Raw genomic sequence first — 61,958 nt, 5'->3', positions numbered from 1 at the left:
CTGGATGAGCACTGTGGGCCTTTGCAACCCAGGCCATTGTAGGATTCTGTGATTTTAGCCATGGCTCAGGGTAAGCATTCCATCCCTTGATAGCAGATGCCTTCTGTTAATGTGTAACAATAGGAGAAGAAATGCAGTGTTTTTCATGTAGAAGATTAAAATGTATTTGTGAAAGCAGCCATTTAAACTAAACACTTCTAAAATGTTGCTCATACCAAGACAAGAATTTGCCCAAGATTCCCCTTCTTACTGTGCTTTTGTTGAATTCAAGCAGAGCTGTTTCCTCGAACAGATCCTGCTGGTTTGTTTAGTTTGAATGAACTAAAGAAATATATTCAACACACTAAATCATGCTCTTCTGTTTTCTTCTATTAATTGCAATGTATGGAGCAAGAGATTTGATAAATTGCCTTTCATATGTTCCAGATCAATAAATATGTGTGTGAAAATCCATGAAGGAGGTACAAATTAATTAGGTTTATATCAAAGGCCACACTAATTTCTGCAGGCATCAAAGAAGCAGCTCCAGTGCCTCATTCAGCAGCACGGTAACCAAAATACTGAGCGTGGTATTTCATTGAAAAGAAGCAGCTTTACAATAGCATTGTTTCCTGGTGCTGTGCTGATTTCGTTAGTTTTCTGCAGAATCCTGCTTCACTGAAATAAGGACATTTTGTTACTCTTCCTCTGAGAACACCATTTCTTGGTATTTGAGTTGTCTGTGAGAAGGTTTATATGATTTAGCAGCTTAGTGGGCAATAATGGTGATAGAAGGAAGGTGGACTAGATGATCTGTAGGTCCTTTCCAACCTCATGATTCTATGATTGTAAGGCAGTGCCACACTGCATCCCACAGTGCTCTATATAGCCCAGCCTGCCTGGAACTGTGTGAGGTGCTGAAGATCACACAGTCTGAAAATGCAAGTACCTGTTATAGGTACATCAGCTGTTATAGGTACATCATTACACTTCAAATCAAAAAAGCTGTCTTCCATTTTGCTTTATAAAAGAATTAGAGAATTTAGTTTAAAATGTAGAGTAACACAGCTTGTCTCAGGGAAAAGGGCAGGCAAACGCACCAGATTAAGTCATGAAAGGTCCCTCCCCTTCCCCTTTCACAGCATCCAAAACAAGAGATAGAGGGAGAAAACAACTTTGAATCTGGAAATCTGCCTTGCAATCCAAAGCAGTGGTGAAGTGCAGAGCAATGGATGAGGCCGCTCTGGGAGGGCAGCGCATCTTCTGTTCATCTGCAGAGCTGAACTCCAGCCAACTATTTTCTGAGATGCTGCAATTTTGGAATACAAATCTCCTCTTTGTTTTGCTTTTCAGCCCTGAATGTGAGCCAGAACTATTTGTAGAAGCAGTCTGGGCATTTCAGAGGAATGTCCATTCTTGTGGGATCCCCAGGGAAGAACAGGAGGTTGGGGTTAGTAATAGAAGGTTGTAGAGCAGCACTGGCTCCCACAGCAGCTGCCATGTTCTGTCCTGAATGAAGGGCATGGCCCTGGGGGGGCTGTGCTGGCCCTGCTGCTCACCAGCCACCCCCCACTCAATACTTCCTTCGGTTTCCCTTGCTCTGAGTTTCTTACTTAGTATACAACATCCTACATTCATCTGTTTCAATAGACTATCTTCTCTTTCTTGTCTGGTGATTGGCAACCCTGCACATAGAAGGGGGTTGAAACTGGATGGTCAGTTTCAACCCAGGCCATTCCATGATTCTGTGATTCTATGATCCTATGTGTATTTCACTGTTTCACACAAATTCAGACAGATTAATCTGCTTCAGTTAGTGAAAGCAGTCACATGCCAAGGCTCTCTTTGATAACTCTACATTAATGTGAAATGACAGACCTTCAGTGAGCCCACCTGCATGATGGCCCCTGTGGATGCATTTCTGTTTTAAGTTTCTCCAAGATTTGAACCAAGCCTCATGCTGATGGGGTTGTGGCTGCTGAATTATTCCCCCACCTCATCCCAGAGAGCAGCACAAGTGCTGCACTGCAGTGCACAGTCAGCTTTCAGTATCATCACATCATAAGATGCACTAAGAGCTGCTGGGTGGTGAGGCCCAGCTCCATGGCTCAGCCAGCACGCAGCTTCTTGGACAGCCCGTGTCCTGCAGCAAAGTTCAGAGCTGTGTCTGAAATGTGGGCAGAGGGACTGATGCTTTGGGAAACAGCTGCACCCAGAGCCAGGGCTCTCCTGTGCCGTACAGTGACCACAGTGCTGGTGGCTTCTGGCTGAACATCACTTCCCTTCTGAAGGGAGCACCTGGCCTTCCTCCTGGAGGTGCATTTGGGAAGGACACACATAGCTAAGAGTGTTTTGTCTGGCTTTTTAGTTGCCTAACCCAAATCTGTGCTGTCACAGCCTTCAGAAACTTTTCTGACAGTGATGTCACTATTTTGCATGGCAGTTTTGAGCACCATAAAGTAGCCAGGCACTTAATTACTCAGCTTTGTGGCATTCTGTACCTCTTGCATGTGATAGTATAGACTGCTGTGTTCCATGACTACTTGGTCCAGTTCAGGTAGGGCTGCAGTTTTAATGTGCCATTAGCTGTGCTCTACTGGAATACCAGACTCATTTTTTTTTTCCTGTGGCAAGAAGTAGCTTAGCTCTGAAATACAGCTCCACAAAAAACCTGCTGTTTTATGGGTGATAGGGCAGGTAGTTGGCAGAGCTCAGTGGAATTCTTATTCCAGGCATGTCCCACTTCTGGCCACAGCCTGCTCTTGCTGCCTGGGTGCACTGAGAACGTATCAGCACGTTTTAAATGTTCTTCACCTTGCCGATGCTCCCTTACAGCTCTGAGCCATGGGCACAGCAGGGATTGGAGCTCACTGTGCTGGGCTGCAGCTGCGTCCCACCAGCAACACCTCAGTCACCACGCTGCCAGATTCCAAGCTTGTTCTAGAACCTTCCCTGAGCAAACATGCTGCACCGCTGTCACAGTGATGTACAGTTGAGCTGCACATACACTGAACGCTGCCCCGCTTCCTTTAGGAGGAGTCGTTTCCAGACGGTAAATGCCGGGTCGCCCTCGTCCCTGCGCTGCGCTGAGGATGCGGCAGTGCTGAGCCCTGCGCTCCATGCACGAGGCTGGGAGCGGTACATGGGGAGATACAGAGCTCAGCTCCGCAGCAAACAGCCGGCAGAGCCACCTGAGCGCAGGGCACACCCAGCTGGGGCCATAAGCAGCCCCCCGGAGATTGTTATTCTACACGTCAGGGTTTGGGGTTTTTTGAGCCCATTTGTAAATGGCAACTGCTAAAGCTTAACGCCAATGAGTTCTGCAACCTAATTATAGAATCACAGGAAACAGGATTGAATAGGAACATCAAGAGGACATCTGGTCCATCACTTGCCCCAAGGCAAGAACAACTACATAATGTCATTCCTGACAGATGTTCACCCAGCGTTTGGATGAACAAAGATATTCTCTTGTGTTTCCTTTGAACGCGTTACCTGGGAAATTGATTGGGGTCCAAAATTCTGTTATGAAAGTAATAAATAGCCGTCCCCCATTTGCTGCTTCTGTGTCACTTCTGGCTTTACAGGCTGCTGTGATATTCTCGGTGCTGTGTTTTTTCTTTCCGAGGTTGAGAAGTTCTAATCTATTTAATCTTTGCTCATACATATGCATGCAGGATGTGAAAACGCTGCTGCAGAGTGCTTGTTTCACTCACTTCAGTAACTGATGCTAACAGTGATGAAAGCCTTCAGCTATCTGGAAAATCATGCAGAAATGGTTGTACCAATGATTTCAGTGCTGTAAAACCAAGAGGATCTTTCAATGCTAGAGAAAAATTGTACAGCAAAATATATGCAGTCTAGAGGGTATATGATTTATATGTACCTAGAGGGCACGTCTTATCTGAAATAAATTAACTCCGCGTAGCTGGTTTCATCCCTTAATGCCAACATTTGCAATTGCATCCACTCAACACCAAAACAGCTTTGCCAAACCGATTTTGTCTTTCAAGAGAACACCCCAGGGGGTTTCTGTTTCCTAAGGAACCTGAGAGTCTTTCTATAATGATCAGATGGTAAAAGGGATAATGTTAGTATAAGAATCCACGTGTCTTTCCAAAGGGTGTGTTTAAGGAGATAACAGAAAGGTTTCATCAGTCTCCCGGTTCCTTCAGTTCTGCTGTGCCACACTGAGAATGGGCACTACTCTGAATGGCCACCACGAGGGGTTAGAATGTGCTAAAGCCAATCAGAACAGGAAAATAATGAAGGTAACGTCCTGTGCATCCAGGTTTGTGTAAATGACAAAAATAGTTGTAAGCAGGTATCTTTGAAACCAAGAAGTAATTAGAAATATGACTGTTTAAGAGGGTGGGCAGTGATAGGACAAGGGAAATGGTTTGAAACTGAGACAGGGGAGGTTGAGGTTGGATCTTAGGAGGAAGTTTTTCCCCCAGAGGGTGGTGACGCACTGGAACAGGTTGCCCAAGGAGGCTGTGGATGCCCCATCCCTGCAGGCATTCAAGGCCAGGCTGGATGTGGCTCTGGGCAGCCTGGGCTGCTGGTTGGTGACCCTGCACACAGCAGGGGGTTGGAGCTGGATGAGCACTGTGGGCCTTTGCAACCCAGGCCATGCTGTGATTCTATGAAATAAACAAAACTGATGGAAATGATCTCAAGTTGTGCCATGGAGGCTCAGATTGGATGTTATGGACAATTTCTTCATGGAGATGGATGTGAAGCATTGAAATGGGCTGCCCAGGGGAGCAGTGGGGTTCCAGCCCTGGAGGTATTTAAGAGATGGGTGGATAAGGCACTAAGTTTTAGTAATGGGACTTGATGCATCAGTCTGATGGTTGGCCCTGATGATCTTGAAGTTCTTTGCTGACCTGAATGATCCCATGTTTGTACATGACATTGCAAAATGAGCCCATATTCCCCTGTACTTTCAGACTTTGAGCATTTGGATCATAAAACCAATAATATTGTGTCTTCTGTGGAGGTGTTCAAAACTCATTGGACACTTTTCTGTACAATGTATTTTTAGGGAACTGCTGTGGGGTGTTGGGCTGGGGAGGCATATATTGTACATTATATAAAAACCTCTGCCTGTCTGAGAAAAGATATTTTCCCAGCAAAGTCAGAGCAAGACGGAATATTTACCTGATCTTGTATCTCTGAAATAAGGGAATCAAATCTCAATTTCACAGAAAGAAAAACATATGGAGAAATGCATAATTCTGCAAGAATTTTCAGTATCAAGGGAAAACATTATTCTGTACTTAAAATACCTCGAGAAGCCATGAACTCGGCCCCAAAAAGTACTTGAGCTCATTCTTATTTCTTGTTATGATACAGTTAAGGACGTTGTAATTATTTCCAGTGGGACTTCTATCTTAGGAACTGATTCAAAATACCTCCAGCAATGAATCCTTCTATTCTTACCTGTCCAGACGGCCACGTGAAGTTTTGTGTTTTATTAATTTCACCCATTTTAGTTTGCTTTTCACATTGTTTCTCCAGGTATTCACATTGGTTCCAATTTAGTACAAGGAGTAACCACAGGATAAATAAACACATTGATGTCAGACTGAATATAACCTGATCCCTTATTTTCCTGTCTTATTTTTCCAGGGCCTCATAACTAAAATTGAACAGTGAGTGCAGGCAACCGAGGAAATCAAAATGTATTTTATATTAAAAACTAATAACACAGACCCAAATGTGTACAGAACAATTCTCATTTAATTGTGCCAAAGATATCTAACCTTAACAACAAATCCTTACATCAAACAAATCTGAAGCCTTCCCTCTTTGCCTTTCACAGTCCCCTTCTTCCCTCTTCCTCCACTCCACCCCTTGCCCTCTGTGCTGCTTGTTGGCCACCCGGCTTCAGGAGTCCAGCTTCACAGGAGTGGAAAAGTAGCACATTTGGGACACCGTGCATGGTGTGCTCCTGCAGAATGGGGGCAGGGGCAGCCAGCAGCACATGGTCTGTCCAGGGGAAATCAGGAGGGCGAGAGGAAGACCTTGCAAAAGATGCAGGACTGGCAGAGCTACCAGCCAAGAGAAGGGAATATTTAGGTCTGTAGGATTTTGTGCATTACGCTTTGATAGAATCCTGGAAGAAGTGTGGCCAAATTGCTGCACTGACTCTGTTAGTCATAGTTCAGACAGGAGGGAGCCATAAATATTTATTTCTTGTAACTGGAAAAAAAAGAACAGGAAGAAATCTATATGTTAAACAGGATGGAGAAGTGTTCTCCAGCTCTTTCGACTTAAAGGCAAGTGCTAAAAAATTCTCCCAAACGTTTTGGTTCAACACATCTGGAAACCTGAGTGCAGAACTTTGAAACTGGTGGGTACCGGCCTGCATTTAACCCAGGAACATCAGGAGTCTCTGCAGCCAGGGGCATTTCTTCAAGCAGAGAGGATGAGCCACAGCCACGTCACGGTTAACATGATGTCAGCCCTATGTACTCAATAACAAGCTGACAGCATGGCAGAGTGCAGGTCCCAAAGGCGACTCAACTGGTTTATCTGGGAGAGATCTGTTATCTCTTGTGTGAGCCTGCAGATCTGACAAGTGGAGGAAACAGTGTAATACTCGCAAGCTCCAGGTTTTTGCTAAGAGATGATCAGCAAATGATGGTTCCTTCACACACACACAAAAGACTATTCTCTGTGTTATGGGCAAATACACAGCTATTCTCAACAAAAAGTTTGGATGTGATAAACAGTGACAGAAGTTAAAAATGGATTGTGTGGATCGTAGGTAAAATGGTGGCAAACATGACATGCTCAGACAGGCCAGTGTGCAACCAATGTGCAAGCCTGGTGAGCAGGGAGAGGGCGGCAGTGATGTTGATAGGATCAGAGTGGAAGTCAGCCACCAGATCAGCACCAGCTCTTGATTTGATGCTAGAGGTGAAAATAAGAGCTTGGGGGTACGTAGAGGAAATAGAGCAAGCTTATTTCTATAAAATCAGAGCACTGCTGAGAGAAATGAGGAACTATTGGGTTGTGGTCTGTGAGTGTAAATGAAACACAGGAGCAATGCTGTCTTGAGGAGGTCACAAGTAGAACCCAAGTCTCTGAATCTGAGACTGAAATTCTGCATGTTGGAGGAAATGTCCTGAGAAATAGAAGTCCAGATTGTGGCCGGGCTCCTGAAAGGTGCTGCAGATTCACCTCTGGATGTGAATGCCTTCCAAGGGAAGCAAACAACAGCAGAAAAGTGAGAAGATTTTAACAGTCCAAGAGCTAATCCCATCCAGGTCTCAAAACAGCTCCTCCACCAGCACTGCTCAGGGAAGTTCTTGTGTTGAAGGGCACCCACAAAGAAAGCAAAATGGTTCCTATTTTACTGTTATTGGTAAGGCACAAATTTAAGAACAAGCAAGCAAACAAACTAAAAGCAGTGGTTACTTTCTTTGCAAACCTACAGACTGCTTCAGTCTGCCCAGACACTTTAAACTGCAGTTTCACCTTCAGGAGTGGACCTGGTGGGATTCCCTAGTCCTGGCAATGAGTAGCGAGTACCACTTCCTCATAGTGTGAATACTAATATTAGCAGCACTATCAATAAACCAATTGCTGATTTCTTTTAGATGTTGATGGCTCTCATCTGGTACCGTATGGATAGACTGGGGAAGTTCAGAAGGAACCTCAGAGATCGTGCAGTCTGTATTATGCAAGCTGAGCTCAAATCCAGCAGGTATCCCAGCCCACTGGCACATCAATACAGGTCCATCAGGAAGGCTGTGCAAAGAACTGTCCTTTCCTTAGTCTGGATACAGACATCTTTAATATTCGATGCTTGAGAAGAGACACCATTAAGGTAGCATCTAACAATTCTGCAAGGTGCCTGCTCTCAAGAAAGTAACCAACCAGTGATCCATCTGCATCTAGTGCCCACCTCCTCCTGGGCATGTTTGCAAACTGTAGTTATCCATTTAACTCTCAGAGCTGCTCCACATGGGGGGTGGTTTTTGAATGCAGTCCCTGACAGAGCAGGTGGGAGAGCCTCAAAATGCATCACCAGAAGGTGAGAGTCAGCAGTGCTGCTCCCCAGGGAACTTAAATGCCTGCATTGCCCAGTGGAAGAGCGGTGTCTGTCGAAGCAGGCAGACGGTGTCAGGAGGAGCCATAAGGAGAGCAGGCTCAGACTGAAATGGGTGTCTGACTGCCATCCATTCAGATTCTTGTTCTGTTCTACTTTTTGCTGAAAGGGACCGTGGTGATCATCTTGTCTCGCTTTGGATGTAACACACAGCACAGAGCCTCACCCTACAGCTACTCCATAGAGCTGTGTCTGCAAAGGAGATTCAGTCTTGATTTAAGAGAGGAACAAATGTGTCTGTAGGCCATTCTGCATCAGCTTCATGAGATCAGGCTCATAATGTCATCACTTGGAGCAATATGACCTTTTGGGGAAGCATTTATTCTGGGAGGTTAAAATGGATGTATCTTCCTTTTCTTTGCTTGAACAGTTCCTCAAAACCGCCTCAAAAATCCCCAGCAAGACAGTGTCACACTGCTCACTTACTAAAACAATTGTTTCTGCATAGGCTTTCCTCCAAGCAGGATAGAAAACTAATATACTTGGAGACATTTTGTTCATCAAACAAGCAGTACTTGAAATGACCTTGGAAATACTGCACTGTTTTAGTGTAACAGGAAAGAAAGCAGCTCTCTTTTGTGTTGGTTTTTTTTTTTTATTGTAGTGAAGTGAGGGGAAGAGGTTGGAGTGGGGGATACCTGACATGTAAATGGCAGTGGGTGCTGAGGCGGAGGATGAGGACTGAGACGTATTTAGCAGTGACGAGATGCAACACAGTTCTGTAAATGTGGCAGAAAGGAAGCAAAGCACTTCTTTGTGGATACCAAAGTGGCTTCTCAGACCCAGCTGTTACTCGGGGACATCTCAGTGATGAATATTCTTCCTGCTGCTCTCCACAAGTGCTCACTTTATTCACCAAACTGTATCAGAGAAAGGGATGTAATACAGGCCACAATGAATCAGAAATGTTACTGCTGAGACATGCTTTTCAACAGTCCGGGTCCAAGAAATAGTATATTTTAAATGGTGATCAGTGCAGTTGGAAAGTGGCATAGCTCCAGAGGAAAATGGAAATACAAGTAATTAATTACTAGTTCTGCTCTCTATTCAAGTGCAGGGAAATAGTCACTCAGTTAACCGTGATATTACCAGCCAGTCCTCTCATAACAGTCCTGCTATGCCCTTGATCCTTTCAATTAATGGTGTATTTGCTCACTAATTGTGCCCTAGACTCAAGTTAAATTCTGGCGTATTTCTATTTTAATCTTTCCCGGAGCCCTGTCGGGTTTGGAGTGTCAACCTCTTTTTTTTAAATTAATTCTCAAATCCCAACGTTCCCCTGCAGGAGTGTAACATGGGATAAAACCAAACCAAACCTCCGCTGTACACACTCTGCTCTCCACTACACGTCCCTGTGTGTGGCTGCTAACTGCAGCAGTGCCAGCAGCCCTCCTCCACCCAGACATCTCTGGAGCTGTGTTAGCAATTGCTCTCCAGCTTATGGTCAGTACATTTCTCCTCAGTATTTTGGTTTTTGGAGACGTTTAAAAGCTTCACTGACTGTACATGCAAGAAAAACCATCAGCCAGGAAAGGACACGTGCACAAGTCCAAGAGCTCCTTAGAATCGTAGAGTCCTTAGAGTTGGAAGGGACCCTCAAAGGCCATCTTGTCCAGCTCCCTTGCAATGAGCAGAGGCACCACAGCTCTCCATCAGGGTGCCCAGGGCCCGATCCAGCCTCACCTTGAAAGTCACCAGGAAGATACGCAGTTCGGTTCAGTTATTCTTTATTCTGATTTGTCAGAGAGCTTTTGACATTTATGCATTGGCTTCAACCTGAAGGAGCCCAGGAGCACTGTGGGTGCAATGCAGTGTCCTCACAGCAGTGGCAGCCACAGCTCTGCACCCATCCCATCCCACCCCCGAGCTCTGGGTGTCTGTGGACTTTCTCTTTGTTCACCTAAGCAACTGCTATGATAACCACCCTGGACTCCACGTCTTCTCTGAGGGCAGCAGCTGCAGGCACACAGTGAGCCACTCAAGGGCTGCTGCTCCTTTCAAGCTAAAAGTCCTTAGAATTCATTCCTGCAAAAAAAGGAAGGGTCATTGCCAGCAATTTGTTTCCCTGTTCTGCTCTGCCTTCTGACTGCAGTACCCAGGAGAAGAACAAGGCTTGTTCTTGCAGCCAAGCAAATCCTCATCGTCATTGTTTTGAGCATTTGAATCTACCTTTATTTTACCACTGTGCTCAAGTGCTCTCAGTGCTCTTCAGTTCTGCTGCACATTAAAGATGAGATTTGTTGGGTTTATGAAAGAGTGGCTTGTGGTGGGAATGCATTTGATGGGAGCTTGGTACTTAATAAGTTAATTACACAACAGAACCAGTTCTCCCTCATGGATTTCACTCAGTCTTTGCAGCATGATTTCCTTCCTTGCTCTATGATCTTAATGAGTCAGTTCTGAAGTTTTCTGGTCCATTCAGGCAAGTGGGTTAATTTTTGATAGTAGTTAATTGCAAGACCTTGTGCCACTGATAGTAAGTCGGAAGGAAATGAGTGCAACACCTCGTCTGTGCCTCTCAAGGTGTTTGATATGAGAAGATGGAGTGCAAAGATTACAGGAATTTTGAAGGACTCAGGAAAATCTTCAGCTTGAAGAAATCAGGAAAGAAAAACACACATTTGGCAGTGAGATGGATCCCTTTGTTCATGCAGTGAGATGGATCCCTTTGTTCATGCTTTTCTTTTACTTCTCTCATGTAAACCCCAACACGTGATTTTATCATTTCTCTATTTCTCTCTCTCTTTTGCCATGAGTTAAATTTCCTTCCACAGTTTGCCTTCTTTTGGAGACTGGCTTCAGATTGTTTTAACCACTCACATGGAAGAATCGGTGCAGAGGAACAGTTACATCACAGCCTGAACTGAGGCTGAGCACCTGGTGCAGGGGTTGCTGGTCCAGGAAGCACAGGAGTGAACAGTTCATCTGTGTTTCCCACCTGACCAGAAGGGGCTGTCCATCCCCCACCCCAACCCCCGGCTCATTTAAGAGCTACCCTATGAAAGGAGAGCATCTCCTGCATAAAGGCTCCTTTCTGAGGGCTGTTCTACAGCTGGAGACCCCAACACCAGCTGAATGAGTGAACTTCTTCCTATATGTGGTTCTTGGTATTCCCAACAATACTTTGCCTGGGATTGCAAAAAAAAAAAACAACAAAAAAAAAACTTGTCAGCTGTTTTGCTGCTTCATAGGACAAACAATTGGTAACACTGCCAGCATCTCTCAGACAGAAATGCTTTCCATTTGTTTCCAATGAAAACTACATTGGTTGTTTCCCTGTCTCCAGGCTCCCACAGGAGCAGCAATCCTCCTCCCAGGTTTTCTGTGGCCCACAATCCTTGTCCCTAGTTCCTGCTGTCACTGCAAACCCTCAGCAAAATGATGATGCTGGGAGATGCTCTTACTTGCCTCCACAGTTGTCTGCACTATGTTGGATGTGGATGTCGGGATAGCAGGTCCTACCTGTTGCATCTGTTCCTGGCTTCTGCCTTAAGAAGCTTCCTTGTTTATCCACGCTAATGAATGACCCTGGTCAGAGCAGCTGTTCAGGGGGCCCCTATGAAATGCAGCAGTTTCTGTGTGTCTGTGAGCTGTGGAAAGGATGACTCCCATGGCCGAGCTGCCAGGTCCTTGAGGTCAGATGGCAGCAGGGTGCTGGGATGAGGCTCTGAAAGTGGTGGGACACGTTCTGAGCTCTGTGCTGTCTGCACACCTGGGATAGTGACCCTGGGGTTATGTGGGCACCTGACAGGGTAGGCAGATAAGCAGATCCATTTTGGGGGGTAGGCAGGCAGGCCTGCCCTTCCCTGAGAACAGAATCTCTGCTGAGGAGCATTAGATGTTGCTTTTCTTTGTGCCAACAATGGCCAGAGGCGACAACAGCATCAGTGTCCTTATTTGGATGCAGTGTTTCCAACAGTTATTTTAACAGGTCAGAGGTGGTGGATCAGAACAGAATTTAACTCATTTCAATGTTGCTGAAATCATTAATGTTGTGGCATGATGTGCATGCAGACCAACTTCATCCCCCTCCCAGTCCAGTGAAATGCACAGCATCCCTTAGAACTAAGGACTGTGTGACTGTGGCACACTGCAGTGCTCTCTGGAAGAAGGGAAGGTGCAGCAGAAGGTCCTACCTGGGTGCTTAGATCCAATCATGAGGAGCTGGCAGACATGCAGACAGGTGAGAGCTGCACACCCACGTTATTTCTGCACAAACACTCACCGACTGAGCTCTTAAACTCTCCCGTATAATGTAACATGGAATATATGTTCCCAGAGCTGACTTCTGTAGCCCGTAAGAGCACTTGATGAGTTTTCTTAGTAGACATGAATGCTGGTGTTGTAAGCACAGACAATGCAATATTGACAACATTTTGCTCTGGCATTTAGTACAGATTTCACACAGATATTAGAATGACAAGCAGCTCTTTTACATGCGTATTGATTCAACAAAAAAAAAAATAACAACCTCTCCCTCAGCCATTTTATTGTCTGAACAATAAAAGATTCTGCTGCGTGATTTGAGTCAACTCTGCACCCAGTTAATGTGAGCTATCATTTCATGCGTTTCCTTTCTCAGCTGGGTATCAGGGCAAATCCGAATGGAAATTACCCACAGGAGAACGTGTCCCAGGATATGAGAGACACTTACAGAAACCTCAATAACTGTCATCAACTTTAATGTAGGCATGAACTCAATAATAAACCCTACAAAATCACCCACCGAGGATTGTTATTACGACAGTAGAGATACCCATACAGATTCGTTCACTGATTAGGAAATGTTTGCCACAGTGGTTGGCAGAGGCAGAAAGCTGCCTGGCGGCCTCCTCGTCTCTATGGGGAAAATCCATTCCAGCAGCATCCACCTGGAAAGCTTCTTATTTTCAACAATGCGTTTTGGCAGCAGTCTCCTAAAACTGAAGCCTCACGTGTCGCCTGATTTGTTCCAGTTACATGCTTTAATTCAAGAGAGGGAATACATTAAACAATGCATAACAAAGGGTTCTGGCAATTCCCCTGAGCTTAAAAGAAAAGGAGGAGAAAAAAAGGACTCATCCCGCTAAAAAGCAGCCCTTCGCTGAAGCAATTCTGCCAAATGAAGAAGGCTGTGATTTCTTTTGAGGACTCTCTTCACATTAAGGAAGGCACATTTGATTTGTGCGCTGTGGACTCGGGGCTGAGTTCCTCCTTGGGAGGAGCGGGGATGCAATTCCCGGTGATGCTGAAGCTCACGCAGGGCCGGGATCGGCGTCATTATGCACTAATTGTCCCAACAACGGGCTCTTCAGTCAGCTGCAGCGACTGAGAAACGCTGTATTAATAAACCAAAGGAGAGGAGCTGAGGGCCCGGCGCGGTGCTTTTATCCGAATGTATTTAATTGCGTTTGTAACTTTTTCTTAAACTAATCTTTACGCGGTGCGCTCTCCAATTAAAAACTACACAGTCTGAGCCATTGAAGCTCTGAAAGCTCTGAGTGCAGCAAGAGGGAAGTCACGGAGCCAGGAATGCAGGGAACAGGTTCATTTTCTGTCCTTTTTGAAGTGAGCGGCTCCAATGAGAACGTGAGCGCATGAAGTAAATCTGGGTGGAGGGAGGAAAAAATGCTGGAGGACAAAAAGTGAAGTTAAAGCCGGAAAAATCTCGTTTAATCAATTTGGAGTGGCTGATTGAGGTAGTTACAGAAGCACTGCTGGAAACCATGTGTCCTCTCTCAAGTGAGTGATGGAAAACTGAGAAGCTTTCTAGAAGACAGCCGTACCAATAACGATTCAAGCAAACCTTATGGATAGGCGTTATTAAGCCAGAACAGCAAGGGAAGAGCAGAGGCTTAAATCTGCGTGTGTAGGCAATTCTAATCAGAGGAAGATTAGTGATAGGAGGCAGTCCTGCAAATGAGTATTTAAATGACCAATGTGATGCAAAGTGCAGAGGCTGCAAGCAGAAAATGAGCCTGGAAATAAGGCACGGGACCATTGGGCTCAATTCCAGCAGCTGGGGCAATTAACACTAGAAACAGTGTAACCTGCTGCATGGCAAAGTCTCCATCACTGTGAAAGGCTTTGACGGCGCCTGAGTGTGCTGCCCTGGCAGGACAGCCCTGTGCCCAGGCCTGGTGTATTGCTGCAGATATGCCAGCCAATGTTACAGCCAATGTTACAGCCAATGTTACAGCCAAGCAAGGCCAGCTGCCCTCCTGCTGCTGTGTTCCAGTGCAGACTGCTCTTAGCATCTCCCATAAAGGACTGGCTTCCTCACAGGAGTGGTTCTTCTGCTCATAAGGAAGAAATCTCATGCCAAACACCTTATATTTGAGTTTGCTTAATTCACAAATATTCATTTCATCTAGAGCTCATAGCGGAGTTGCTTCACTTGGAGGCCTAATCTGAAGCACTGGTGGTTCCTGATTTTATCTACTGGTGAAAGGAAATAATTACTTAAGATAAACAGTTCAGTCTACAATGCCGTCAGAAGATATTCTTTCATAATTTCAGGTGGTAAGCCCAGAATGCTCAGAATGGCACAACAGCATCTGTCTAACAACACCCCATCTTATTCCACAAGAGGTGAAATTATGTCCATGTATCACATCAATTTTCTTCAGCTAACTGATAATACATCAGCTTCCCTGCAGTAGAGCAGTGTAACTCACATCAGCAGCTCCCAGTGCTCCCTCTCCAAATGGCCAAGCACTGGATGCTCTGAGCTCCCCAGCCTCACAGCCCAGCTGCACTTTGAGGTTCCAGCTCACAAACATTTACTCACGTTCAACTTTGCTTACTGGGAGCTAATGTTATGGGAAGAGTCATCTCCTGCTAAAAAATCACTTGGTTTGTCTTCTCACCTTCCATTGTCACATCGCAACTTAATATATCCATAGCTTTAACATATCGCTGCAGAGAGTATCACTGCCAAAGTGAAGCACACCATTTGACTATCAAGGCAGTGCTTGCACTTTCCTCCAGGAAGATGAAGGTGTGGGCACAGAGGGTCGGGTGGAAGACCATTTTCTGCTCCCAGTTTCAGTTTTTGATCAGAGCATCAATGTGGATCACTGGCACCCAGACTCAGCCTGGTGCCTCCCTTAGTAATATCATAGAGAAATAAATCAGTTTCTTCCCATGTCTGCAAGATTACTTACCCATCAGAAAAGAACATTCTTCATTGCACCGGCTTTCTTTATGAATGCTAACAGATGCCCAAAGCTGCTATCTGCTGAGCTGAAGAGACTAACGAGCTATTCACAGATTATTTTCAATTCTCAGCATTAAATAAACCACATAACCCCACATCAGCACACTGCTGCACATACAGGTCTGGCAGTGCCACCACTTTGTGCTCCCCTCAGGCTGCCCCCGTGCATCAGAGCACACCTCCCCTTGTGCCTCAGCCCCCGCAGAGCGAGCATGTGAGTGCCATAGCAAAGAGCTTAGGAGTTTAAAGGGATTTTGTGGAAGTTTCAAGGCATCAGCAGTTATGTTTACCTGTGGATACTGAAGATCTTGTTAATTCCACGCTAAAAATATGCTGATCAAGGGCTTTAATTAACTCCTGTGCATCAACAGGACCACAGGAACTGGGCCACTGCAGGGCAGCTGTGAGCAGTTAGGAACCCCTGAGATCACCACAGCTGATCTACTTTTACTTTAGAGATCATAATCAAAGCTGCAGCACTCACAATGTCCCAGGAAACCACGAGTGCTTTGCTGTGCTATTGCATCATTGTATAGAGGACCCAAGGCCTCAAAACCCAGAAATGGGACCTGGCATCTTCCCTTTGGCAGCAGCTGGCCCGTGCCAACACAGACCAGCTCTGCCATTCAGATAAGGCATGTAGGGCTGGCACACCTTGAAACTTGCAGGGATAGTGTTTAAAATCTATGCCTGCTTTATTGAAGACAGTTATGCTTCACTCTGTCAGGAGTTTGCTGATGGTGGGGAAAAAAAAAAAAAAAAAACAACTAAATTTGAACATTAATTTTGCTAGGGAGGACCTTCCATAGTGGCTGTCAAACTGCTACAATAAGTTATACTGAGAAAGTAAACCCATTGCTCACTGCGAGCCTGAGCTGCCAGGAGGCATTTCAGTCTGTCTGGTGCTTCCTTACCAAACACTGGAGCACAGGAGGCATGTAGGGCACCCCAAGCTTGGATCAGCTCCAGCTCTAGCTTTCCTGGCAGCCCCAGTGACAGCAGCCCTGCAGACCCCCCTGGAAGCCCACTGCAGGGCTGCATCCTTCCCGGCATCACAAAGCTTCCCTGTGTGCTGTTTGCCCATGTTTACCTTCCTTATACCATGCATGATGAGCAAAAAATAATAATTGAATTACTTAATGTTTCTTGCCAGCTTTTCAAGTAGCTGACAGTCATTAACCACATCCCCCGGAACTCTCCTATAAGCTGAGCTTTTCCAGATGTTCTCCTGGAGTTGGTTTCCCTACAGCCTCAAGCTGACCAGCCTCTCCCTACAGGTGCAGCACAAAAATCAGATACCCACCCCTCCCCCAGCCAACCCCCCCCAACACTGACTGGAGTGGAGAATTTATTTCTCTTCTCCCAGGTAGTGCTTAGGTCAGAGGCTATTTCTCACAGCTGCATGGTATTGCTGATTCAGTATGTTTCAGTTATAGCCAATGTCATTTTCTGCGCCGTATGAATGTAGATTCTTCCTAAGTGCTGTACTCAGAGCATTTTTCATCTGATGGATTCCTATCTTTCCAGTCCTTGCGTGGCAGAATTGCTGCTGCTTTGGGCAGCCCTCCAGTATATTTACAACCTGTCCTATATTGTTGCTGTGATGTTTAGGAGACCCAGGCTGCTAAAAAAGCTGTCCTTGGCCAACCTGTGCAGATGCAGCCCTCCTCGTGGTAATGAATGTTAATAACCTTTCTATGAGTACAGTTTCCAGGCACACATGCTCTTGTCATACATTGTTCTTGCTTTATGCTGTAGAGGTTTTTGTGCACTTCTAAACATTATGCTGCTGTATTTTAGACCACACTTCTCCTGTCTGTCTGGGAGAACACTGTGTGGGGTATTTGGATTGTGGTGAGGCTTTTGAAACTCTATTGGGCGGCTCTTAGCTAGAAATCATGAGGTTGTTACTGTCTTATGTGGAAGAAAATAGATTGGTTTGATGTGATTCATTAAGACCAAGCTGTGCCTAATTTATCATGCTGACTTTTCGCGGTTCTTCTGGGAAGTAAAACTAAGTTCACTGATTTTTACTCCTGGTTGTTTCTCTTGCTGAAGATCTGTGTAATATTGACTCTGCTCCTGTTTTCCAGTACATCGCACCACTGCTCGGTGATTAGCAATAATCGCTAATACTTCTCTGGAGTTTCTCAGTCCTTGCCTGTCATTGCCCTTGTTTTAAAGAGGACAGAGGTCTGACCACATCTGTGCTCCTTGTTCAGGTGGCTGGTGCACGAATTGAATTCTGCTGTTACTGGTTTGCTCAGCAGTCACCTGCTGGGAGCTTCCTTACTTGGCTGGATACTGAGCTCGTGCTGCTGGGGTCCTCTTGTTTGACATATACTTTATTTCTCATTACATTATCAGTAGATAACATGCTCTGCTCAGAGGGATTCTGGGCATGCATATCCATTCTGTTTCCTTGCCACAGGTTACTTCTTCCCATTTTAGTTGTTGATGACCCTGCACATAGCAGGGGGTTGAAACAAGATGATCATTATGGTCCTTCTCAACCCAGGCCATTCTGTGATTCCATGATCTTTGTTTCTTCCTCAGCATATTAATCCTTACATATTAATTCCTGACCTGACTTCTGCTAAATATCCTCTGCTTTCAGGCAGTGATTGCTCCTTGACAGCCTTGTGACTGGGTTTGTTCCTGTTGGTGTCCCTGCTGAAGTTCACTCTTACAGACCCAGGTTATCTGCACACAGCTCTACACAGACAGCCTAAGCTGATCTGTGCTGCCGGAGCTCTCACCCCCATTTTGCTTTCATCACAGCTATTAACAAATACCTGCTTTGTTCCAGTAGTGATATGCTGCTTTCGAATCAAAAGCAGCTGTCTTTGGAAAAGTTACAAAGGGATTAAAAAACAGACATGATTCCGGGTCAAAGACCAAAACAGTAAATATCCAGCTGCTGGCTCCATTTCTGGAGCACAGTGAGGTGCATCACAGCAGACTCTGAGCAATCTCCCAGGCAAGGAGCTCCCTTCAGGCACTGGGAGTGATGCAGAAATGCCCCCTGACTGTGCTCTGTATGAGGAGAAGTGCTGCTGAGCTGGCATTGACATTCGGAGAGGATGATGTTGTCGCTTTTCTGGTTTCCCATGCTCTGCTGTGAAAAACTCTGATTTACAGGACCAGGTCACTGTTGTCATTCGTTACACTGAGAGGTTTGCTAACAGAGCACAGAGGTTTGTTGTTGTAGCAGAAATGCCGAGTCACAGCCTGAAGCACTGATGGAGCAACTGGTGGGAAGGCAAGGCCAGCCCAGGGGCCTCATTTAAGTGCTGATAGTGGAGGTAAGGGGCCTTTGTTGGATATTCCTGCCTACTTGAGGCCTTCTAAAGGTAAGCAGCTTTCCCCCCTTATCCCCCCCCTTCATTTTTGTGCTCATAGCTGTTGCATTTGAGCATATCCTCACTTGCTGCAGCTCTAGGACCTTGCTGCCCTGCTGTCTTTGCTGTGTTTTCCACTGCATCACAGTCATTGGCTTTAACATCAAGGAGAAATGGATATTTCTCTTCTCTTTTTCCTTTAGAATTTAACAATGCAATCATCTGACTGTGGTACCCAAGGTTCCTAAATCAGATTTCTCAAGACATTACTATAGTATTGTTTAGAAGGGCACTGACAGCATTCCTAACCACATTGCCTTGTTGTAACTAAGCTAAGATGCTTGGCAGCATCTTCTATCTTTGCTTCTCAGTTGTGACTTAAGCAATTATTATATGGATTTCTGGTGCCTGAATGTTACAGTAACAAAGACTTGTTATATATACACATGCGCAGTATTTGTATCTGTGCCTCTATTATGCATAGAACAAACCAGTATCTGTATGCATACAGACATAAGTATATATACCACTTATGTACATTTAAACACACCTGTATAGAAAGCAACCTTTAGTGTTACACTGCTGCTGTGAAGTGAAAGGAACAAATGTGTAAGAAATGCTCAATGCAAGAACAATTTTGACTGAGAAAAGCTCTAAATGCCAGGGAAAGGTTTTGCTCAAGAGATGGAAGATGTTGCTGGTGTCTGCTGTTGTAGGAGGGCAGATGAGGATCCAGAGGGTACAAAGTATCATTGTCAAAGGAGACGGTGTATCAAGTGGAGGAATTCTCTCTCTGATAAAGAGATCTAATGAGAGAGCTAGAGATGATAGACAAAGCAAACAGCCTCTGGTTTCATTGGGCTCAGGGAGCAGGAGGGTATAAAGCCTTGGGAATGAACACTAGGAGGAAAAACCAGGCAGGCAGTGTGGCTGAAAGGAACTGCATTGAAAGCAGAATATAGAGGAAAGATGGGGAAAAAAGGAGGTTTATTAAAGAACACAAACAGAGGCTGAAGAAACAATGTAGCTGGAATATCCACCTTTACCTGCAGGTCTGAATAACTTGTAGGCGGTGAGGAAATCTGTCAGTGTATTTTAAATGGAAAAGTTGTGGTCTGAGTTGTTGGTTTTGGTCTTTTTCCACATTTTTTTTGAAAGTAAAAGCAAAATTCAGTAGCAAACACTCAGATGTTCCCCTTCATGTTGTTCTGAATTGAAAAGTAAAGGGGGAAGTGGACTCCCCTTATGTATTTTATTTTTAATATATGGGGAAGAACACTGTAATTTCTAATTGAATAATCAAACACGGTACTTCTAACTTGAAATGTTTTCCTCTTAAAATTAAGTGTTTTCAGATACTGGCAAAGTTGGGAGTCTGTCAAGTGCCGACAGATGGGAAGAAGCCGCTTCCAGTAATAGTTCTTCCCAAACTGCTGATGTTAAAGCTGGGAGAGAGCTTTAGTCTTCAAGAAGAAAGGCAAAGGAGAAAGCGGAGGCTGCTTCTATTTCTGTTTGTGTAATGCTGTCTGACTCTTGTCAAGGAGAAACACAACAAAAAACCAACACATTTTTCCTGCAGAAGTTTGTCTGGGGTGGGAGGAGGAAAACAATTCATTTATCCACTAGTTCTATTCAAACAACTTGCAGACCTGCAGTGTAATTAAGCTAATTCCATGTGTTCAACCATCCAGCTGCTTCCCTATGGAGCCTGAGGTGAAAGCAGGTTTGCAAACCAGGAAGGTCCATTCTGTGCAAGGGGCCAGTGGTGTTAGACCAGCACTCACGCCTTGCTGTCTGGGGAAGTCCTCTGCCTCTAATAAATATTAGCATTTAATTCTTCAGAATAATGAGTTGGAGATCCCTCTTTGGGTTTTGCAGGTGCGCATCAGGTGGGTGATGACAGATGAGGTTTGGATGGGTTGTCTGGAGGTCGCCATGTCCCAGCCCTGCTCAGTGAGGGTGGCCCAAAGCGTGTTCTGATGGCTTTTGGGTGGACTGCTGTGTGATGCAGTGCCAAGATGGGCTCTGCATCCCAGCCCAGGGAGCCCTGAAACACTCTGCCATGTCTTAAAGCATTAAATATTCCTGGAGACAGGTTAGAAGAGGGATTGTTCAGCTGTCTCAGGCTCCTTTGTAAAATACAAGGCATAAAGAGGGGGAACATGTGAGTAATGTCATACCACAAAGCTGTAACTGTAAAAGCTTCAGGAGCCATAAACCATCCCGTGTGTTGGCTCTGGCTCTTGGCTCTATTTTCGGGTGGGTTGAGAAGCATCCTCTCAATGTGGGAATGTGATTTGTGAGAACATCATGTCACCTGCAGCTTGATGGAGGGCTTCAGAACAGCTTCAATTCCCCTTCATTCCATTCACATTTGGGTAGTTACGAGATGTATCCTATGTAGAGTGGCAATTCAGGGGAAGATTCAATGCAAAGAGCATTTCTGTGAAATGAAATTGCATATAGCTATAGCTGTGTGTGGATCTGAGCCTTAATGCCCTTTTATCCATCCCCTTCTCAACTGTCTCTGGGTGTGAGCTGACTGATGTTGGGTCTATGGGGTCTGATAGAGCTGCCTTCTTGAGGGCGAGATGAGTTTTGTAATTCTCAATTGTCATGTGCAGCCTTTGCTGCAGGCTGTCATGAAGATGAATGCCTTGATGTAAGAGTGTTTATTTAATGTATGTAGATGTGGACAACATTTGACCGTGTTTTGTTCACAACTTTTTTCAGACTTCTGGATTCTGTGGGAGCAGCTGCCCCATCCAGTGCCCCAAGGTTGTGGGATGTGGTGTGTGGATGTGGGGCTGGTGGAGAACACAAGCCATCAAAATGTGCTTCCATAACAAAGGCCACAGGCCTAATGTGTGGCATATTATTATACAGCACAGTCATTTCCAGAAGTTACAGGCTGGAACTTGTGCACAAGAGCATCTGGATGTTGAACTTACAGGTGATTTCCATAAAGAATAGCACAGGTGTGTTACCTGTGGAATATCATGATGCTGAAGGGTGGTGAACTGGGAGAGCCTATAGACATCATCAGGAAGTAGAAGAGAACATACGCTGTGAGTGCTCATGAGAAGGCTCAAGAGGATCTTCTCCATTCCTGTATTTGTACACAATAATATGACAAAGGAACAGAAGCCAGGTTCCTCGTGGTGCCCGGAGCAGGGCAGGAGGCACTGGAGTGCAGGAAATTAATGTTATAGACTTCTTTGGAGTGAGTCAAATGCTGCCATGGGTTGCACAGAGGTGGTGGAGGGAACATCCTTGAAGATATCCAAAGCCCAGCAGTTGGGCACTGTGACACTTACCAGTGTAACTAAATGCCTGTTGGTGGCTGACAGCATCCCCGTGTGTGTGCAGTGCTCTGCTGGAGATGTACCCTGGTTTCAAGCAAAGAGCTGTTTTAACCAGTTTTGTTAATGAGACTGGTAATAAGTAATCTTCCTTTAATTCATTCTTTCTCCTTCACAATATATACTTTACACACACTTGCTAAGAGAAAAAACCATCTCAGAGGAACTAAAATCCTCCTTCTCTGTATGGATTTTTCTGAAGTTCCTTAGCAGGTGGTGCTTTATGGAACGAACAGCCACTTTGTTTAATAATAAAACTAAATCAACTTGGTTCAAAGTGTAAGGATTAATCCCTCCCACTCACTGCTCAAGGTGTTTTCATCGCTGTGCTTCTCCTTTCTTCCAGCTTGTTTCTTGTTGCACTGTGCTGCACCAAGAGACTGCTTTACCCCACCTGTGTACAGTACAGAAAACACTAATCACTGCACAGTTCTAATGTCAAAATTGGTACTGAAGCAAAAGAATCGGCGTTAAACAGCTGACTTCTTTCCAGAGAATGGCTCTGAATACAGATTAAATGAATTGATGTGGCAGTGGGGGTGCTGGGAAGCAGTGGTGCTGTGAGGTGCTCGAGGGGGCTATAGAATGAAGTATCACACAGGAGGATATGGGCTGCGTGGGGGAGGTGGGTTTTTGTGAGTGCTGTATTTTGGCACATTGTGGACCCCCAACTGCTGCCCAGCTCACCCCAAAGCCCAGCCTGGCTGGTAGCAGGAAGAGGAGGTGACTGATAGGGATTGATCATGGCGTGCTGCTGAGGGCATTGCTGGGAGACGGTTGATGCTATTGACTCTGCTGTCACTATTACTGCGCTGAAGAGTTGTTTGGAGCCCCTTTGTCAGCGTTTACAATCCATAAGGTTCTATCATGCTCAGTGCTATCAATAACAGTGCTTTAAAACCATTTTTGTTGTGTATTTTCTCCACTCGCATGCGTTTTCTGTTAGAAAATGACTGCTTTTTATCCTGGAGTCTTTTCTTCTGCTTGCTCACATGTGTTGAGCTGTATCAGGAGCAGGACTGTGAAACAGATAAAGAACCAGCCATATGCTTTCTTTACGTTCATACAGTGCCTGGAGCCCTGCAATCTGGCATGGGTTTCCAAGCAAACATGAGCAACCTGGAGGTATCTCCACGCTCTGCTGGCTGCAAGCAGCGCTCCTCTGCCACCAGCACTGCTCTGCACCAACACGGAGTGGGAATGAGAGCGCTGCTGCTCCTCACATGGGACAGTTATGTGCTGGGGTGGGCAGTGTTGGGCTGCCATTGTTGCTGTGTTGTAGCTGAGATACCAGCCACAGCCACGTCCCATCTGGCTATGGTTCTCTCCCACACACACTTGCACCAGGGATTAATGCAAGTAGGTTGTAGCAGTGCAAAAGTACACTTGTTTTTATCACCCAAGAAAGCAATCAATCTGCTTCCTCCACAGGCAGTGCAGTGCTGCTCTTATCCAAGAGAATGGTGTGTTTTAGCAGCCTGGCCAATCGCATGGTAATGTACTAGTGATTCCAAATGCAAAATGTTTCTGCTCTAAGCTTTCTGTTTGTATATGCTGTAACTTAACGAAGGGCATTTGAGTCTGCAGCCTTCTTTTTTTGTTTTATTAAAAAGCATTAAAAATATTGCTCATAAAATATATATACTATTTTGAACTTTTGCTCCTGCTGCAGGGATGGATAAATACTCCGTATTAATAAAAGCCAAGGAGAAATGAAGCTGCAGCATGCAGCATCTTAGCATGAGCCAAAGCAATTCTCAGCAGCTCTCGGTACTCCTGCCTGGGGCAGAGCAGGCCCATGTGGGGTCCCGCTCCTGTGGCTGACACATGGGTTATACACAGCAGTGTTTGTGCCCTTGTCTCTGGACTCAGGGCAGCATTCCTGGCCCGCTGTGCACAGTGCAGAGCTTTGCAGGAGGCTGATCAGGGCTGATTTATTCCCTAATTTGAGATTAAACGCATAAGACACTTCCAAAATTAAAAACAGAAGAGCAATTTACACCGTCATTTTTCCTCTCTACCTTCATTGGAAAGTGGCCTTGAAAAAAGATAGGTGTGTATATATATATTTTATGAAATCCTGAAGACACAGCTGGGGTAAAGGAGGAAATTCTTGTCTCAACTGTTCTGCAATGCAGCCAGGCCTAGGGACTGCAGATAGGACCAGGTGCAGGGGGCTGCATCTCTGGGGAACCTGCCTGTTGTAAGAGACCTGAGTCTGCTGGACACACAGAGACACACAGAGCAGGAATGGAGTGCCCTCCCAGTGCTGTATGTCCCTCCTGCTGTGCTGGGGCAGCTCAGGGGGCCCAGAACAGAGCAGGGTACCCCTGCAAAAGCCAAGTGTAAAAATACATTTTCAGAACATGTAGGAAGGCACAGAAGCTCTTCTGGAGCCACAGAGTAAAACCAACCAGCAGGATGAGGTGCTGGCAGCCCTTGCAAAGGCTTGGTCCTCCCAGGAGGCTGAGAACAAGCAGGGAAGCCTGAAATCTTGTTTCTTCTACTTGTGCCACTAAGAACTGTAACCAAAAGCCCAACAAGGAGCATCAGACCATCACTTTACTGCTGCTGGACACTTGGCACCCAAGTTGTGAAGCAGCACGAAGCTGCTGGGTCTTGGCAAACAGCACAAAACTCAAGATCTAATTAACTACAAGTGTTTAGAGAACATGTTTCAGTCAAGTCTTCTGTGCCAGAGTTGTGCTGAGGTCACTTGTTCCTTTTTGGCCCTCCTCTCTTCCCATGTCCCTCCTGGATTTGGATTTATTCCCTAGTTTTGGTTCCTCGTATGGGAACTGCATCTTGATGACCACGATAGAATAGAATGAGCTCTTGTGCACGACGGTGGGCTGCTTGCTGGGCAGAAGAACAGCCATAAACAGGAAAGCTCCAGGTCTTAGTAAACAACACAGAAAATAACATTGAAGTTAAGTAGGTGAAAAAAACAAATGAGCAACTCTATAATTATGGCTACAATCAATGAGGAAATACAACTAAGCTCTTCCTTCCATCAGCACTAAATCTGACATCAGTCCATTATTAAACTGTTGTCAGGAACCATCAGCAGCTCTTACAGCCCTGTCTGGTCTCATTGTATATAAACTGAAGTGTAAACAAATCAAACAATATGAAGAACTTACAAATGTGCTATTTCTGAGGGCTTTTTTTTCACACTTTCTAGGCCATTTCTCTGCTCTGCACAGCATTTTTTCACAGCCTATTTCCATCTGTTTCCCGTGGAACTGATAATGTTCAGCACAGCATTTCTGAGTCCTGCACCCAGTGCTGCAATTAAACGGCGCTCACTGTTCACACCTAATGTATGCTAAAAACAATGACAAACAAAAGCTCTCTTGGTTTGTTTCTAGCTGGAGTTGTTGAGGTGTTTCTTGTTGTTCTGTGTGGCACCTGGCTTGCAGCATGATATATCCTTTCCTTTCAATAGCAGAAATACATAATTTCTAGGAGGGGAGGGTGATGAGCAAATAATAGCCTGGGGAAAAAGCATATCTGTAACCAGAAGCATCATCCACAGGAGCCAGTTATCCACGTTGTATTTGGAATAAGCAGTAAGTATGGTAGTGTTCCCCAGCTAATGCTGTGATCCTTGCTGAGAGCCAGCTCCGATGTCAACCCTCTGGCAGTCCCCAGCCAAAACCCCCCCATGTCTTTCCTTCACTTCTTGTGGACAAACAGCCCCAGAGTGTGACCAACCAACACTTATCCAGCAGAGCTGCACTTAAACAGAAAGATTACCTTTGAAACAAACTTCTTTAAGCAGCTATTTTAGTGGGATGTTGTGTTTTGTTACCAGAGAACTCATCTATCATCCCACCTCAACTCCAGGACATGACAGTGGTGCAGAACAGGGGTTTGCCCCACAGCCCCGTGCAGAGCAGAGAGCAGAGGCTGCCTGCCAAACGTGCTGTCCCACCTGCAGCTTCGGAAGGTGCACTGGGGATAATGGAAATATTTGCATATTTGACATTTCTCTGAAAATAAACCAATTTTGCTTAAATATTTTCCACTCCCTCCCTCTGCCTTGCTGCCCCCCAGTGTGCAGCCAGGGGACAGCTCTGCCCCCCACCCAGGGGCACTGCAGCACAGGGCAGAGCCGCCAGCACCGGGTTTGGTGTCCTGGTCTGAGCAGCTGGGAACTCATCTCAGACCAGCTCCTATCAAGCACGAGGCTCTCAGTTCCCTAACAATTAAAGTTCTCTTGTAATTTCCAGCTTCCCATTATTCCTGCATAGACATACAGGGATCTCGTCCCTGCTACCTCCAAGCTCCTTTGGCAGGGCTCCCCACAGCCCCCACCCCCTGTCTGTGTTTCCCTTAAGGGCAGCCCTGCTGCTTGCACTAATGATCCTAAACACGGCATTACACAGCGGAGCATTTTCTCTGTATCGCTTTCATTTATCTGGCTCCCTGGGAACCAGAGGAGCAGCTTCTAAATCAAGGATGTACTTATCACTAACAAGAACTGCAGCTGAAGACAAAGCACTCGCCACTATTTTCAGTTCCTTCAGCATGATCATAAGCTCTACTTTCCCCACCCTCTTTAAAAAACAACTCTTGCTTCTTCTTCTAGCTGAGATACCTGCAACTAAAAGTGAGCAGTGATTCACTGAAGCCCTGCGCTGTTTGCACATACAGGTTTGAGGCTGACTGAGCAGAGCTGTCACACTCCAGGAGCTATGAAGCAGGGCTCAAATCAACACCAGCAATGGCAAAAGTTGGCACTGCTGTCTCCATCTCACTGTATGACTGTGTCTTCATGCCACAGCTTTCTGAATGCTTGTGTTCATGCTGCAATAGAGATTGGCCATCAAATTGCAAAAGCACTTCTGAGAGAAGCCTGTATCTCCAATCCCAGCTCTTTACTGCTATTCTTTCTTTAGCACTGGGATTGACAACTGGTTTCAGAAATGATGGAAATAATAGAAGCTGCAGCTCTCATAAAAGCATACCCAGAACAGCAGGCATGAGTACAGCAGGCATGAGGGATTTCTGGAGAGGACAGATGTAATGATATTTATTAGGTGTGAAAGGGGTTGGAAGGAATACTTTAGAGGCAGAGAGTGCAGACAATAATTGTAATACACGTGGATAAGATATAAGTATAAAGAATGTTGGAGTATTCAGAAGATAATTGAGAGGAACAGAGGCATTACCAGATCCAGTTCTGCCTACCAGGCAGTTCAGGGAGGCCCATGGAAAGCTGATGAGCATTTGGTGCAGTTTTCTTCCAGTCTCCCTGGAGCTGCCGTCCTCCCCTGAGCAATGGCCGCCCTCTGCCCGTCAGACTGCACCGCTCACAGATTGGGCTCAAAAACTCAAGTTAAAACTTCTCTGATTTTAATCCGATTTACCCTGTACGTATAGCACACAAATCCTCACTCTTCACAGTTTCTCTCTGGATAACGTGCTTATCTATTTCCATGACAAAGCATTCTTTTCCACAGACACGGCACGATTTTCCCTTTTTGCATCCCGTGTCCATTTTCCTTCCACAGTGGAAATCGAGAGCAGTTTGTCTCTTCTCCATTCCTTCATGTAACCAGATGCAGACATGAAATCCCTTCTTTGCCTCCTCTTGCCCTGCCCGGCTGTGCAGGCTGTTCCACCTTTGTTGCCTTTGGACACATTGTGCCCCCTCGCACCCCCCAGCCCTGCCCCATTGGTACCAGGCTGCGCCAGAAACCTTCATACAGAACCGCCCAAAAACAAACCACATCTCTGACATTTTGATGATGATTTTCATTGCTTTGCTTTGCTGCCATTCCATGAACCTCCTGTGGACTTCAAATTGGAGTTTGCTTTGCCTTTCACCTGTCAGCTCTGCTTTCCCACAGTGTTTCAGTGTGATGCACCGCTGTGCATGCTGTCCAGGCCGTGGCTAACACTGCACTTCACCATGTTTTGTCTGGAAAGGATGAGTGTAGATATTGCTTTGCAAAAATCCTTGTTGGGGGTGGAAGGAATCTTTGGGGTCACTTCTGAAATGGTGCAAAAAGGGATTGCATTTATTCCAGTGTCAGCCGTGTTCTTACAGATGGTCATAATACGCACAGCATAATTCGTCCTCAACTTTATACATCCAGTTCTCGGGGAAGTTAAAAACATTTGCTTATATTTCTTCAGCAGAACTTTGTTAAACATGATTTTCAGTCTAATTAAACCATTTCAGAATTTTGGCTTCCTGTCACCCAAAGATAAGTCTGAAGTGTAAAATGAGGTAATAGCCATAGAAATCGAGACTCCGCTTATGGGGATTTTTTAGTAACTTCTATATTGTTTTAATTTCAATTGAATTTTATTTTAATGTATTTAAGGGGGAAAAAAATGCAAGCAGCACTTACTGGGAACCATGACCCCAAATTCTTTAATAAAATATTAGATTACAAGGCATATTGATATTACATGTGCTAAAGAGTACAGCAAGGACCTGGACATTCCAATGTCATAAAACCAAGATGTGCCCAAGGAAAGAAGAGCTCTCTTGAAGCGGTGCCACTTACTGCACTTAAGAGCTGACGCTCCAGAAAGGCAACATCAGGGAAAAGATGTGATTTTCAGAACAGTTTTACATTTTCCTGATGAGATTTTGCACTTAGAGAAGAGGAAAGTGATCCTGACCACAGGTGACAATGACTGAGCTGGGCGGGATTTCTTCTTTTTGTCCTGAACTTGCAGACCTGGCCACTGGAAGAACGTGGTTACCCCATTCTGAGTTGACCTTATACAGATGCTTCCTGCTGGCAGAGCTTCCCTATGGCCCTCCTCCTCCTCCTCCTCCTTCTCCTCCTCCCTGATACACCTCTTAACACCCACACCTGCCTCTGCCATCTCACTAGCACAGTAAGTCCTAGATCTACAGATAGATATGGATTAAAAATAAATGAATGCAATCAATTATTATTATTACTGTTGTTAGTGGTTTATCTCAGTGATCCCATTGGAGTACAACATCACAAAGGCACACCAGTAATCATCTGTGAGATGCACTGTCTGTCTGGCCTGGGTGTCCAGGAGTGTAACAATTCTCTTCCATCTGTTTGGTAAACAACTGCAGTGTTTGTTCTTTTTCTAGTCTCACTTATGTTTCCATTCTTATTTCTTCTTAACTTTGTTGTTGTTGTTTTTTTCCATATGTTCTCAAAAAAGACGTGTCCAGATTGCCAGCATTCTATATTTCTGTATTATCTCTCTGAATCACCTCCAGTATCTTCGTTGTGTGCACTACAGCTCTGAGGATAAAGCTTCTTATACTATCAACTATTGAAAAGAGTGGTTAAGATGCAGTTAGGTAATTGGCACTGCCCAGGAATTCCTCCTGTCTTGCTTTGAAAACCAAGGCTATCACACCGAGAGGTCTTAGGAAATAAAGACAATGATGTTTTTAAAGACTGAAAGCTTTTGAAAGTTAGAAAGAATATTCTGAGAGCTTGATATCTTCTCAGCATCAGTGTGTGCTGGGAGACAAGTGATGAAGAACTTCTGAAGTGGGTTGGAAACAGCACATCCTGTGCTCAGGCCTGAGCTTTTACCTGGAATTTGGGTGTGAGCACAAAGCCTGAGCTCCTGCTAATGACACACTTGGCTGAGCAGCACAGGCTAGAGGGAGGCAACGGAGTTCTGTGCACCTACAAGAGTTTCAGTTGAATACCAGTGGGAATTCTGAGACTTTGGGGCACCTGTAATGTCCTGGAGCTTTTGCTGAGTCCTGGCTTTAAAGTGGGAGCCTACGTTTAGACTAGAGCTAAGGAAAAACTGTGCCTGTGCTGGTGGGTGGAGGAGAGGGGAGCAGCTGGCAGGGTAGTGGGGCTGGGCCACCCCTGGGCTATGTGATGCCTCACCCCACCAGGACCCCAGCTGGGGTCCCCATCCCCACAGTGTTCTGAGTTTGGCTCCACTAGGCCTGGAGACCCACTGAAAAAAGAGCAACTGCTAAGTCCATAATGTCTGCTGGGACTTCCAGACCTAGGATCTGGGAAAAAGCAGAGGAAGTAATCATAGAATCATGGAATTTAACTGTCATTTGATTTATTTATATCTTCTTTAAATAACAGAAAACAGACCGTTGCCTTCTAAAGCAAATATAGCATACTGACATAACCCTCCACATGGATAGTAAAGGTGTCTTTATTAGCTCTGGTTGTTGACTGCTCAGTTCATTCAGGATCCCTCCCCACCCATGATCTCACCCCTTCCCTCCCAGGGAAGCCTGTTCAAGCTGTCCATGTCAGAGCTGCACTGTTAGCTCTGCCAGGACACACCTCCCGAGCCTGCGAGCTGCGTGATGCAGAATTCACATTTCAGATTCTATTTTTATCCTTTTTTCTTTTTTTTTTTTAAGGAAGCATCGCTCATGCATTTCATTTATTCATGAAAAGCCATCTTCTCCTGTCCTGTAGTGCCACAGCTAGTTTCCATCAAGCCAGCTAGCGTGCAGCTATTTGACTAAGTGGATGCTTCTGATCCATCCAGAAGATCCCTCACTGCCTTCCCATAGCAGGATTGTGGCTTTGTGTCCCTTATTGGAGCAGAGGGAGCAGTAGCCATGCAGCCCTATTCACACCAACAGCACAAGGAATGCACCCCCAGCTCCACCCTGCCCAGGTGGCACTTGGCCTTGGTGCACCTCGCTCAGCCAGGCTCCTTTCCTGGCTTCACCAGCTCTGTGTGCTGTAAGCAGAGTGATTCTGGCAGAGCAGACAGGAGAATGTCTGTGCTTCAGTGCCAGCAGAACATGCTCTTAGGAGACCATTTGTTTTACAGGATCAAACGCAGTTCCTCCCGAAACAAGAGTGCAGAGCACTGCATGAGGTGTTAGTGTAGCAGAGGCTGCTTTCTGAGATGGGCAGTTCCAATGCAGTGTGCCTGGTGTTGGGCTTCTGTGCAGGAGAGGGAACTCAGCAGGATGCTCTGACACAGCATTTCAGATGAATTTGTGCTTCCTAAAGTAACTGTAGGCTCTGACATGTCAGCTGTGCCTGAGCTGCTATGGCCATACTGCAGGTCCTCCTGTGACCTGTTATAAATCACACCAAGAGTCAAAGTTCCATATTTTGGATATTTCCTCACTTCAAGGTTTGCCTTGTTCTTTTATCTGTTCCCCAGGAGCAGAGCCCATGAAGTATAACAAATTTCAGGTGTATTACATCACAGGCCTTCTGCACAGCACCAAGCTGTCCAAATTACTGAGAGAATGCTGAAACCAATTGATTCAGAGCACATCAGGAAACCCATTGCTGCTACAGCCAGGTTTCCTCTGTGAGCACTTGCTTTTGCATTGGTAGACATCCTGCTATCTAAAAATAGCGGTGCTTTATGTCATGCTTACCCAGGAAACATCTCCAGTGGCAGCAGATGAGCAGGGCAGTGGGAGGAGGAAGACACGGCAATCACCAGCGGGACAGGGCAGAGGCACCAGTGCCACATCTCTCCTGTGTTTAGCTCTCAGAAGCCAGTCAGGCTGGGCCGTGTGTTCTTGGCATCAAACTGAGGTGTAAAGATATTTATGCTGAGACTAAACAGAGATTAATTACATAAATTCAAGTTTAATAAATGATCTGGTCCCATAATAAAGAAGCTTATGACAGTTGATGTGAATGTAGGCCTACATACGTTGTATTTTTTCCCATAGAAATCCTTGGTTTTATTAAAGTCTTGGCAATCAAGATAAACTTGAATTGTTTTATTTATTAAGTCAAGTTATTCAACTTATATTTTGCTTTCAGTAAAGTGCTAAGGACATAGAATCAGTCCAGGTCCTTATCTCCATTCTGAAGCTTAGAAACAGATGAGCAGTACATAATTCAGTAGGGTTAGTTTACTCAAGTAGTTTAGAGAGCTCAGTGCCCTACGCAGAAGATCCTTATGAACATACCTGGCGTCAAGTCCTTTGAAAAGCCTCTTTTTCTTTCCTTCCACCTTATTCTTTTTTCTCTTCAATAGGTAGAAATTACTCAAAATCAATAATGAGAGTTGCAAGGTCAGGAAGAAGACCATCCCAGACCTGGGTCTTAATTTCAGGGCCAATTTGCCTCACATTCCAGTAATCCATTATTTGAGTTTTAGCAGATCTGACAGCTAATTAATTATAAAGGAAGATTGGACAGTGGACAGCAGCAGTGGCACCAGAGAATTCATCTTTTCTGTCAGGTTACTAATGTGTATCCATTCCCTTGGCATGGAAAGGAATACTTGTAGTAAATCTTTGTCCATCTCCCATCTCCAGAAAGAAAATCAAACATGACATAAACAATAGCTTCTGTATTCTCTGGGAAATTCACTCTTAAGAGCAAAACATGGAAATAAATTAACACTTCAACATCACATATTTCTTCCCAGCTATGTGGGTCGTGTTACATGGAAAAGAAGTATAGATAACTTTCTAACACAATCCCTAAGTGGACAGTGAGTTTCTGGCAGGGGTAAGTGCAGCACAGGGACAGGGCTATCCTGCTTCTAGAAGCTGCTTAGTCAGTAAGCCACAGAATTAGCAGCAGTATAAATCTGTGTGGCTTACATCAATTATGAACAAGTCCTGTGCATTGGGACGGGACTCTTTGCAACAACATGACAATCAATAAAGCTATCAAAGCAGCGTAGTAACGCGGTGACTGATCGTATCACTTGCTCAAGCTCTCAGAAATGCTGTAGGTATTTTCAGGCTCTGGAAAGCTGAACGTAGAGTGGCTGCATCCAGAGGCACTGCCACGTCTGCTGCAGCCTCAGCTTCTCATCTGTTCAGCTTTGCTCTTTGTGATGGCACATGGTAGTGGAGGCAACAGCCTCCTCCTGAGCGAGCAGCGAGCCCCTCACTTGCACAAACAGCACTGCGGCATTCCCCAGCAGCCAGCGCTGACTGCTATTGGATCTGAAGGGTTTCTGGTACTTTTCAGGAAATTCTCTCACACTTTATTATGAATAAATGAGGATACGGAGGTTTTGCAGAAGAATATATTGAAAACCAAGAGAAAAAAAAGGCGCAGCAAAAGCTTCACCAAGTGAGAGTTAAAAATAAGGGAGCTGGGTGCTCCCAGAGGTGTGTGTCCCTGTAGGCAAATGCTCAGTGGCAGCAAGAAGGATCTTTTGGACTCTCGGTCTGGCCATTAACTGGTGTGAATTCCTAACACTGGAACAGGAGCTCATCTTCTGCTCTAGGTCTGGGACAAAGAGCTTTCCTGCATTATCTTCCCTGAGGTTTTTATGTGACATCATTAATGTCCACAGAATATCTTGGCATCTTTTCACCCCCACGATCTTGGCCTTACTCCTTTCATCGTTGTCCAATATAAATTTTCTTTCCAATCTTTTAATGTGCTGCCTCGATATGAGACTCGGGTATCTTGGGACTACCTGCATCCCTAATTCAGCTGTGCTCACTGCTGGCAGGAGGAGCAGAGGCTGTGCTCCCCTTACAGCTGCTGGCTACAGATCACCCCCACCCCATGCAGCCCACAGAGCTGCACACAGCAATGCCCACAGTGCTGTGCCAGTGCTGCTGCTCCACTGCAGCACTCATCCCTTTTGCCTCGTGCTCCTGCTGCTACATCCCCACTCAGTCAGCAGTGAGAGGCTGAGAAATTAACCATGGCAGCAATGGGGAAAGGGAGCACCGAACTCAGCAGCACGGGAAAAGCCTTCTGCAAGACAAGGCAAAGGGAACTGCTGATTGAGCAGGTGTCAAAGCAAACACTGCTGAATGGAGGCAAAGGGCAGCCTGGGCAGGAGAGGAGCCATTAACTGTATGAGCTCCAAAACACTGAGTAGATGTTAGGCATTTCTCTTTCCCTCTGTTTTGCATTAACATGGGTGATGCTGCGGTGCACTGCCTCAATCCAACAGGATCTTTTTAACAGATGTAACTGGAGAAGGTTCTGAAATTCAGGGGAAAAAAAAAAAAAAAAAAGGAAAAAATAGATCTGATGTGAAAGACTGTCTGGAAAGTCAGCAGTTCCCTTCTGTACCGAAGAGAAGGCCAAAGGCTGCCACAGTCACCATTTTCTGTTCTTAAAAAGCGGATCCTGACTTTGATAGCCAATTTTTCAGTCCTCTTAATGAAGGGCAAAAAGTATCCAGGTGGGAAAGGAAGGTAAATGAATCCCTGTTAAAAATCCTTTGGGCTTCCAGGATAAATGCCTTTGTTTGTTTCTTTATTAAAATAATGAGAAATAACGTACAGAGAATTGCAATGTGTTATTTGTAAGCTGACCTGGTAAAAACAAATGAGATCTTATATGTTTAAAAGAATTGCTTACCGTGAAGCAGGAACATACAGAGAAGTTCTGCCGTCAGACCTAAATGGCAGGTAACTCTACATGCTCCCAAACAGGCCCCACAGCTTTGTGGCACATGTCTCTGCTGGGATGTGCTCTGCCTGCTGAAATCCTCAGACCGTGGATGAGGCACCACCAGACTTTTAACAGACCCAGGTTTGGGGGAAGCCAAGCCACGCTGGTCACCTCAGCCACCAAAAGGCCTCATGTGTAAGGCTCAGAGAAGGCAGCAGGTCCTGAGCTACAGTGTCCTGACTGTTGTCCATAGAAGGGACGAGTCCCCACGTCCCATGCTGCCTCCTTCACCCGTAGGAACTTCCCCCAACATCCAAAAATTGCACCTAACCTCTTCCTATGCAGGTCATGCTGCAGGTACCAGAGGAGGTTGTGTGATGGCAAACCAGGACCCATGAGAGGTGTTCTTTTCTGATGGAAATGTGAGCACTCTGGCTGGGCTATTGTAAAACCTCTCCATCAGCCTCCCTGTATTCTTATAATAACCTGCAAATACCAGATCGGTTTCATTTAAATGTATCAGCAATGGTTTTTAAGGACTCTGATAACAACTTGGCAATACAAAACAAACCAGTATTTGATCTGCTTGACAATGTATTGGGAATCTTAAGTTGATCTTAATTCATCATCGCTATAAAGTACAGTATTTATTACCTCTACAGATCGCTCTATAGAAATATCAAGTTCAGTTTCTATGACAACAAGAATCATAAATGCCAAAATTCTTCCTGTTCACTTTCTTTTTTCAGCTTGAGGATGAGTCATTTTTTTTTTCTTCCCAGTCTTTTGAATTAACCTTCTCCTTTCCCCTTGGAATTAATAACCCAGGCAGTGCATGCCTTCCTTCCCGTACATACGCTGCCCACTTGTTTCAGTGCAGCTAAGCTGTGCCTGGAGAATTTGGAAAAAATAATCTCAGATATCAGCAGTGATGGAATAAGTGGCCTCAGGGCCCTTCTGCTTCTCTCCCCAGGAGAGTCTGTGCTGAAGAGCTGTGCATCCATTCAACTACTGAAGGTCTGCTGATAGCACACAGGGCAAACGCAACGAGTCTGCACACTGTGGTCCCTATGACAGCTTCAGGGTGAAAAGGTCCTCAGGGAGAAACCTTTCCTCCATTCAGTGCTCAGATCCTGGCAGTGTGAAGAAAGGTGGCAAAGGAAAGCACAGCAGTAAACTCACAGCACCAGGGCTCCTCCAATGGCCCCGTCCCACGTGGTGACGCAGTGGTGACTGCGGGCTGGCCCTGCTGTTGGAAGCGTTGTCCCAGGCTTCTGCAGCTCATGTTCATTGCTGATGGCACAACCACAACCACAGGGGATCTCTGGAGCTTGGAAGAAAAATGCCTCATCAGCAGCTCTATCAGAGATGCAAGAGGAGGGTGTAAGGATGCAAGGATGTATTTCTTGCAGCTGCTTGGAGAGTACTGGGGTCAGGAGTGCTTTCAGGATCCACAGCTCCAGAACAGCAGCATTATGCTGGTGGAATTAAGTGGTCTGAAAAGGAATCAGACGTCTAGAAATGCACAGAAAAAAAAGCCCTTTATGAGCAGTTTCCCTGTTGTATAGAAGGAACTGACTTAGTTAAGCCACCCCAGAAGACACCTCATTTCAACAAGCCATGGTACCCCTTCCCCCCCCCCCCCCTTGTTTCAGAGCCCACAGCCCCACTCTGCAGCTCGTGTAAGCTGGGGTGCGCATCAGTAAGGAAACTTCACACACCAGCATTTCCAGAACATTCTATCCAAACTTCTGCTTCACAGAAAAAAATCTGGAGTACAAGTCAATGCAGCCAAATACGCCTGTTGTATTATTGCTCTTTTTGGACATTTATTTATTGCAATAATTTAAGGGAGAACACAGAGTGAGGTACCCCAGTTCTGAGCTGATGTGTTTATTCTTACGCTGTAGTGCAAATAATGCTTGGTCTGATTTGATCCAATGTTTTCTAAAGAACTATCTTCTTATAAAGGACAAACTTTGTCTTCAAGAGTCCCTGGAATAATTGGGGCTGTATGCCCCACCCATGGGCCATGCCCCAGCAAGAACGGACCGAGAGCATCACCATCCACGTCCAAGGGCCAGAGCACCAGAAGCAGCTTGCCTCTGGCCGAGCTGATTGTGGCTATGGGGCACAGCTCCTCGTTATGGTGCTTGAAGCTGCAGTGCCTCAGGACAGGGGTGGGGAGGGGAAGCAGGACCCTCCAGCATGAGCTCACACAGGCAGGTCTGAATCTCCCTGGGTAGAGAGGAACTTCTGTAGGGGCAGTGACAGCCATAAGCTGCAGGGGGGCATCGAGCTCCCTTGAGGGTGTGGTGAAAGAGGTGCGGGCTCCTTCGCTGAACAAAAGACCTTCATTGTAGGCGCTTAGAGCCTTTTGTACCCGTGCAACACAACAGTTGTCCCGAGCAACCAGGACTGGTTCCGTGTAAGGGCCGGGCGCCTTGTGCCTGTTTGTGTCCGGCTCAAGTGATTGCTGATCTTTCCCTCTCATTAGAAATACAACGAGCTTCTTTACCGCGCAGCCATACAGAAATCATTTGTCTGTGGTCCAAGAGTTCCCTTCGTGCTGTCGGCATTTCTTATGAAAGCCCTCTTGGCTCCAAAGAGTCCATGGATGCTGCAAACTCCCGCTGGGACCATGTGTGTCCAGGCTGGCACAGGCGCGAGCTGCCCTCTGTTCTAAGAAGCTGCACAGGCTGCGAGCCGCCCCACTGCGCTGATCCCAACCTCCCTCTCCCCCCACCTCCCGCTGCCATCCCTGGGAAGCTCTGCTGCTAGAGCCACAAAACCCATTTCCATCTTAATTATGTAGAAAGGCTATGCAAAGTACTGCAGCCGCGTGGTTTATGAGACCATACAGGACATATATTACATAAGCAGTGGCAGAACGGGGTCTCTTATTGCTTCTGCAGGCTGTAAATTGCAGAAATCATTTTAGAATTCCTCTTGTTCATCATTTTTCCCTCTCTTCTCTACAGGCCTGTCTTACTGCAGTTCTCCTTTCTGTGCACCACAAAGGCATTCCAAGTAAAACCACAGTATTTTCCAGATTTTGAGCGGAATACAGTGAGATATGGGGGCTCATAAAGCTGATACCCTTTACAACAGAGTTGAGCAACTGACATAGACCTTGGCACGGTGCTAAATCCCTTCCTTATATCATGACCCATTATTCGGATACTGGCTGTTGCAGCAGGACTCAGAATCACAGAATGACCTGGGTTGGAAGGGACCTCAAGGATCATGAAGTTCCAACCCCCTGCCTGGCAGGGCCACGAAACTTCCACATTTATTAGATCAGGTTGCCCAGGGCTCCATCCAACCTGGCCTTGAACACCTCCAGGGACGGGGCATCTCTGAGACTGCAGATGGTGTTGCACGGGTACTGAATTGTTCCTGGTCCTTATCTTCCTCTCTGAAACTTCTTGCCATTCCCATGTCTGTAATATTTTCAGCTGTCTCTTTCTTGCCCCTGGAAATATTTCTTCCCCTCCTAATTTGCCACTGCACTGGGGTCTCCATGGCCACGGGGCTGTGATTACAGTGACAGGGAACAGCTGCACTGTTCTGTTTGTTAAGTGAGGGTAAGAAAACTTGTTGGTTGTTTTTTTTTTTTTCCCAGTGGCTGTGTTGTTAGCTATGGAAACACAGAACAAAATGTTGACAATGTTTATATTGCAATTTACATCTTTATCCTTTCTTTGTACTGTTCTGGTCCACTGGCAGCAGTTAATTTGGAGCCTAACGAGTTGATTCTTATTATTATTTCTTATTCCCTTACTGCACTGAATATCCCAAGTTGAGGTGTTTCGGAATCATTGCGTGGAGCTATGACAAGCCTTTGAGTCCAATTGGTATTATCTCAAAATCAAACGTGAGATCACCTGTGGTGGCAGAGCAGTCCCTTTGCATACCCCTAATGCACTCTGGATTTCTGAGAGCAATCCTGGGCTGAAGGCAGGAGGTTTTCCAGGCAACCTCAGGGAGATGTGAGAGAGGAACAAAATGTGGTTTTGGAGTGGAGTGCTGTGTTGAGGAGAGCGCTGACAGGATGTGAGCAAGAACTCAGTGGTCCCGGGATTGAGGCTGCAGAAGGTTCTTCTGCCCAGGAAAGTCCACGTATAGGAATGGGATTTTGTGTTTCTGTAGGTTTAAGAATTGAGACCAATTGAGACTCAACCCTTAACTGATTTTTTTCCCCCACAAACTCCATTTTGGATCAGCTCCAGCTTACATTCCTGCTTTCACTGAATCTTCAGACTTATTCCAAAGCCTGGTCCGCATTGCCTTCCCCCCAAAATCCTCATCTAAAGCTGTCTGTGGTGCTTATCTTCATGCTCACAAAACTTCCTTTTCTTAACTCCCCTGGTAGGGATGTGGGATTTCACCACCCGGTAAGACTTTTATCTCTCTGCATTTCTTTTTCATCTCTGAAAAGACTGGAATTCGTTTCTATTGTTCTGCAGCTCCACTTCTCAGCACTGTTTACCAGGCATTACTGGATCTTTCCTTCCCAGTTTTAATAGTTGGTTGCTAATTGCAGTATCAGGGATACACATAATCTAAATCCACATTCAGCTTTATTCACAACAACACTTTCTCATTTCTCTTCCTGATAACAGAAGGGGTGAGGACACAGCAGGGCAATGATGTGCTCGCTGTTTTTATTCCGCTTTCCCATCCCTCAGTCTCAGATATCCCAACCCAGGCAGCAATGAGCTCCTGAAGGGGGATTTTATTGTTAGCTAGAGGGTGAAAAAAGTCATGCTTTTCTGGGTCTCAGTGAGCACTCAGCATATTGGGTTACATAATATTTAAAAATAAGCCTGAGGTGCTGTAAAACTGAAGAGGAAGGAATTCCCTACAGCGCATACACACCTCCCAGTGCAGAAAGGTAATGCATAAATTACAAGGGGGAATGGTTTGAAACTGAGACAGGGGAGGTTTAGGTTGGATCTTAGGAGGAAGTTTTTCCCCAGAGGGTGGTGATGCACGGAACAGGTTGCCCAAGGAGGCTGTGGTGCCCCATCCCTGCAGGCATTCAAGGCCAGGCTGGATGTGGCTCTGGGCAGCCTGGGCTGCTGGTTGGTGACCCTGCACACAGCAGGGGGTTGGAGCTGGATGAGCACTGTGGGCCTTTGCAACCCAGGCCATGCTGTGATTCTGTGCATGAAATGTCCCTATGGGGCAGAGATTTTAAGGTGCTCTGTTTCAGTTAACCAAAAGGAATTTCTAATGTTTATATCAAGACCAAATCAAATCAATGAAGCCAGCAATAAGCATTTTAACTGAATAAAACCAATGCCCTTTTACTTCTAGGACTCTTTCTGGATCCAGAAGTGCAGCTGAAAACAGATCCTTGTAGTAAAATCAAAGCCAGACAAGAGCTGGCTAAGCCCAAGGCCCTGACTCTCACACAGTTGGAGTTACCTGTTCTGAGGGTGACATAGAGTGAGCATTCCATAGGAAGGACTCTCCATCACCTGCACAAGGAAGTCCACTTGTAGGACCTTCTTACTAGTGGTGCTCTGTACTATCAGCATGTGTGCTCAGAGGGCTTCTGAGAGATCGTGATGACTTTCTTTAGTATGGTAGAAAGTAGATCTCTGTATGTAGAGATAATTTGACCTCACAGTTTCTTGCCATTTGTAGAATGCAAAAAGATGAAGATAATGAAAAAGTATAAAAATGGGAAAAGAATGGATTCATGCCCGTAAGTTTTATATATGAGCAACAGATGTCAATGGAGATTGATGTTAATGTAAAATAAGGTGCAAACCTGGGAAGTGTGTCCAATCAATAACCTCCTTAGTTACTGAAGATAAATTGTCTGATGTATAGAATCCAAGAATGGTTTGATTTGGAAGAGACCTTTAAGATCATGTAGTTCCAGCCCCCCGGCTATATGCAGGGATACCTCACTCTAGACAAGGTTGCTCACAGCCCCATCCATGCTGTGTTCTAAGCAGTGTTTTGCTCCAGCAGTAGAGATTGTCCGTGCAGCTGTCAGCCAACATTTCAGGCTTTAGTTGTGCTTCATGGGGGTGAAGAGACCTTCCCATGCAATGGGCCATGGATAAGGTCTCCACTACTACTCTGAGCATCAGGCTTCCTTCAAGGCATGAGGGAGCTACAGAGAGCCTGAGAGCAGCATTAAGTATCACCAGGGCCCTTAAAGTTACTATTGATGGGGAAAGATGGAATGAAATATGATTATACAACCTAAAGATTGCAAAGAAAAGTAATAATGTTCTGCAAATAAGTAAAGCCTGATAGAAAGAGAAAGGGAATTGAGATGCTAGAATGTCAACATAGAGAAGAATGATGCATTTAATAACCAAAGTTTCATATAAACATTGTAAAAGCCTTCTGGTGACCTGGTCAGGGGTTGTGAGGGCAGGTCTCCACCTGCCAGGCCATTGGGGGTACTTTGCTGGGGTCTCCAATGTAGGGGACGAAAGGCCAAGGTAGCACAAGGAGCAAAATAATTCTTGTTTGTGGACGTGATTATGGTATCAACAGAGCATCCCCAGGGTGGGGATTATGGTACCATGAAGTTTATGACCACGAACATAAACGAAAGATATGTCTTTGCTCAAGAATTTTTACAATCCAAGTGAAAACGGTGATGAGGGAACTAGATTGAATTTAATGGCATAATCATTTTTATCAGATTTTGTATGTGTTATATCTCTCAATCCTTAAAACATGTTTACATCCTTAAATCATGACTACCAGAAGCGTAATGCACAGGCTGCCATGTGGCTGCCATGTGCATCAGTCTGAGCTTTAGGGTCAGTCTCAAAAGGGTTCTGAGCTGTACTTTTAAACTCTGTGCAAGAGCAGAGTCTGATCAAATGAGAATAAAGAAGCATTAATGTGTGAAAATGAATGTAATGTGGGAGGGCTAAACAATGCTAGTTGTGGATTGCCCCATCCCTGGCAGGCATTCAAAGGCCAGGCTGGATGTGGCTCTGGGGCAGCCTGGGCTGCTGGTTTGGTGACCCTGCACACCAGCAGGGGGTTGGAGCTGGATGAGCACTGTGGGCTTTTGCAACCCAGGCCATTCTGTGGTTCCGTGATTCTATGATTAAAACTTGTTTTAAATGGAAAATAAAGTGCTCATATAAATACTGCCATCAAAACAAAATCAGAAATTGAATTTATGGAGTTCTACTATGCTTACAGGTTTCAATGGAAAGTTTTACACATACCTGTAATAATTACCTGTAGCCAGATTGTCCTGATAGGATGTGATGGGATGAAATGGAATGGAATGGAATTAAAAAAAAATGTAGAATGGAATGGAACAGAATGGAATGGAATGGAATGGAATGGAATAGAATGGAACAGAATGGAATGGAATGGAATGGAACAGAATGGAATGGAACAGAATGGAATGGAATGGAGCAGAGCAATTGGAAGTCCAGCTGCCTGACCATTTAAGTGCTGACCAAAACTTAAAGCCCGTTATTGAGGTCATTGCTTCTTGAACACTGAAAGCCATGAGGCATCAGCCATCTCTCTGGGAATCCTGCTCCAGCCCTCTGCATTAATGTGCATGTTAGGTTCTTCACAGGGCAAACTCCATAGAAACAAACTATAGAAAAAAAGAGGATACTGCAGGGACTTGCCAGCACTGCCTGCCTCTTGGCTACACAGCCCTGCACTCTCAAGGAAGGTGAGGAGCCCAATCCCTGCCTGCTCCTCCTCCAATGATGCTGACTCTCCCTGCAGTCCCTCCAGCAGAACCCAGACTGTGTCACTCCATAGGATCCATGATCTGTAACATGCTGTTCTGCCATGGGAGGGGCTGCCAGGCACACGCACATAAAGGTTTGGGGTTATTTTTTCTTGACCACACAGGAATAGAAATTGCAAATATGCTGAGTATTTGAAAGTCGAACAGCTTCCTTTTAAGGCTGCTTACACAAAGGTGTGTTAAATAGGCTTTTCAGACACTGTGTCTGTAATGATCTGCAGTGGGCAGCCCTGGCTGCATCCAGGAGATTCTCTCTGTGAAACAGCTGATGGAAAAGAAAAACGGTGCCAGGGGATTTGTCAGGAAACAGTTCCTTACACATAAGCACTTCTGAACCATTGCACTCTTGCTTTTTGCAGCGGTGGGTGGAGCAGAAGGATCACGCATGTTCAAAACCACCTGACAATAAAGGTATTTTTTACTTTCCCTTATGCTGCAAGTATTCAAGGTCCACAAGACGCCTAAAAAAAGCTATCATGAAATGCTTGGGAAAAAAAATGAGCCAAGTCCAGGTTTAGTGCTGAGTAGTGTAGGTGGGAAATGCTGCCAGACAACATGGAGCCCACAGGTGCAGCAGGGAGCAAGGAGGGCTCAGCTTGGCAGTGTCCACTGGACTGTGCAGAGTGAGTGGTCCTTTACAGAGCCTCTCACTGCTCTTAAACATATCTCAGGTTAAGAGGCAGAGCCATAGGTCTATGGTGGTGACTGCACTGAAGCAGGCAACTTTCAAACAGTAGAAAAGCCCTGTGTGTAGATTTTCCTCATTTTTCACCTGAAGGAAATGCTCTTCAGTCCATGAAAATGGGGCATCAGGGACTGAGGGAGCTGCTTGGGGTGGTGACCCATATCCAGGCAATACATGGCCAAAGTACCTAGAGGTGATGGGGCGATTGGTCCCATGGCAGCGAGGGGACATGAAGAGGAGCTGCTCATCAGAGCTGGCAGCAAAGTGCCATTTTGGCTGAGTACTGAAGTGCAGAGATACTGAAACCTGAGCAGCTACCGCAGGAGCACCACCCCACTCTGCACCTCAGCAGGGCACCAGCACTAGGGTCAGACATGAGACAGAGCTGCTGAAACTGAAGCACTGGATTGGAATTTCAATGCGGTGGCATTTGATGTGCCACACATCCACAGGAGATTCTTCAGGAAATGTGGCTCAATTGAATGTTAACTGAGGAATTTTAGTGAGCAGAAACCCAGGGGAAAGTGTGGCAGAGGCAGCAGCACCACGAGCAGAGGGCAGGAACTCCTGGAGCCCAGCAGTGAGCTCGAGCCATATAAGAGCCTTGACTGACTGTGAAATAGGAAACGTAAAATGAAGAGCACATTACCCAAAACAGTGAAATGCAATGCTGCTTTTTACAAGACACAGGGCCTTGGTCTTCATTTTTATAAAGATTTATTCTGGCAAAGAAGATTCTGGTAGGATGACACAATGCTTTAAAATTATACATTGCCTTGCATGACCTGCGTGCGCACGTGCTGCATACATATGGCATGGCATATATTTAACATGATGCTCTATCTTGGTGCTTTCCAACATCAGAGCTGTGAGCGTTGCTGTGCACGACGTGCTAATTGCTGCAGCTGTGCCTTTGGCTGTTGTGTGACAGGACATGATTGCCCAGAGCCAGATGGGACTTCATGGCTTCCATCTCCACCCATGGACAAGCCATGGGAAACATTGAGACACGCAGTGCTGAGTTTTAGTGCTACCAGCTTGAAAGACCAAGTCTAGCGACTACTGCTGCTGAAAAAGAAGAGCTGAGCATGGCAGCAGCAGCAAGCAGTCACCAGCCCTCAGAAGTGAAGATGCAACTCAGAATCTCTCTCCTGCTTCTCGCATCCTTGAGAAAACACAATGTCAAACCTTCTGTCAAGAGCTGCTGACCCTCGGGCACGGAGTTGCCTGGAATCCAATGGGGAAGGGTTGGACCTGGGGCTGGGGAATAGAGCCCACAGGCAGGGCTGCCCCTGACCATTCAGCCCTCCCCTCCTGCCCAGCCCCTGGTTTGCTGCCCTGCCCAGGGCTCAGCATCTCCTGCCTCCATCTGGAATCGGGGCTGGACGTGCAGCCCTGAACTGACTAATAGCTCTGGAAGGAGATTTATGAGCCCTGCCAGAAGTCTTTCAACCTGTCCGTTATGACAGAAACCTAAATAAAAAAATGTACTTTAATACTGTGCTTCTTACCGCCCTATTATGCAAAACTGCTGCGTGGCTGTTTGGAGTGGGGGATGGAGGAGCAGGGAAGGAAGGCACTGGGACTCTGTGTGGGGTAAGACGTGGTTCAGTGGTCATCCCCTCTCCTGAGCAGAATATGTACTCAGGTACATCCTGAGTCCCTTATATGTACCTTGAGCTCCTTCTATGCACCCCAAACCCATTCTGTGCACCCTGAGCCCATTCTGTGCACCCCGAGCCCCTTCTGCCACCTCCCACATCCCGGCTGCCCCTCCTGCTTGCTCTGCACACAGAGAGCCCTGGGACGTGGGGCAGTGGTGTGTAAGTGACAGCAGCTCCCTGGGATCACCGCTTCCCACAGTGCAGGAGCAAAGAAACCTTGTTATTTCTGCTGGGAGGGTGGGCAGGGTGCTATGGAAGGAGCACCCAGAGCTTTGTTCAATGCAGAGTGACACCAGCAGGCACATATCATATCAATCCAGCACAGCAAGGAGAGGTTCTGCTCCTGGTTTTCTTCCCAGTGCCCAGATGCCCGTTAATGCTCACCCTGTGGTGTGTGCTCCTGGAGCCTGGAGCCACCATGCTGGGGAGGACTCCAAATGAACAACCACAGTTTGTATTAAATCTTCTCTGTTCTTAATGCTGCTTTTTGGATGTGTTTTTCTTTTTTTTCTTTTTCTTTTTTTTTTTTTTTTTTAAACTTTGGCCATAAAGGACTGTGAACCAACAACTCAGGCCAACAGAAATACAGCAGTTTTTGTTCTTGCATTCCTTCAGAAGAGGGAGAGACTCAGCCGGGCTGCAGTGAGGAGCAGCAGCACTTCAGTGTGGGAGCCAAGGGAGCCAAGGGATCCCAGGAGAGCAGAAGCACTGCTTGCTCAGGCTCTGAGATAAATGTATGTCAGTCCCTGTGCCTATGTGCCTGCCCTTATGGAGGGGGTATCTGCTGCATCACAGCCTTCAGTCTTTTGTCTGTGAGTGGTTTTTCCTCTCCTGTGAGTCTTTCTCAAAAAGAAAACTTCTCCTCCTGTGCTTTGCAGTGCAGTCTCAGGGGAGTGGTGTTGCTCCAGGGATGATATTTTTACATGCTCCAACCCCAACAATATGGTGTCTGCTTTCACCTTATTTGCATATTATGAAGGTGCTATTGAGTGGGGAATTTAGTGCTCTGACTCCATCCTCGGTGCTTTTCCATCTTCTCTGCATATGCAATAATTTGTACTCTAAGAGATGTGCCATGACCTCTTTTTTTCAGTGAGAGAAATGTTTTCATTAAAAATAAAACAGCAGATACATCAAGACATTTCCTCTCGTAAAGCCTCGTGTTCTGAATGCAAAGTAGGAGTAGCTGTCCCTACAATGCTTCCTTATCATGCTCTGCAGCTAGGAAATAAAGAGCAAGTGAGAGAGAGAGAGATTGGAGTAGTGCGCAGAGCAGATAAGAGAAACTTTTTAGGCAGCTCTGCAATTTCCATAAATAGGTAATTAATAGCAGTAATAGTCGTACAAGCGGGAATGACAACAATAACAAAACCTTTCAGGCACATTCCTCCTTCCAGCATAGAGCAGAGCCCAGGACCTGCTGGTGTCCACAGCCCAGAGCGGTGCCCGGAGTGCTGCCCCACATCGGGCATGGCAGCGCGATGAGGTGTGCTGTTAAATAAGGCTCTCCTGTCCAAGTGAGCAAAGGGCAGAAAATGCATTACGAAGTGCTCATGTGAAGCAGCTTGCAGGGCATGTCTGCAAGGCAGAGGGACCAGGACATGGCTCTGTAGTGACTGGTGCTTACTTTAAACACATGACTAATTCCACTGAGGTCCGATGGAAATATTTATGGGAATTTTGGTTTTATGTTTTGGGGTTGTTTTCTTTTTCCTTTTTTTTTTAATTTATTTATTATTTTTTTTTTATTTTATTTTTTTGAATAATATATGCTGAATCTGGGCCTGGATATAATTTAGGCATAGAAGCTCCACCTTTGCTCACACCACACAGTGAGCGCTCTGCAGCCAAAGGCACAGCGCCGCCCGTGCCCCACAGCTACTCATAACTGCGAATTTCAATCATCTCCTTTTCCATAAAGCAGCTTAATAGTCTGAGGTGGTTAAACCATCCGCCGGAAAACATTCACCACGTGAACACAAAATGGGAGCAAGAACAAATTGACGGAGACGTTCAGAAGAGCGCATGGAGAATGCCGAGCAGCCCGTGTGATCAGCTGCTGTCCTGCTGGTGCACCCACCAAGCGGGAGGCGGGAGGCATAACAATGAGACTTCCTCTCCATCTCGAGGGGCTGACATTAGTATGCCGACACCAAACTCGAGGCTTCTGTAACTAATATGCCTTGTTGGTTACAAATTGCATTTGAAGTATTCTGAAGCGTTCGAGTTGGCTGAGTTATCAAAAAGCAGAATTGTTAATATTTTTACAAACAGAAGCTGTCAGGTTTATTCAGGATGATTCACAAATTCCTTATCTGACGGAATTCAGATCGCTGCCAAATAATGGGCATAATAGCTCACAACTCCCAGAATTTTCCATTAGTTTAGGGTAAATAATAATTCAGCTGAAAAGTCATACTGCTAATTACTCCAATCTAAAGAGCATTTCAATTACCTAACTGAAGAACAGAAATAGTGCACTCAATTTAGGCGGTCAGTCACAGTTCAGAAATAATGAATAGTAAATGATTAATAGACTGCACAGAAACAGTCATAATCTGGAAATTATTCCTTTGAATAACCCAATGGATACTTGCAATCAATTAAACGAGCTGGCTACAAACTTTCCACTGGAATAAGGATTCAATGGCAAGTGCAGTTGTTCCGTAATGTTTCACCAAAATTGCCTTCAGACCCCAAGGAAGGTCACCCACATGGCTTAATGTAGGCTCCTTTACCCCAAATCCATGTGTTTGTGCTCTTGGTGGAGGACTAGGTTTGGTGATTGTTTTTGTTTTACAGTGCAGGACTGTTAATCAATGGAAGACTAAGTACCATGCATTGGTATTTAGCTGAAGCTTTGGAGCAGGGTGGGTGCCAGCCCAGAGGAGCTGCAGTGTGTGTGTGGGGAGACATGGCAAAGACACCCAAAGGCAACCACAGGAGTGAAGGGAAGGTTGATGTGAGAACACCCCCAGCAAGGGCCCTCGAGGAGGAAGGAGGCAGAGCTGGAAGCGTAGGATTTGTGGAACAGAAGCATAGAATCATTAAGGTTGGAAAAGGCCACTAAGATCAAGTCCAACCATCAGCTCACCTCATCACAACAACCAACCACATCCCTCCTTCATCCTCAGAACTTGGTGAAAACCACAGCCCAGGTCCTTGGGGCTGTGCAAAAACAGCATTGAGCCCAGCCAGCCTGCTTTAACTTCACGCAACTTGGAGAAGTTTAGCACCATTTTTACCCAAAAGTGAAATTTTTCCAACAATTACATACCATTGAAACTAAAACAAACATGGGTGTTCTTTGCCATATTCACCTGTGGACAACATGTGGGTACTGGTGCAACCTCAGTCTCACTGGGTATGCAGGAGCAGCCCTGAGCAGGGCTTGGCCAATGCTGCCAACAGCTCCAATATGAGGAGCTGAGGTCCAGATGGAACTCAAAGCATCCTGACGAGGAAATGCAAACACGGTCTATCTACTGTGTCATTTTGTGATCACAAATGTAGTTATTTTATGTTTATATGTTTAACGGTTATAATTTCAGTGTTTAATGTCCAGTATGCCAACAAAATGCACTTGAGCTCCTTCTTTCCCCATCAATTCTCCTTTTCCATTTTTCTGTCTGAGCTAAAGAACAGGAAACTGTCAGGGGAGGATGCTCAGGGCTGGGCCACGGGGTGCCATGAGCACACATGGGATGTCACACCAGTGCTGGATGCTGCAGCACAGGGCTGCCTGCCCACAGGAGGGGACGTGGGGACGGCCTTGTCTCTGTGCTGTGTGTGGGTCCTCCTGAACAGAACTCCCTGCTCAGATGTGACAGTGCAGAAGGTCTAAACCAGAGGGAAGGATGCAAAGCTTGTTATCGGAGAGGAACATTGCTATTCAGTTATGGGAACGTTTGTTTTCATATAAAATTAAGTGATTTGAGGATGACAAAAAAAGCAGAAGTCTGTTTTCTAACTGCCTGAAGTGACAGCATTTCAGAATGCCAAATGTGTTAAGGGAAAGAGCTTCAAGGAGCTGAGAGGAGACCGTTCACATAAGCCACCAAATACCTTTCCCTGCAAGCACTGTGAAATCCTCCGAAGTAATCAGTTTGTCATAATTAATACATTTGAAGCTACAAACCTTGCAGAGAGTGAGTCACTGTTTAGCTTCAGCTCCCATTCACCTGTTACACTACCAGACTCCTGAACTCCAAAATTACAAACACTGTCTGAAGAATTACTCCACATTCATGGAATCCCAGTCATTTGGGTTGGAAAAGCTCCCTAAGATTCCCCAGCCTCACCATGTCCACTGCCCACATCCCTCACTGCCACATCCCCACGGCTCTGAGAAACCTCCTGGGATGGTGCCCCACCACTCCATGGAGACACTGTGGAAATCACTTGCCACAAGGAGAGGGAAAGCACAAGATTTGCTGTAGAGCCATCCTGTTTCCCATCCTCGCTGCTCTCCTTTCAATGGCTTCATTCTGCAGCCCAGGTGCTGAGGTCCCATCATCCCGGGCAGTGCCTCTGCTCGAGTCCTGCTGCTGCAGCATCCTAGTGCTCATGGGCAGGAGAACACCTGGGAGAAGCCCAGTGCTAAGGGCTGAGATCAGCAGGGGACGTGATGTGAGCAGCATGGAAACACGTAGCTGAGGTCTATATGCAAGAGATGAACATGCTCAGAGGCAAGTGTTCTGTGGAGTTTCATCGTAGCCGTTGAGCATGGTGGTGATGGGCTGATGGTCGGACTTGGTGATGCCAGAGATCTTTTCCAGCCTCAATGACTTTATGATTTTATAAAGTGCTAAGAATAAACAGAACATGAATCCCATTCATGCTGTTGCTGCCCTGTGCTGTCTCATTCATAGAAGCAGAAAAACACTTTGTTTCAATGGGCACCACTGCAGTGGTGGTGGGGACTCAGCCCCAGCACTGCTTGGCTTTCCCCAAAGTGTCTCCTGAATGGAGCAGGTGACTTGGCATCCTCAAAACAAAGCAAGGTTCCTCTCATTAAAGATTCACAAGAGATGCAGGTAACATTTTTCACACAGCACTCTGCTGCTTTTTGCATGAGTGACAGGAGAGCTGGAAATGCCCCATTTGTCTCAGCTGTGCTCAGAAAAAAATGTTGCTTTTGTCTTTGATGTACCAAAGCCCCAGACGACACTGGCGGCATATGTTAACTCAGCACCATAAAGTTCAGGAGAGCCTCAGCTGCTCCCTCCTTGTTATTAAGCAAGCAGCACAGCTGATGCTTGAGGTGCAGCACTGCTATGAGTCATCGTGAGAAGAGAACCAACCTGGCAATCAAACTGCTTTTTCTTTGCTATTCATGCTGATGTGCATGACAGGTACACAAGGAATTTGCAAGCAATATGTTTCCATCTAACTGAAGGGCTCCATCCTGCCTTCCCTGTGGCAGTGGGGATAGCCCTGGGGCAGGAGCAGTGGGGATGGAGGCAGGGATGGGGTGTAACACTCCAGTGGGTATTTCAAGGTCCCTCGCAGCCACCACCAGCCTGGGGCTGGGGGCACCAGCTCACCCAGCTGGGGGCTCATGGCTTCTTGGTGCCAGGAATCCGTCTTTCCCCACCCAGATTACTCAGGTTCTTACAGCAGATATTTACCCTTCTGTGGGCACTTTCAGTTTTCTTTTCTTTTTTTCTCCTTGATTCCTTAAAACAAAACAAAACAGAACAAAAACAAAAAAAACCCTGCTCTTCCTTTTGATCATTTCCATCTAACACTGGACTTTGTGAGTCACTGTTCCAAAATGAGCCCAGTGATTAATAGTCCCCATGTAATTAATGACTGTGTGGCTTTTGAGGTGCTTTGCTCTCCCCAATCCACATCACTGGCTCTTTCTACCTTGTGCTACTAAAGCAGGGCACTTTCAGCCATTGAAATCAGAGGAAATCACCACAGATGCTGATCAAAGTGAACAAGCAAGCTAATGCACTACAGCCAACCGTGCCGCACAGCTCCCTTCTGGTTTGCAAGCACAGCAGCCCCTCGCAAGACCGAGTGATGTCAGAGGTGTGCACTGAGATAAAAAGGGGATGGGAGCCACTGTCCCACCACAGCATGCGTGGCACTGTGGGGAGCGGGCACAGCCCCCAGCCCGCAGTGCTGAGGGCTCCTTGGGAGAGCAGGCAGCTAATTGAATCCGGCACTAATCGAGAAGTGCGCTCGTTGCTCCTAACAGCTCTCCCGGTTCCTTATGCACCACCATGCTTAAACTCTAATGACACCGGTGGCTTTGAGACTTCAAGGAAGGAAATTTTAATAAAAGCTTGACTTGATGTTATTCCACTGCAAGCTCCGTGCTGAATTAAACATAAGGCAGAGGAGACGTGTTGACAGTACATCAGCACGAAGTCCTGCTGGCCGCGGCTGAATACGGGTAAATAGTTTGATGTCATTTTCTTTAAGGCTCATTTCCAGCTTTCAATCAGTCTTACGTGTAACACGGCTGAGGTGCTGTGCGAGGCATTATCATGCCCAGCTCTCTGAAACGTGGGGGTGTTCCGGTTCTGAGAAATGAATCACTTGTCTTTCCCATTTCCATCATTAGGGTGTCAGCCTGTGCTGAAGTACAGGCATCCAGCCAGAGCATACGGTGCCTAATGTGCACAGAAAATGGCTACAAGAGAAAGAACAGTGGCTTAATAAGCTGTGCAGCCCATCGCTGATGCACAGCTGAGCTGGAACTTTCTGAGCGCTCACCTCTAATACCACAACTTTATTTGCTGATAAAATAATGTTTTCCAGACCAAGTGAATGCCCCAGGCTGGGTGTGCCTGAAAGGAAAGGTGTGCGGGGTGTGATGCAGATTGCACCAGGGGCTGCAGTGGGGATCCTGCTGTCAGGGCATAGGAAACAGCCTGAGGAGGGCCAAAATGGAGGGAGGGAAGTGTCTGGGAATGGGGCGCTGGGGTTTAACCCTGCAGCAGCTCAACACCACATGGCTGCTCACTCATTGCCCCCTTACAGTGGGATGGGGGAGAGAACAGGGAGAAAACAATGAAGTAGAGCTTGTGGGTTGAGGTAAGAGTTAGTTAATAAGGCAGAAAATGAAGGGAAAAGGAAAATAATAACAGTAATGAATGTAATATAACATATATTTACAAAACAAGTGAGGCATAGCACAATGCTCACCACCTGCCCACCGATGCCCAACCAGTCCCTGAGCTGAGCCCGCCTCCCCTGGCCAGCTCCCCTCAGTCCTGCAGTCACTGCACACACTGCCATGTGCTGTGCCACATCCCCGTGGTTCAGGTTTCTGTCCCAGCTCCATCCACCCCAGCTCCACGTCCCCCAGCCCCTTGCCAGCTGGGGAGTGTGAGAAGTAGAGAAACAGAACAGCCTCAGCTCTGTGCAGCACTGCTCAGCAACAGCTGGAATGTCAGTGTGTTATGTGCGTAGTTTTTCTTACAACATCACACCAGATGCTATGAAGGGAAGCAGCTCTGTCCCAGCTGAACTCAGGGCATTGGGCAGCACTGAGGGAGCTGCAGGACAAAGGCTGGAATAAGACAGCACATATCAGTTAGAGGAAAGTATTGCATTTCATGTCTGTCAGACGCAGCATGACGTTGCATTTGGCACAGGCAGTCTCACCACTACCGTAGCCCAGTTAATTAATAACTGATCGATTCGCAGAATTGATAAAGCTCTGCCTGCACACAGCAAGCTGTGGCTGCAGGGCTGGCACTGGGCAGGTGGGACAGCCGTGCTGCCCCATCAGATGGAGGGGATTGGGTACTGCACCCACATCACCACCCTGACAGGAGAGCTGCAGCCCAACCCAGCACACACACACACAGATGGAATCCTCATAGGCACAGAATGCTCTGGGGGTCCCCACCTCCAGCTCTGGGGGTCTCACCCCATGGCTCCCATCGGCACACACTGAATGGGTCACTGCACCAAGGGAGCACCCAACTGGTTCTGAAGCATCTGGTTGTAAGCAGGCATTGTAGGGCTGGGAGCAGCGCTGAGCACGAGCTTGGTGAGGTGGCAGCAGGGAGAGAAAGATGCTGACAGCGATCATTACTGAATTAGCAAAAAAAACCAACTCTCCAAACATGAAAGTTGATTAAGATTTTCCACTTGACTTAAAAGGTTCTCTCCTCTCAAGGATTAAAATACAATTGGTTTGCAGGGACAGCTCTGCTGAATTAAAAGCCAGCTTTTAGGAAGGTTCCCTCACTGGTGTTTTCTGGAAGGAAAACATCAGCAAACACTTTCCTTTCCCTGCACGCCTCCCACGAAGCATTGCTCTGCAGTGCATTACCCTCCCAGTTACTCACAGCAGCGAACTGAACCGCAGCACCTTAACTCCCACCCAAAGGCCTCTTTCCTTCAGTCTCCATCCCTTCATATTTTGCTCCCTCTCTGTAGCAGATTTATTTATTTATTTGTTTTCATAGGTGATAAATTGCACCGTATTAAGATAATGGCGCAATCATTTGTAGCTATTAAAAAGTATATAACCAAAATTTAAATGTAATTTAATTTTAAGTGGAAAATAATGATTGCTATCGAGACGCCCAAAGACAAAGTATTACTCATCCTCCATCAACATTTCATTAAACAGGAGTTAAACAAACAAAAAGAGAGAACTGAAAGCCCTGGTAGAAGTATCCTGAACGTATCCTGCATTAATGGCCATAGCAAAAGATGTACTCAAGGCTTTTTAAAACCGATCAGTTTCGTATGCACAACCTCATACTTCCACACCAGTTTATCATCAGCTGCTCGGTTTTCTGTCAAAATGATTTGTTCAGTTTGAAGTCTGCTTGCTGTAAATGCAATTATCGAACTGCATTGCAATGTTCTGATTCAATTTAGCTAATTTGGAGTCTCTCCACCTAAATTCTCTCCCTGCAGGAAGCCTTGGCTTTGCACACAGCGTCGCCTTGCTGCAGCCCCCGACACGAGGAGGGCCCTGAGGCCCCATGGCAGGGAAGGCACCAAAGGTGCTCTCCTAATGATGAGCTGTACTTGCTGATGTCTACAACCACCACTTTTTCCCTGAATTATTCAATACACAGACAGATAGATGGAGCATTTTGATATTGATAATGGCCCAACAGAAGATGGAAATAAGAATTGTAGGCTTTGCTCCGCCGTTAGTATTGATTGGCTTTATATTATGTAGCACGGCCTTCACTGATGAAATAACGTATTCATTTAGCATGGTGTCACAGGGGGGGCAGGTGGGATGGCTGCGAGAGCACAAACACACACAGTCCAGCAGTTAACTATCAAATTGGGCATCGCAGCAGAGATTCCTTGGCCCATTTCTGTTTGGGTCAGGCCCACCTGGACCCTCGTGCCCCCCAGCTCTGCGTGCAGTGGATCCACACATGGCATCTGCCCCACACCATGCACACGTATTGAAAACTTCATCCTCATCAGTACAGCCTACGCAAACACATTTGGCTCCAAGCCTTGTGACACAAGTGTTTGGCTCTTATTTCCTTGTCCTTTCCATACTTCTTGAATAAGCTTTGCTCTGAACCTCTCGCCTGTGCTAAATCCACAGCACTTCAGGTCCTTGCTCCCCCTGATGGCGCTGATGCTGCGCTGCATGTAACGGCAACAGCCAGACCTCGAGATGCAGAGGAGGGGAAAGCAAATGTACTGCTTAGCTGCATGAGTGGGGTGTCAAATTTGAGGAAAGAAAAACAGTGATGAAAAACATCACTGCGTTCACTTTATTTGTTCATTAGCTGCAATTTTGTGCCTTCTTGAGTGGCATTGCACCCTGGAGCTGTGGGATGGGCAGGCAGCTCTGTGACCCTCCAGCCCCCCAGGCTGCCATCACACAGGACACACGCAGTGCCTCTTCCACTCAGATGGCTGCCATGCCCAGTGCTGGCCCTGAGCTCCCAGCAGGGCCATCCCAAAGGCAGCACACAACACAGCACTGCGAGCACAGGCCGTACTGATGGGTTTTTCACATGGGCTGAATGTGAAACTGAAGTCTCTTAACAGACCAAACTCTATTTTCTGATTTTCTTCCCTAGGAGCCACTAAAGATTGAAATGGAGAGGAGTACAATGACCACGGTGTGAAGTGGCAGAAGGAATTACCAAGCTTGGGTGGTGATATTTGCAAGATAGTTTTAAGAGAAAAGGACTGGATTTCACACTCTGCGCAGGCACTGCAGGCAGCAGGGCTGCAAAGAGCCCGGGAGATTGCAGTAGAAGATGCACAGTGAGCAGCAGCACTCCATGCAGTTCCCACTCCTGCACAAAGCACTGACATCCAACTAGGAAGCCCAGCAGCCTGCTTGACATTCCCTGGCCTGGCTGCCCCCATCAGCCCTTCCCCATCCCCCTTTTGTCATTCATTCGGCACCTGCTGGCACTCTGAGCACACAGGAAAAGGGACAGTGTCAGGGAAGGAGGGGCTAAAAGAAAGCAGTAAGTAAAGCCACATGCTGTAACAGCAGGAGATAACTTGGCAAATGAAGTGAACCAGCAGTGAAGAAAGCAAATCGTGAGAAAATTTTCAGCCAGGTACATAGAGAGAAAAAACAAACACTTTTCAGACTGCTCTACCAAACCTGACAATCACATCCTAATGTGCACCCAGGGGCTGTGAAAATGTTATCCCCATTCACCTCTGACTTCACTCCAGGATAGGACGCCAAAAAGGCATCCAAGAGGCACTGCGCACAGACAGGAGCCCAGGAGCTCCCCCTGCACATTAGAAACATTCCTGAGCCGAGGGGGTGCTGGAGTGCTGGTGCACTGAGCACAGAGCGCGTAGGATCTCCTCTTTGGGGACCTCCAGAAGTCCCCGGCTGTGGTGCTGGGTCAGAGCTTCAGAGGATTCCAGAGGTGCCTCCAGTCCCTGCTGTGCTGGGACTCCACGAGGACACAGCAACCAACGCAGCACTCTGCAGGGAGGACAGGCAGATTTGCTACTGCAAGGTGATCGTGACAGAGAGACTCAACAAAGTGCCAAGGCAAGTTACTGGCTTACTGATGGTAACTCTGCAGGTCATGTCACTGCTCAGAAACTTTTTCTCACTTGCAAATACCGATATGACGCCAGCTATATGGTGACTGTTTCTCCACCAGCTCAAACTTCTCATGAGATTTTGGGATGCCTCATTGCAACCATCGGTACCAGCAGCTGGAAGGGGAAGACGATGCCAGCCTGGAAGAGGTGACTTTTCTATTTCCATAGCTTCCTACTGCATGACAACTTGGATTAGATATTGAAAAGTTCTCCCTCCACCAGCCCAGGGGAACCAGTGCTCTATAGGCATCTGCAGTACTGAGCACACTCCTTCCCCTCCTTTATCTTATCTTTCCTGTAGCTGTGGAGTCTTTTCAGTTTTTCTGGCTTGAAACCATTGAAAAGCTTTCTGCAGACAATACCTCCTTCAAAACAAGTGATCCGTGCAGCAGGTTTGGCACAAACCCCCCTGGTAATTGCATTCTTCGCCTTTATTCTCCCTGTCCCAGCGAGGGGAGGGGAAGATGTGCTCCGGCCAAGCAGGCAACAGGAATGTGGCCCCAGTAGAGCTCTGCCTATCATTTTGTCCTTCTGTTGGCACTGAGAGGATCAACGGTGGTAATGACTACAAGATGCACAACAGCCCCAAAGAGCCCTCTTTCCATTTTTCTTACACTCCTCTAAAATGTCAAGTTCTTGAGTACTTTTTTCCTCCTTTTCCCAAGACCCTTGGCAGTCTTTCAGGGAGATATATGGTATGACACCACTTGTGCCTGAAAATTGAGCTGTACTTACCCTGCTCTGCCATTCAGGATTTAAGCTCCTGAAAAATTGCAGATGAAGAATCGCGTCTCAGCAAAAAAAAAAACAACCTGCCTTCCTGCAGACTCTTTATGCTGCCTGAGCTCCCTTTCCATTGCAGTTTCTTGGGGAACAAAGGATGCCTCACTCTCCAGTCATGAAAAATGAGAACTGCTGGTGCTTTGGAGCCCTGAAACCCAGACTGTGACCACCACCAACAAAAGCAATGAGCAGCAGCTGAAATAGAATGGCCTGGGCTGCCAAGACCCACAGTGCTCATCCAGCCCCAACCCCCTGCTGTGTGCAGGGTCACCAACCAGCAGCCCAGGCTGCCCAGAGCCACATCCAGCCTGGCCTTGAATGCCTGCAGGGATGGGGCATCCACAGTTGGGCAACCTTGGGCAACCTGTTCCAGTGCGTCACCACCCTCTGGGTGAGTTAAATAGTGAACTTGTTAGAGGAATCAGCCCTTATTTCCACTGACAGTTAACAATACATGCAGGGTTGGTATTGCTACAGATATGTTTGATAGAAATGTTGCACTTCTGAGTAAGAAAAAGGCTCCATTTTACAGCAGAGCTGCACTGTGTACAAATGTGTCAGTATTATTTTTGGCTATTGACATTTCTGAAATGTTACCAATTTAGGAAGGTGAAAAGAGAAAACTGTTGTTATTTGTAAGCAAAAAGAAAATTATCAAACCTGGAGTAAATGTGACTGGAATTCTGCTCTAGAAGGAAGTGCCTGCTAGGAGACAATCTTGACAAATTAAAATGCTGCTCTATTATAATAAAATTATATAGAAACAAGTGCAGCACAGCACCGAGCATCAGCTGCAATTCCATTCGCGTCATAAGGAGACACATAAGTGTAGGACATAAACCTCAGTTGCCTAATAGCTGCAATTTTAAATCTGGAGCATCTACTTTGAAATAAGCATTAACCTAAAAGGTATTTTCAAGGACTGAGGTGAAGATAAGATTCTAAACCACACTCCTCAGTAATTTCATTAATTATTCAGCTAGAAAACAAGTAATATTTTCTTGCTAATTTTAACACAGACCTTAAATATTTGCAAATCGGGCCCATAAAACCATGCAGGCAGATTGAGGGGGCAAGGAAGAGGCTGAACAGCATTGGGGGCTTTATGCTGTCAGGCAAATAATCTCCTGGCCGTGAGCCCAGAGTCAGCCCAGCCTGGTATTGAGCTCCACATCACAGCACTTCCCAGCCAGCTGGTAATTTAGGCTTTACTTTATCCCAAGGAAGATTAAAGGCTCCCATAATGTGTGAGCCATCAGCTTGAAATATTGTCATGGACTACATTTTCAGGTTGTTTATATATATAAATATATATATATTCCCCAGATAAACTGCTCTGCCAGAGCAGAGAAGAGAATTGAGGGGAATAAGATATAGGTCAACACAACTGTGAAGGGCTGGCAAGGTTAACAGGGAAGGGTACTCTGTCTTTCCTGGGAGCTGGAGGAAAATGCTGCTCTGCAGGGGAGGTGCACAGTGAAGCTGAAAGCAGCACATCCCCATGTCACACAGCTGGACTGAGGGGTCCTTGCTGCAGCAGCTGTGGGTATCCAGAAAGCCCCACCAACAAAACATGAGCCGATGGCTGCAGAACTCTTTGATCTCAGCACAGAGAAGCTGGAATTCAGCACAGCTGGAAGCTGTAATTCTGAAAGATTGCGCTGTGTGCTTTCCCTGCCCTCACACTGCTGCAGGCACCAGGTACCAGACTGTGCCAAGGATGTGGCCTGGGCAGACGTTCCCTCTGGTCCCTAATGTCTGTGTGTGAGCACAGGATCATAGAATCATAAGGTTGGAAAGGACCTACAAGATCATCCGGTCCAGCCATCCTCCTATCAGCATTACTACCCAGTAAGCTGCTAAACCATATCTCTACTAAACCACACCAGCCTATCTGCAAAGGAACACGCAGTTAGCAAGTCTGACAGGCAAAAAACCTCTTCCTCCTTGGCTTTACAGAAGCATGAAAATGTGACGGGTTCATTCCTCCCTTCAGTTCCCAGGCACAGCTCCAACACCAGTGACACCGGGGATGGCACAGACCAACAGGGCTGTCTGGCAATGAACAAATCCTCCTCTGCAGAAACATTCACACCTTTTTTTTTTTTTTCCCTCTGCACTTTAGATTGAAATGAGACCTTTCAAAGTCTTAGGAAGTCTCAAAGTCCAAAGAGGAAACAGCAGAAATAGCAGCAGCAACACCACAGAGTCAGGCACTGCTGTGGGTTACAGGCACTGGAGGCACTGTTCTCATGGCAGGGTCTGAAAACCCATGAGAAACCTCTGGGCCCGGGCTTCGATCATAAAGGACTCCTCGTCCAACCAGGGGATTTGGAAAGCAGACTGTGAAACTGAAGTCTCCCCTTCATCCTCTGCTCGACAGTCCAGCATCCTGACCACCCTGTCCTCTCTTCTGCTTATTTTCCCCAACAACCACTCCTTCCTACACAAACCATAGTTTGCAAGGAAATATATACTACACCTGAAAACATCTCAGTGTGGGTGTACACACAGATATTCAGGGACCACGCAGATCTGCACAAGTGGAGCCCACTTGCATCAAAGCCTTCCAGCCACCCCCCTGAGAAGGATGAGAAGGATGCTCCTGCAGCACCGCGCTTTACCTGGGACATGACAGTCTTGAGCACGGCCAGCAAGTGCCCGTGTCTGCAGGATGACACAGCTCACATTGAGGATCTTATCACTCCAAATACAAATTCAGCTAATTCAATTTCTAAAGCACTACCACATGCAAAGCCGATGAAGGTGAGGGGTGAGGAACGGTTGTTAGAGCTTTCTGAGCACAGAGGCTGAAGACCTTTCTGGAGGCAGATTTGCACTGGCAGCAATTGCAAGCATTTGTTACTGACTGACTCTTTTTCAATGGCAGGGTCACATTTTCAATTAAAGCTGGTTTTTTTAACATTACTTTTCTATGCTTGCTTTGTTTCCCAGGTGTCAGCCATGCATGTTTGAAGCTGGCTGCAGTTATGGCGATGTAGATGGATGAATATCATCAATTCCAACAACATACAATAAGTGCTACAAACTATTTTCAGAAGGGAAAGTTATCATAGAATGGCTTGGGTTGGAGGGGACCTCAAGGATCATCAAGCTCCAACCCAACCAAAGTTATGCCTGTACATTTTCTTCCAACTCATCAGAAGCCTACGTAATAGGCAATATGCTGCACACTTACCATAGATGTAAAACTAACTCTCATTGAGTTTATGAGCTTTGATTTCAAGCATTCTTCTATTAAAGCACATAGAGCCCTAAACTGTCACAGATACCACAAGCAAATCAGAGGAGCACATAATCTTGAAGGTTGCTGGGGCTTCCTGTGCGTGTGCACATACGTATCTTTGTGGATAGAATTATATGAATGGTACTGAGATGTTGCTAAGAGTGGCTTTTTCTGGGCAAGAGTTTTGGATTAGGGGGGTGAAGTGCTGAAGAGAAGCACTGTAGGCACCACAGAAGTGTGGGTTGGATATTAAGGAGAGCAGAAACAAAAGAGAACAGATCAAAGTTTGTTTCTTGTTGGGTGGTGGGTTGTTTTTTACCCCTTCTTATGCGAAAATTGCTTTTTGGTGATAAAAATGTGTATATATAATCACAAATTCTGAGAAAGCATTGCAGAGCAGTATCTTAGGCTTTACTTTTGTAGCTTTCTTTTACAACAAAGTGGAACCAGTATTTGCCCATGTGTTAACTTCTGAATTAGTGCATGCATCACCAACAACGTAATTACATTAATAGCAACAAAATGATAGTTTCTGATTTGAATATGGTATTAAGAAATTGTCAGGCAGACAAAATAGCCACCTCTTTGTCAGAAGAATGATGAGAATCACAGTATGGCCTGGGTTGCAAAGGCCCACAGTGCTCATCCAGCTCCAACCCCCTGCTGTGTGCAGGGTCACCAACCAGCAGCCCAGGCTGCCCAGAGCCACATCCAGCCTGGCCTTGAATGCCTGCAGGGATGGGGCATCCACAGTCTCCTTGGGCAACCTGTGCCAGTGCGTCACCACCCTCTGGGGGAAAAACTTCCTCCTAAGATCCAACCTAAACCTCCCCTGTCTCAGTTTCAAATCATTCCCCCTTGTCCTATCACTGCCCACCCACGTAAACAGATGAGTAGGAAGTATAGAAAATAAAAGCTAGAGTAAATAGATGAATCAGAATTACATTACAGTAGATGTACCTTAGACCAGCTTCATATACATCTTCCCAAACATCTCCATGCTGGGAGCAGGCTGGAAAGCAGGTCAGCGCGAGGACACGCATACAAAGCTTCTCAGAGTACACCCTAAGTGCCCATGCATCGTGTTTTCAGCCTCCCAAGGGTGAAATGTCTTCAGTTGTTGTCATCAGTATCAAGCCTCATTCTGGCTTAGCCATAGACTCTTACTGGGATGGGATTTACACCTCTTTGGTCGTGCCAAATGCTTCACAATACTGAGCAGCAAAAATCACACTTCAAAACGGTGGAGATAAGTTTCCTTTTTCCCGTGAGAACTTTAATTTTTCCTTTCTAACATTTTCCTCCTTTTCTCGAGTTAACAGGAAATTCTGCTCTGTGTGCAAGGCAGGTTTCTGCACTATCAACTGCTAAACATTGTCCCTGCTCACCACCAGCTCCCTCAGATTCTCTTTGCATCCAGGCATGTGCCATTTGCAGAGCTTAGCGCTGAGAACAGTTTGCCACAGACCCATCTTAAATATATTTCTGCTTTATGTTGCTAATATTGATTTTTTTTCTCCTTTTCCCCTGGACTCCCTCTGCAATATTTCCTTTCTTTCCCCTCGTGAACAGGCAACAGAAATCATAGATCAAAGTTTTGTTACACATAAAATTGGTCTTTGGAAAAGCTACATTTTTCCATTATAATTGCATCTGCAAACAGAATGTTCTAAGAAACAAACATTACCCGGAGCCCATGGGCTCCAAACATTTTTCTTGCTTGGATTTCCCTCATTTGCAGAACCCTGGAAAAACAACAACAAGAAAAAAGCCAACAGTTTTTCTTGTTCAATTTCTTTCAGTAAGTAAAAATAGGTTATGCAACCTAATGTTTGCAGTTCTGTAACTTGGAGAAAAAAGCAGGTTATCCACCATGACAATCCCCGTTAAGTACTTGGGGAAGGAATCAAAGAGTGAATGCATACTGAAAGGAAGTTCTGAATAATGTCTTGAATCTGGAATAGCTCTATTTCTTAAAATACTCAAAGATTTGTTGTTTTGAATATCTGTCATCCAAATCATTAAAGTCTTCCCAAAATTAATATTAATACTTCTCATGTAAACTTACCCATAGCTGCCCAGCATAGACTTACTAGCTGCAGACACAAATGAGAACCTGGACAGGTAGAACCATTCACAAGTTCTGCAAGAAGGACTGTTTTACAGGGACAAAGAGATGGAAGATATCCTCTTAATCTTCAGGTTTTCTATTCTAAATGACAGGAAAATCTACCTATGGATCAAAGAAGAAGTAGAGGGAGAGAAGGGAAAGTGGGATTAGAACATTCCTACGAGGTTTTAGACCCATGACCAGGTGAGTTTGGATTCACTGGGTGACCCTTTGGGTTCCAGAGCATTATCAGATTTAGGTTGGATGTCAGGGGGAAGTTCTTTACTGTGAGAGTGGTGAGGTGCTGGAACAGCTGCCCAGAGAGTCTGTGGATGCCCCGTCCATCCCTGGAGGTGT

The 61,958-nt window shown here is 46.0% G+C and overlaps 1 long non-coding RNA gene across 1 annotated transcript; it reads left to right on the top strand.

The window, feature by feature from the left end:
* Positions 1 to 18,242: 18,242 nt before the first annotated feature.
* LOC116653536 lies at positions 18,243 to 22,905 on the top strand. Its single transcript, XR_004307590.1, has 2 exons — positions 18,243 to 18,652; positions 21,374 to 22,905. It is a non-coding gene; the product is annotated as an uncharacterized LOC116653536 (long non-coding RNA).
* Positions 22,906 to 61,958: the final 39,053 nt, after the last annotated feature.

This window comes from Coturnix japonica, chromosome 5 (assembly GCF_001577835.2).
Source record: "Coturnix japonica isolate 7356 chromosome 5, Coturnix japonica 2.1, whole genome shotgun sequence".
NCBI lineage: Eukaryota > Metazoa > Chordata > Aves > Galliformes > Phasianidae > Coturnix > Coturnix japonica.
This window is presented reverse-complemented; position numbering and strand designations above follow the sequence as displayed.